Source organism: Chionomys nivalis, chromosome 12, assembly GCF_950005125.1.
Source record: "Chionomys nivalis chromosome 12, mChiNiv1.1, whole genome shotgun sequence".
Taxonomy (NCBI): Eukaryota; Metazoa; Chordata; class Mammalia; order Rodentia; family Cricetidae; genus Chionomys; species Chionomys nivalis.
The window spans coordinates 77,881,681-77,953,769 of record NC_080097.1 but is presented as its reverse complement, the minus strand read 5'-3'; positions in this window follow the sequence as shown (position 1 = coordinate 77,953,769).

The following is a 72,089-nucleotide window of genomic DNA, read 5'->3' as shown; positions in this document are numbered from 1 at the left end:
CTTCTTCTAGCCATCTTGCCTGACTCTCCTTAGTGTTGTCTCTGAAGCTCGATGTCTCATGGTGATATAGCTGTGAGTCTTTAACATCCTAAAAAAACGTTTGCCTAATTCAGTCACAATAACGTTGGCCCTGGCCTATGCCCTGACTCTATGTCTGCACTTGGTCTCATCAAACTCAGCAGGCAATGCTCTTAAGCACTGAGCCATCTCTCCTGCCTCTTCCTTCTGTTGCCAGTAGATGGCACCAAATCTCATTTTGAGAGCAAAACTGTGGTTGCCAGGAATCGAACTTCTGACCTTTAGAATGGCAGCCAGGATTCTTTACCACTGAGCTATCTCTCGAGCGCTTTTTTCTGCATCCAAAAGAGGGCACAAGACCTCAGTGCAGATGGTTGTGAGCCATTATGTGGTTGCTTGAAATTGGATACAGGAGGATGAAAGCTCACAAAATGCTCTTAAACCCCGAGCCATCTCTCCAACCCGTTTTTCCACTTCTTTACCTAAACCAGATGTACTCAATGATGTGTGGATCACATCTGCATTTTCCTAACATTTGAAGTACAGGGGTCTCCATTGATCTGTTGGCCATTCGTTTACCTCATAGAGGAGATCTAAACAAATTGTTTCACTTGCTTTAAATTGGTTAAGCTTTTGTTGGTGTTTGTTCCTTTGTATGTCTTGGATGTGAGTTCTTCTTCAGGTACATGAACATGCTAGTATTTTCCTCTTCTAACCATCTTGCCTAACTCTGCTTGGTGGTGTCTCTGAAGCATGCTGGCTCATGGTGATAGAGATGTGAGTCTTTATTATCCAAACAAGATGATTTGCCTGATTCAGTCCCAATAACCTGGTCCCAAGCTGTATGTCTGAACTTGGCGTCATCAAACTCAGCAGGCATGCTCTTAACCACCAAGACATCTCTCCTGCCTCTTCCTTCTGCTTCCAGTAGAGGGCACCAATTCTCATTTTGAAGCAATTATGTGATATCCAGGAATCGAACTTCTGATCTTTGGAAGAGCAGGCAATGCTCTTAACCACTGAGCCATCTCTCCGACTCGTTTTTCAACTTCTTTAACTAAACCAGGTTTACTCAATGTGGTGTGTAGATCACATCTGCATTCCCCTAACATGTGGAGTACAGGGGTCTCCATGGACCTATTGGCTGTTCATGTACCTCATAGAGGAGGTCAGGATGAATTGTTTCTCTGGCTTTAAATTGGTTAACATTTTGCTGGTGTTTGTAGTCCTTTGATTGTCTTGGATGTGAGTTCTCTTTAAGGCACATGAACATGCCAGTGTTTTGTTCTTCTAGCCATCTTGCCTGACTCTCCTTAGTGTGGTCTCTGAAGAACGATGGCTCATGGTGATAGTTGTGAGTCTTTAACATCCTAAAATATCGTTTGCCTAATTCAGTCACAATAACGTGGGCCCTGGCCTTTGCCCTGACTCTATGTCTGCACTTGGCCTCATAAAACTCAGCAGGCAATGCTCTTAAGCACTGAGCCATCTCTCCTGCCTCTTCCTTCTGTTGCCAGTAGATGGCACCAAATGTCATTTTGAGAGCAAAACTGTGGTTGCCAGGAATCGAACTTCTGACCTTTAGAAGGGCAGCCAGGATTCTTAAGCACTGAGCTATCTCTCGAGCGCTTCTTTCTGCATCCAAAAGAGGGCACAAGACCTCAGTGCAGATGGTTGTGAGCCATTATGTGGTTGCTTGAAATTGGATACAGGAAGATGAAAGCTCACGAATTGCTCTGATACCCCGAGCCATCTCTCCATCCCGTTTTTCTACTTCTTTACCTAAACCAGATGTACTAAATGATGTGTGGATCACATCTGCATTTTCCTAACATTTGAAGTACAGGGGTCTCCATGGATCTGTTGGCCATTCGTTTACCTCATAAAGGAGGTCTATACAAATTGTTTCACTGGCTTTAAATTGGTTAAGCTTTTGTTGGTGTTTGTTCCTTTGTATGTCTTGGATGTGAGTTCTTCTTCAGGTACATGAACATGCTAGTATTTTCTCTTCTAACCATCTTGCCTTACTCTGCTTGGTGGTGTCTCTGAAGCATGCTGGCTCATGGTGATAGAGCTGTGAGTCTTTATTATCCAAACAAAATGATTTGCCTGATTCAGTCCCAATAACCTGGTCCCAAGCTGTATGTCTGAACTTGGCGTCATCAAACTCAGCAGGCATGCTCTTAACCACCAAGACATCTCTCCTGCCTCTTCCTTCTGCTTCCAGTAGAGGGCACCAAACCTCATTTTGAAGCAATTATGTGATGTCCAGGAATCGATCTTCTGGTCTTTGGAAGAGCAGGCAATGTTCTTAACCACTGAGCCATCTCTCCCACCCATTTTTCATCTTCTTTAACTAAATCAGGTTTACTCAATGTGGTGTGTGGATCACATCTGCATTCCCCTAACATGTGGAGTACAGGGGTCTCCATGGACCTATTGGCTGTTCATGTACCTCATAGAGGAGGTCAGGATAAATTGTTTCACTGGCTTTAAATTGGTTAACATTTTGCTGGTGTTTGTAGTCCGTTGATTGTCTTGGATGTGAGTTCTCGTAAGGCACATGAACATGCCAGTGTTTCTTCTTCTAGCCATCTTGCCTTACTCTCCTTAGTGTTGTCTCTGAAGCACGATGTCTCATGGTGATAGAGTTGTGAGTCTTTAACATCCTACAAAAACGTTTGCCTAATTCAGTCACAATAACGTGGGCCCTGGCCTTTGCCCTGACTCTATGTCGTCACTTGGCCTCATCAAACACAGCAGGCAATGCTCTTAAGCACTGAGCCATCTCTCCTGCCTCTTCCCTCTGTTGCCAGTAGATGGCACCAAACCAAATTTTGAAGCAATTATGTGATGTCCAGGAATCGGACTTCTGATCTTTGGAAGAGCAGGCAATGTTCTTAACCACTGGGCCAACTCTCCGACCCGATTTTCAACTTCTTTAACTAAACCAGGGTTACTCAATGTGGTGTGTGGATCACATCTGCATTTCCCTAACATGTGGAGTAAAGGGGTCTCCATGGACCTATTGGCTGTTCATGTACCTCATAGAGGACGTCAGGATAAATTGTTTCTCTGGCTTTAAATTCGTTTACATTTTGCTTGTGTTTGTAGTCCTTTGATTGTCTTGGATGTGAGTTCTCTTTAAGGCACATGAACATGACAGTGTTTTCTTCTTCTAGCCATCTTGCCTGACTCTCTTTAGTGTTGTCTCTGAAGCACGATGGCTCATGGTGATATAGCTGTGAGTCTTTAACATCCTAAAAAAACGTTTGCCTAATTCAGTCACAATAACGTGGGCCCTGGCCTTTGCCCTGACTCTCTGTCTGCACTTGGTCTCATCAAACTCAGCAGGCAATGCTCTTAAGCACTGAGCCATCTCTCCTGCCTCTTCCTTCTTTTGCCAGTAGATGGCACCAAATCTCATTTTGAGAGCAAAACTGTGGTTGCCAGGAATCGAACTTCTGACGTTTAGAAAGGCAGCCAGGATTCTTAACCACTGAGCTATCTCTCGAGCGCTTCTATCTGCATCCAAAAGAGGGCACAAGACCTCAGTGAAGATGGTTGTGAGCCATTATGTGGTTGCTTGAAATTGGATACCGGAGGATGAAAGCTCACGAATTTCTCTGATACCCCGCGCCATCTCTCCAACCCGTTTTTCTACTTCTTTACTAAACCAGATGTACTCAATGATGTGTGGATCACATCTGCATTTTCCAAACATTTGAAGTACAGGGGACTCCATGGATCTGTTGGCCATTCGTGTACCTCATAGAGGAGGTCTAGACAAATTGTTTCACTGGCTTTAAATAGGTAAAGCTTTTGTTGGGGTTTGTTCCTTTGTATGTCTTGGATGTGAGTTCTTCTTCAGGCACATGAACATGCTAGTATTTTCCTCTCTAATCATCTTGCCTTACTCTGCTTGGTGGTGTCTCTGAAGCATGCTGGCTTATGGTGATAGAGCTGTGAGTATTTATTATACAAACAAAATGTTTTTCCTGATTCAGGCCAAACAACCTGGGCCCAGGCTGTATGTCTGCACTTGGCCTCATCAAACACAGCAGGCAATGCTCTTAAGCACTAAGCCATCTCTCCTGCCTCTTCCTTCTGTTGCCAGTAGATGGCACCAAACCTCATTTTGAAGCAATTATGTGATGTCCAGGAATCGGACTTCTGATCTTTGGAAGAGCAGGCAATGCTCTTAACCACTGTACCATCTCTCCGACCCGTTTTTCAACTTCTTTAACTAAACCAGGTTTACTCAATGTGGTGTGTGGATCACATCTGCATTCCCCTATCATGTGGAGTACAGGGGTCTCCATGGACCTATTGGCTGTTCATGTACCTCATAGAGGAGGTCAGGATAAATTGTTTCTCTGGCTTTAAATTGGTTAACATTTTGCTGGTGTTTGTAGTCTATTGATTTTCTTGGATGTGAGTTCTCTTTAAGGCACATGAACATGCAAGTGTTTTGTTCTTCTAGCCATCTTGCCTGACTCTCCTTAGTGTGGTCTCTGAAGCACGATGGCTCATGGTGATAGAGCTGTGAGTCTTTAACATCCTAAAAAAACTTTTGCCTAATTCAGTCACAATAACGTGGGCCCTGGCCTTTGCCCTGACTCTATGTCTGCACTTGGCCTCATAAAATTCAGCAGGCAATGCTCTTAAGCACTGAGCCATCTCTCCTGCCTCTTCCTTCTGTTGCCAGTAGATGGCACCAAATGTCATTTTGAGAGCAAAACTGTGGATGCCAGGAATCGAACTTCTGACCTTTAGAAGGGCAGCCAGGATTCTTAAGCACTGAGCTATCTCTCGAGCGCTTCTTTCTGCATCCAAAAGAGGGCACAAGACCTCAGTGCAGATGGTTGTGAGCCATTATGTGGTTGCTTGAAATTGGATACAGGAGGATGAAAGCTCACGAATTGCTCTGATACCCCGAGCCATCGCTCCAACCCGTTTTTCTACTTCTTTACCTAAACCAGATGTACTCAATGATGTGTGGATCACATCTGCATTTTCCTAACATTTGAAGTACAGGGGTCTCCATGGATCTGTTGGCCATTCGTTTACCTCATAGAGGAGGTCTAGACAAATTGTTTCACTGGCTTTAAATTGGTTAAGCTTTTGTTGGTGTTTGTTCCTTTGTATGTCTTGGATGTGAGTTCTTCTTCAGGTACATGAACATGCTAGTATTTTCTCTTCTAACCATCTTGCCTTACTCTGCTTGGTGGTGTCTCTGAAGCATGCTGGCTCATGGTGATAGAGCTGTGAGCCTTTATTATCCAAACAAAATGATTTGCCTGATTCAATCCCAATAACCTGGTCCCAAGCTGTATGTCTGAACTTGGCGTCATCAAACTCAGCAGGCATGCTCTTAACCACCAAGACATCTCTCCTGCCTCTTCCTTCTTCTTCCAGTAGAGGGCACCAAACCTCATTTTGAAGCAATTATGTGATGTCCAGGAATAGAACTTCTGGTCTTTGGAAGAGCAGGCAATGTTCTTAACCACTGAGCCATCTCTCCCACCCATTTTTCATTTTCTTTCACTAAATCAGGTTTACTCAAAGTGGTGTGTGGATCACATCTGCATTCCCCTAACATGTGGAGTACAGGGGTCTCCATGGACCTATTGGCTGTTCATGTACCTCATAGAGGAGGTCAGGATAAATTGTTTCACTGGCTTTAAATTGGTTAACATTTTGCTGGTGTTTGTATTCCTTTGATTGTCTTGGATGTGAGTTCTCCTAAGGCACATGAACATGCCAGTGTTTTCTTTTTCTAGCCATCTTGCCTTACTCTCCTTAGTGTTGTCTCTTGAAGCACGATGTCTCATGGTGATAGAGTTGTGAGTCTTTAACATCCTACAAAAACGTTTGCCTAATTCAGTCACAATAACGTGGGCCCTGGCCTTTGCCCTGACACTATGTCTGCACTTGGCCTCATCAAACACAGCAGGGAATGCTCTTAAGCACTGAACCATCTCTCCTGCCTCTTCCTTCTGTTGCCAGTAGATGGCACCAAACCTCATTTTGAAGCAATTATGTGATGTCCAGGAATCGGACTTCTGATCTTTGGAAGAGCAGGCAATGCTCTTAACCACTGTGCCATCTCTCCGACCCGTTTTTCAACTTCTTTAACTAAACAAGGTTTACTCAATGTGGTGTGTGGATCACATCTGCATTCCCCTATCAGGTGGAGTACAGGGGTCTCCATGGACCTATTGGCTGTTCATGTACCTCATAGAGGATGTCAGGATAAATTGTTTCTCTGGCTTTAAATTGGTTAACATTTTGCTGGTGTTTGTAGTCTATTGATTGTCTTGGATGTGAGTTCTCTTTAAGGCACATGAACATGCCAGTGTTTTGTTCTTCTAGCCATCTTGCCTGACTCTCCTTAGTGTAGTCTCTGAAGCACGATGGCTCATGGTGATAGAGTTGTGAGTCTTTAACATCCTAAAAAATCGTTTGCCTAATTCAGTCACAATAACGTGGGCCCTGGCCTTTGCCCTGACTCTATGTCTGCACTTGGCCTCATCAAACTCAGCAGGCAATGCTCTTAAGCACTGAGCCATCTCTCCTGCCTCTTCCTTCTGTTGCCAGTAGATGGCACCAAATCTCATTTTGAGAGCAAAACTGTGGTTGCCAGGAATCGAACTTCTGACCTTTAGAAGGGCAGCCAGGATTCTTAAGCACTGAGCTATCTCTCGAGCGCTTCTTTCTGCATCCAAAAGAGGGCACAAGACCTCAGTGCAGATGGTTGTGAGCCATTATGTGGTTGCTTGAAATTGGATACAGGAGGATGAAAGCTCACGAATTGCTCTGATACCCCGAGCCATCTCTCCAACCCGTTTTTCTACTTCTTTACCTAAACCAGATGTACTCAATGATGTGTGGATCACATCTGCATTTTCCTAACATTTGAAGTACAGGGGTCGCCATGGATCTGTTGGCCATTCGTTTACCTCATAGAGGAGTCTAGACAAATTGTTTCACTGGCTTTAAATTGGTTAAGCTTTTGTTGGTGTTTGTTCCTTTGTATGTCTTGGATGTGAGTTCTTCTTCAGGTACATGAACATGCTAGTATTTTCTTCTTCTAACCATCTTGCCTTACTCTGCTTGGTGGTGTCTCTGAAGCATGCTGGCTCATGGTGATAGAGCTGTGAGTCTTTATTATACAAACAAAATGATTTGCCTGATTCAGTCCCAATAACCTGGTCCCAAGCTGTATGTCTGAACTTGGCGTCATCAAACTCAGCAGGCATGCTCTTAACCACCAAGACATCTCTCCTGCCTCTTCCTTCTGCTTCCAGTAGAGGGCACCAAACCTCATTTTGAAGCAATTATGTGATGTTCAGGAATCGAACTTCTGATCTTTGGAAGAGCAGGCAATGTTCTTAAGCACTGAGCCATCTCTCCCACCCATTTTTCATCTTCTTTAACTAAATCAGGTGTACTCAATGTGGTGTGTGGATCACATCTGCATTCCCCTAACATGTGGAGTACAGGGGTCTCCATGGACCTATTGGCTGTTCATGTACCTCATAGAGGAGGTCAGGATAAATTGTTTCACTGGCTTTAAATTGGTTAACATTTTGCTGTTGTTTGTAGTCCTTTGATTGTCTTGGATGTGAGTTCTCTTTAAGGCACATGAACATGCCAGTGTTTTCTTCTTCTAGCCATCTTGCCTTACTCTCCTTAGTGTTGTCTCTTGAAGCACGATGTCTCATGGTGATAGAGTTGTGAGTCTTTAACATCCTACAAAAACGTTTGCCTAATTCAGTCACAATAACGTGGGCCCTGGCCTTTGCCCTGACACTATGTCTGCACTTGGCCTCATCAATCACAGCAGGCAATGCTCTTAAGCACTGAGCCATCTCTCCTGCCTCTTCCTTCTGTTGCCAGTAGATGGCACCAAACCTCATTTTGAAGCAATTATGTGATGTCCAGGAATCGGACTTCTGATCTTTGGAAGAGCAGCCAATGCTCTTAACCACTGAGCCATCTCTCCGACCCGTTTTTCAACTTCTTTAACTAAACCAGGTTTATTCAATGTGGTGTGTGGATCACATCTGCATTCCCCTAACATGTGGAGTACAGGGGTCTCCATGGACCTATTGGCTGTTCATGTACCTCATAGAGGAGGTCAGGATAAATTGTTTCTCTGGCTTTAAATTGGTTAACATTTTGCTGGTGTTTGTAGTCTATTGATTGTCTTGGATGTGAGTTCTCTTTAAGGCACATGAACATGCCAGTGTTTTCTTCTTCTAGCCATCTTGCCTGACTCTCCTTAGTGTGGTCTTTGAAGCACGATGGCTCATGGTGTTAGAGTTGTGAGTCTTTAACATCCTAAAAAATCGTTTGCCTAATTCAGTCACAATAACGTGGGCCCTGGCCTTTGCCCTGACTCTATGTCTGCACGTGGCCTCATAAAACTCAGCAGGCAATGCTCTTAAGCACTGAGCCATCTCTCCTGCCTCTTCCTTCTGTTGCCAGTAGATGGCACCAAATGTCATTTTGAGAGCAAAACTGTGGTTGCCAGGAATCGAACTTCTGACCTTTAGAAGGGCAGCCAGGATTCTTGACCACTGAGCTATCCCTCGAGCGCTTCTTTCTGCATCCAAAAGAGGGCACAAGACCTCAGTGCAGATGGTTGTGGGCCATTATGTGGTTGCTTGAAATTGGATACAGGAGGATGAAAGCTCACGAATTGCTCTGATACCCCGAGCCATCTCTACAACCCGTTTTTCTACTTCTTTACCTAAACCAGATGTACTCAATGATGTGTGGATCACATCTGCATTTTCCTAACATTTGAAGTACAGGGGTCTCCATGGATCTGTTGGCCATTCGTTTACCTCATAGAGGAGGTCTAGACAAATTGTTTCACTGGCTTTAAATTGGTTAAGCTTTTGTTGGTGTTTGTTCCTTTGTATGTCTTGGATGTGAGTTCTTCTTCAGGTACATGAACATGCTAGTATTTTCCTCTTCTAACCATCTTGCCTTACTCTGCTTGGTGGTGTCTCTGAAGCATGCTGGCTCATGGTGATAGAGCTGTGAGTCTTTATTATACAAACAAAATGATTTGCCTGATTCAGTCCCAATAACCTGGTCCCAAGCTGTATGTGTGAACTTGGCGTCATCAAACTCAGCAGGCTTGCTCTTAACCGCCAAGACATCTCTCCTGCCTCTTCCTTCTGCTTCCAGTAGAGGGCACCAAACCTCATTTTGAAGCAATTATGTGATGGCCAGGAATCGAACTTCTGATCTTTGGAAGAGCAGGCAATGTTCTTAACCACTGAGCCATCTCTCCCACCCATTTTTCATCTTCTTTAACTAAATCAGGTTTACTCAATGTGGTGTGTGGATCACATCTGCATTCCCCTAACATGTGGAGTACAGGGGTCTCCATGTACCTATTGGCTGTTCATGTACCTCATAGAGGAGATCAGGATAAATTGGTTTTCTGGCTTTAAATTGGTTAACATTTTGCTGGTGTTTGTAGTCCTTTGATTGTCTTGGATGTGAGTTCTCTTTAAGGCACATGAACATGCCAGTGTTTTTTTCTTCTAGCCATCTTGCCTTACTCTCCTTAGTCTTGTCTCTTGAAACACGATGTCTCATGGTGATAGAGTTGTGAGTCTTTAACATCCTACAAAAACGTTTGCCTAATTCAGTCACAATAACGTGGGCCCTGGCCTTTGCTCTGACACTATGTCTGCACTTGGCCTCATCAAACACAGCAGGCAATGCTCTTAAGCACTGAGCCATCTCTCCTGCCTCTTCCTTCTGTTGCCAGTAGATGGCACCAAACCTCATTTTGAAGCAATTATGTGATGTCCAGGAATCGGACTTCTGATCTTTGGAAGAGCAGGCAATGCTCTTAACCACTGTGCCATCTCTCCGACCCGTTTTTCAACTTCTTTAACTAAACCAGGTTTACTCAATGTGGTGTGTGGATCACATCTGCATTCCCCTATCATGTGGAGTACAGGGGTCTCCATGGACCTATTGGTTGTTCATGTACCTCATAGAGGAGGTCAGGATAAATTGTTTCTCTGGCTTTAAATTGGTTAACATTTTGCTGGTGTTTGTAGTCTATTGATTGTCTTGGATGTGAGTTCTCTTTAAGGCACATGAACATGCCAGTGTTTTCTTCTTCTAGCCATCTTGCCTGACTCTCCTTAGTGTGGTCTCTGAAGCATGATGGCTCATGGTGATAGAGTTGTGAGTCTTTAACATCCTAAAAAATCGTTTGCCTAATTCAGTCACAATAACGTGGGCCCTGGCCTTTGCCCTGACTCTATGTCTGCACTTGGCCTCATAAAACTCAGCAGGCAATGCTCTTAAGCACTGAGCCATCTCTCCTGCCTCTTCCTTCTGTTGCCAGTAGATGGCACCAAATCTCATTTTGAGAGCAAAACTGTGGTTGCCAGGAATCGAACTTCTGACCTTTAGAAGGGCAGCCAGGATACTTAACCACTGAGCTATCTCTCGAGCGCTTGTTTCTGCATCCAAAAGAGGGCACAAGACCTCAGTGCAGATGGTTGTGAGCCATTATGTGGTTGCTTGAAATTGGATACAGGAGGATGAAAGCTCACGAATTGCTCTGATACCCCGAGCCATCTCTCCAACCCGTTTTTCTACTTCTTTACCTAAACCAGATGTACTCAATGATGTGTGGATCACATCTGCATTTTCCTAACATTTGAAGTACAGGGGTCTCCATGGATCTGTTGGCCATTCGTTTACCTCATAGAGGAGGTCTAGACAAATTGTTTCACTGGCTTTAAATTGGTTAAGCTTTTGTTGGTGTTTATTCCTTTCTATGTCTTCGATGTGAGTTCTCGTTTAGGCACATGAACATGCTAGTATTTTCTTTTAACCATCTAACCTTACTCTGCTTGGTGGTGTCTCTGAAGCATGCTGGCTCATGGTGATAGAGCTGGGAGTCTTTATTATCCTAACAAAATGTTTTGCCTGATTCAGTCCCAACAACCTGGGCCCTGGCTGTATGTCTGCACTTGGCCTCATCAAACTCAGCAGGCATGCTCTTAACCACCAAGACATCTCTCCTGCCTCTTCCTTCTGCTTCCAGTAGAGGGCACCAATCCTCATTTTGAAGCAATTATGTGATGTCCAGGAATCGAACTTCTGATCTTTGGAAGAGCAGGCAATGCTCTTAACCACTGAGCCATCTCTCCGACCCGTTTTTCAACTTCTTTAACTAAACCTGGTTTACTCAATGTGGTGTGTGGATCACATCTTCATTCCCCTAACATGTGGAGTACCGTGGTCTCCATGGACCTATTGGCTGTTCATGTACCTCATAGAGGAGGTCAGGATAAATTGTTTCTCTGGCTTTAAATTGGTTAACATTTTGCTGGTGTTTGTGGTCCTTTGATTGTCTTGGATGTGAGTTCTCTTTAAGGCACATGAACATGCCAGTGTTTTCTTCTTCTAGCCATCTTGCCTTACTCTCCTTAGTGTTGGCTCCGAAGCACGATGTCTCATTGTGATAGAGCTGTGAGTCTTTAACATCCTAAAAAAATCTTTGCCTAATTCAGTCACAATAACGTAGGCCCTGCCCTTTGCCTTTGCCCTGTCTCTATGTCTGCACTTGGCCTCATCAAACTCAGCAGGCAATGCTCCTAAACACTGAGCCATCCCTCTTGCCTCTTCCATCTGTTGCCAGTAGATGGCACCAAATCTCATTTTGAGAGCAAAACTGTGGTTGCCAGTAATCCAACTTCTGACCTTTAGAAGGGCAGCCAGGATTCTTAACCACTGAGCTATCTCTCGAGCGCTTCTTTCTGCATCCAAAAGAGGGCACAAGACCTCAGTGCAGATGGTTGTGAGCCATTATGTGGATGCTTGAAATTGAATACAGGTGGATGAAAGTGCACGAAATGCTCTTAAACACTGAGCCATCTCTCCAACCCGTTTTTCTACTTCTTTACCTAAACCAGATGTACTCAATGATGTGTGGATCACATCTGCATTTTCCGAAAATTTGAAATACAGCGGTCTCGATTAATCTTTTGGTCATTCGTGTACCTCATAGAGGAGGTCTAGACAAATAGTTTCACTGGCTTTAAATTGGTTAAGCTTTTGTTGGTGTTTGTTCCTTTGTATGTCTTGGATGTGAGTTCTTCTTCAGGCACATGAACATGCTAGTATTTTCTTCTTCTAACCATCTTGCCTTACTCCTCTTTGTGGTGTCTCTAAAGCACGCTGGCTCCTGGTGATAATGCTGTGAGTCTTTATTATCTTAACAAAATGTTTTGCCTGATTCAGTCACAACAACCTGGGCCCTGGCCTCATCAAAATCAGCAGGAATGCTCTTAACAACCAAGACATCTCTCCTGCCTCTTCCTTCTGCTTCCAGTAGAGGGCACCAAACCTCATTTTGAAGCAATTATGTGATGTCCAGGAATCGAACTTCTGATCTTTGGAAGAGCAGGCAATGCTCTTAACCACTGAGCCATCTCTCCGACCCGTTTTTCAACTTCTTTAACTAAACCAGGTTCACTCAATATGGTGTGTGGATCACATCTGCATCCCCTAACATGTGGATTACAGGGGTCTCCATGGACCTATTGGCTGTTCATGTACCTCATTGAGGAGGTCAGGATAAATTGTTTCTCTGGCTTTAAATTGGTTAACATTTTGCTGGTGTTTGTAGTCCTTTGATTGTTTTGGATGTGAGTTCCCTTTAAGGAACATGAACTTGCAAGTGTTTTCTTCTTCTAGCCATCTTGCCTTACTCTCCTTAGTGTTGTCTCTGAAGCACGCTTTCTCATGGTGATAGAGCTGTGACTCTTTAACATCCTAAAAAAACTTTTGCCTAATTCAGTCACAATAACGTAGGCCCTGGCCTTTGCTCTGACTCTCTGTCTGCACTTGGCCTCATCAAACTCAGCAGGCAATGCTCTTAAGCACTGAGCCATCTCTCCTGCCTCTTCCTTCTGTTGCCAGTAGATGGCACCAAATCTCATTTTGAGAGCAAAACTGTGGTTGCCAGGAATCGAACTTCTGACCTTTAGAAGGGCAGCCAGTATTCTTAAGCACTGAGCTATCTCTCGAGCGCTTCTTTCTGCATCCAAAAGAGGGCACAAGACCTCAGTGCAGATGGTTGTGAGCCATTATGTGATTGCTTGAAATTGAATACAGGAGGATGAAAGAGCACAAATGCTCTTAAACAATGAGCCATCTCTCCAACGCGTTTTTCTACTTCTTTAACTAAACAAGATGAACTCAATGATGTGTGGATCACATCTGCATTTTGATGTACAGGGGTCTCCATGGATCTATTGGCCATTCGTGTACCTCATAGAGGAGGTCTAGACAAATTGTTTCACTGGCTTTAAATTGGTTAAGCTTTTGTTGGTGTTTGTTCCTTTGTATGTCTTCGATGTGAGTTCTCGTTTAGGCACATGAACATGCTAGTATTTTCTTTTAACCATCTTACCTTACTCTGCTTGGTGGTGTCTCTGAAGCATGCTGGCTCATGGTGATAGAGCTGTGAGTCTTGATTATCCTAACAAAATGTTTTGCCTGATTCAGTCCCAACAACCTTGGCCCTGGCTGTATGTCTGCACTTGGCCTCATCAAACTCAGCAGGCATGCTCTTACCAACCAATCATCTCTCCTGCCTCTTCATTCTGCTTCCAGTAGAGGGCACCTAACCTCATTTCAAGCAATTATGTGATGTCCAGGAATCGAACTTCTGATCTTTGGAAGAGCAGGCAATGATATCAACCACTGAGCCATCTCTCCGACCCGTTTTTCAACTTCTTTATCTAAACCAGGTTTACTCAATGTGGTGTGTGGATCACATCTGCATTCCCCTAACATGTGGAGTACAGGGGTCTCCATGGACCTATTGGTTGTTCATGTACCTCATAGAGGAGGTAAGGATAAATTGTTTCTCTGGCTTTAAATTGGTTAACATTTTGCTGGTGTTTGTAGTCCTTTGATTGTCTTGGATGTGAGTTATCTTTAAGGCACATGAACATGCCAGTTATTTCTTCTTCTAGCCATCTGGCCTTACTCTCCTTAGTGTTGTCTCTGAAGCACGATGTCTCATGGTGATAGAGCTGTGAGTCTTTAACATCCTAAAAAAAAACGTTTGCCTAATTCAGTCATAATAACGTGGTCCCTGGCCTTTGCCTTTGCCCTGACTCTATGTCTGCACTTGGCCTCATCAAACTCAGCAGGCAATGCTCTTAAGCACTGAGCCATCTCTCCTGCCTCTTCCTTCTGTTGCCAATAGAAGACACCAAATCTCATTTTCAGGTCAAACCTGGGGTTGCCAGGAATCGAAATTCTGACCTTTAGAAGGACAGCCAGTATTCTTAACCACTGAGCTAACTCTCGAACGCTTCTTTCTGCATCCAAAAGAGGGCTCAAGACCTCAGTGCAGATGGTTGTGAGCCTTTATTTGGTTGCTTGAAATTGAATTCCGGAGGATGAAAGAACACGAAATGCTCTTAAACACTCAGCCATCTCTCCAACCCGTTTTTTTACTTCTTTACCTAAACCAGATGTACTCAATGATGTGTGGATCACATCTGCATTTTCGTAACATTTGAAGTACAAGGGTCTCCATGGATCTGTTGGCCATTCGTGTACCTCATAGAGGAGGTCTAGAAAAATTGTTTCCTGGCTTTAAATTGGTTAAGCTTTTGTTGCTGTTTGTTCCTTTGTATGTCTTGGATGTGAGTTCTTCTTCAGGCACATGAACATGCTAGTATTTTCTTCTTCTAACCATCTTGCCTTACTCTGCTTGGTGGTGTCTCTAAAGCATGCTGGCTCATGGTGATAGAGCTGTGAGTCTTTATTATCCTAACAAAATGTTTTGCCTGATACAGTCCCAACAACCTGGGCCCTGGCTGTATGTCTGCTCTTGGCCTCATCAAACTCAACAGGCATGCTCTTAACCACCAAGACATCTCTCCTGCCTCTTCCTTCTGCTTCAAGTAGAGGGCACCAAACCTCATTTTGAAGCAATTATGTGATGTCCAGGATTCGAACTTCTGATCTTTGGAAGAGCAGGCAATGCTCTTAAACACTGAGCCATCTCTCCGACCCGTTTTTCAACTTCTTTAACTAAACCAGGTTTACTCAATGTGGTGTGTGGATCACATGTGCATTCCCCTAGCATGTGGAGTACAGGGTTATCCATGGACCTATTGGCTGTTCATGTACCTCATAGTGGAGGTCAGAATAAATTGTTTCTCTGGCTTTAAATTTGTTAACATTTTGCTGGTGTTTGTAGTCCTCTGATTGTCTTGGATGTGAGTTCCCTTTAAGGCCCATGAACATGCCAGTGTTTTCTTCTTCTAGCTATCTTGCCTTACTCTCCTTAGTGTTGTTTCTGAAGCACGATGGCTCATGGTGATAGAGCTGTGAGTCTTTAACATCCTAAAAAATGTTTGCCTAATTCAGAAACAATAACGTGGGCCCTGGCTTTTGCCATGACTCTATGTCTGCACTTGGCCTCATCAAACTCAGCAGGCAATGCTCTTAAGCACTGAGCCATCTCTCCTGCCACTTCCTTCTGTTGCCAGTAGATGGCACCAAATCTCATTTTGAGAGCAAAACTGTGGTTGCCAAGAATCGAACTTCTGACTTTTAGAAGGGCAACCAGGATTCTTAACCACTGAGCTATCTCTCGAGCGCTTCTTTCTGCATCCAAAAGAGGGCACAAGACCACAGTGCAGATGGTTGTGAGCCATTATATGCCTGCTTGAAATTGAATACAGGAGGATGAAAGAGCACGAAATGCTCTTAAACACTGAGCCATCTCTCCAACCCGTGTTTCTACTTCTTTACCTAAGCCAGATTTACTCAAGGATGTGTGGATCACATCTGCATTTTCCTAACATTTGAAGTGCAGGAGTCTCCATGGATCTGTTGGCCATTCGTGTACCTCATAGAGGAGGTCTAGACAAATTGTTTCACTGGCTTTAAATTGGTTAAGCTTTTGTTGGTGTTTGTTCCTTTGTATGTCTTGGATGTGAGTTCTTCTTCAGGCACATGAACATGCTATTATTTTCTCCTTCTAACCATCTTGCCTTACTCTGCTTGGTGGTGTCTCTGAAGCATGCTATCTCATGGTGATAGAGCTGTGAGTCTTGATTATCCTAACAAAATGTTTTGCCTGATTCAGTCCCAACAACCTGGGCCCTGGCTGTATGTCTGCACTTGGCCTCATCAAACTCAGCAGACATGCTCTTAACCACCAAGACATCTCTCCTGCCTCTTTTTGCTTCCAGTAGAGGGCACCAAACCTCATTTTGAAGCAATTATGTGATGTCCAGGAATCGAACTTCTGATCTTTGGAAGAGCAGGCAATGCTCTTAAACACTGAGCCATCTCTCCGACCCGTTTTTCCTCTTCTTTAACTAAACGAGGTTTACTCAATGTGGTGTGTGGATCACATCTGCATCCCCTAACATGTGGAGTACAGGGGTCTCCATGGACATATTGGCTGTTCATGTACCTCATAGAGGAGGTCAGGATAAATTGTTTCTCTGGCTTTAAATTGGTTAACATTTTTCTTGTGTTTGTAGTCCTTTGATTGTCTTGGATGTGAGTTCCCTTTAAGGCACATGAACATGCCAGTGTTTCCTTCTTCTAGCTATCTTGCCTTACTCTCCTTAGTGTTGTTTCTGAAGCACGATGGCTCATGGTGATAGAGCTGTGAGTCTTTAACATCCTAAAAATATGTTTGCCTAATTCAGTCACAATAACGTGGGCCCTGGCTTTTGCCAAGACTCTATGTCTGCACTTGGCCTCATCAAACTCAGCAGGCAATGCTCTTAAGCACTGAGCCATCTCTCCTGCCTCTTCCTTCTGTTGCCAGCAGATGGCACCAAATCTCATTTTGAGAGCAAAACTGGGGTTGCCAAGAATCGAACTTCTGACTTTTAGAAGGGCAGCCAGGATTTTTAACCACTGAGCTATATCTCGAGCGCTTCATTCTGCATCCAAAAGAGGGCACAAGACCTCAGTGCAGATGGTTGTGAGCCATTATGTGCTTGCTTGAAATTGAATACAGGAGGATGAAAGAGCACGAAATGCTCTTAAACACTGAGCCATCTCTCCAACCCGTTTTTGTACTTCTTTACCTAAGCCAGATTTACTCAAGGATGTGTGGATCACATCTGCATTTTCCTAACATTTGAAGTACAGGGGTCTCCATGGATCTGTTGGCCATTCGTGTACCTCATAGAGGAGGTCTAGACAAATTGTTTCACTGGCTTAAAATTGGTTAAGCTTTTGTTGGTGATTGTTCCTTTGTATGTCTTGGATGTGAGTTCTTCTTCAGGCACATGAACATGCTAGTATTTTCTCCTTCTAACCATCTTGCCTTACTCTGCTTGGTGGTGTCTCTGAAGCTTGCTGGCTCAAGGTGATAGAGCTGTGAGTCTTTATTATCCTAACAAAATGTTTTGCCTGATTCATTCCCAACAACCTGGGCCCTGGCTGTATGTCTGCACTTGGCCTCATCAAACTCAGCAGGCATGCTCTTAACCACCAAGACATCTCTCCTGCCTCTTCCTTCCGTTTCCAGTAGAGGGCACCAAACGTCATTTTGAAGCACTTATGTGATGTCCAAGAATCGAACTTCTGATCTTTGGAAGAGCAGGCAATGCTCTTAACCACTGAGCCAACTCTCCGACCAAATTTTCAACTTCTTTAACTAAACCAGGTTTACTCAATGTGGTGTGTGGATACCTCTGCATCCCCTAACTTGTGGAGTACAGGGGTCTCCATGGACCTAATGGCTGTTCATGTACCTCATATAGGAGGTCAGGATAAATTGTTTCTCTGGCTTTAAATTGGTTAACATTTTGCTTGTGTTTGTAGTCCTTTGATTGTCTTGGATGTGAGTTCTCTTTAAGGCACATGAACATGCCAGTGTTTTCTTCTTCTAGCCATCTTGCCTTACTCTCCTTAGTGTTGTCTCTGAAGCACGATGTCTCATGGTGATAGAGCTGTGATTCTTTAACATCCTAAAAAAAGTTTGCCTAATGAAGTCACAATAACGTGGGCCCTGGCCTTTGCTCTGACTCTATGTCTGCACTTGGCCTTATCAAACTCAGCAGGCAATGCTCTTAAGCACTGAGCTATCTCTCTTGCCTCTTCCTTCTGTTGCCAGTAGATTGCACCAAATCTCATTTTGAGAGCAAAACTGTGGTTGCCAGGAATCGTACTTCTGACATTTAGAAGGGCAGCCAGTATTCTTAACCACTGAGCTATCTCTCGAGCGCTTCTTTCTGCATCCAAAAGAGGGCACAAGACCTCAGTGCAGATGGTTGTGAGCCATTACTTGGTTGCTTGAAATTGAATACAGGAGGATGAAAGAGCACGAAATGCTCTTAAACAATGAGCCATTTCTCACACCCGTTTTTCTACTTCTTTTCCTAAACCAGATGTACTCAATGATGTGTGGATCACATCTGCCGTTTCCTAACATTTGAAGTACAGGGGGCTCCATGGATCTGTTGGCCATTCGTGTACCTCATAGAGGAGGTCTAGACAAATTGTTTCACTGGCTTTAAATTGTTTTAGCTTTTGTTGTTGTTTGTTCCTTTGTATTTCTTGGATGTGAGTTCTTCTTCAGGCACATGAACATGCTAGTATTTTATTCTTCTACCCATCCTGCCTTACTCTGCTTAGTGGTGTCTCTGAATATGCTGGCTCATGGTGATAGTGCTGTGAGTCTTTATTATCCCAACAAAATGTTTTGCCTGATTCAGTCCCAACAACCTGGGCCCTGGCAGTATATCTGTACTGGCATCATCAAACTCAGCAGGAATTCTCTTAACCACCGAGACATCTCTCCTGCCTCTTCCTTCTGTTGCCAGTAGATGGCACCAAATCTCATTTCTTGGCAAAACTGTGGTTGCCAGGAATCGAACTTCTGACCTTTAAAAGGGCAGCCAGTATTCTTAGCCACTGAGTTATCTCTCGAGCGCTTCTTTCTGAATCCAAAATAGGGCACAAACCTCATTGCAGATGGTTGTGAGCCATTACGTGGTTGCTTGAAATTGAATACAGGAGGATGAAAGAGCACGAAATGCTCTTAAACAATGAGCCATTTCTCACACCCGTTTTTCTACTTCTTTTCCTAAACCAGATGTACTCAATGATGTGTGGATCACATCTGCAGTTTCCTAACATTTGAAGTACAGGGGTCAATATGGATCTGTTGGCCATTCGTGTACCTCATAGAGGAGGTCTAGACAAATTGTTTCACTGGCATTAAATTGGTTAAGCTTTTGTTGTTGTTTGTTCCTTTGTATTTCTAGGATGTGAGTTCTTCTTCAGGCACATGAACATGCTAGTATTTTCTTCTTCTAACCATCTTGCCTCACTCTGCTTGGTGGTGTCTCTGAAGCATGCTGGCTCATGGTGATAGAGCTGTGAGTCTTTATTATACTAACAAAATGTTTTGCCTGATTCAGTCCCAACAACCTGGGCCCTGGCTGTATGTCTGCACTTGGCCTCATTAAACTCAGCAGGCATGCTCTTAACCACCAAGACATCTCTCCTGCCTCTTCCTTCTGCTTTCAGTAGAGGGCACCAAACCTCATTTTGAAGCAATTATGTGATGTTCAGGAATCGAACTTCTGATCTTTGGAAGAGCAGGCAATGCTCTTAACGACTGAGCCATCTCTCCATCCCGTTTTTCTAATTCTTTACCTAACCAGATATACTCAATATGGGTTGAGGATCACATCTGCATTTTCCTAAAATTTGAATTACAGGGGTCTCCGTGGATCTGTTGGCCATTCATGTACCTCATAGAGGAGGTCTAGAAAAATTGTTTCACTGGCTTTAAATTGGTGAAGATTTTGTTGGTGTTTTTTCCTTTGTATGTCTTGGATGTGAGTTCCTCTTCAGGCACATGAACATGCTAGTATTTTATTCTTCTACCCATCCTGCCTTACTCTGCTTGTGGTGTCTCTGAAGCATGCTGGATCATGGTGATAGAGCTGTGAGTCTTTATTATCCTAACAAAATGTTTTGCCTGATTCAGTCCCAACAACCTGGGCCCTGGCTGTATATCTGTACTGGCCTCATCAAACTCAGCAGGAATTCTCTTAACCACCAAGACATCTCTCCTGCCTCTTCCTTCAGCTTCCAGTAGAGGGCACCAAACCTCATTTTGAAGCAATTATGTGATGTCCAGGAATCGAAATTCTGATCTTTGGAAGAGCAGGCAATGCTCTTATCCACTGAGCCATCGCTCCGACCCGTTTTTCAACTTCTTTAACTAAACCAGGTGTACTCAATGTGGTGTGGGGATCACATCTGCATTCCCCTAACATGTGGAGTACAAGGGTCTCCATGGACCTATTGGCTGTTCATGTACCTCATAGAGGAGGTCAGGATAAATTGTTTCTCTGGCTTTAAATTGGTTAACATTTTGCTGGTGTTTGTAGTCCTTTGATTGTCTTGGATGTGAGTTCTCTTTAGGCACATGAACATGCCAGTGTTTTCTTCTTCTAGCTATCTTGCCTTACTCTCTTTAGTGTTGTCTCTGACGCACGCTGTCTCATGGTGATAGAGCTGTGAGTCTTTAACATCCTAAATAAATGTTTGCCTAATTCAGTCACAATAACGTGGGCCCTGGCATTTGCCCTGACTCTATGTCTGCACTTGGCCTCATCAAACTCAGCAGGCAATGCTCTTAAGAACAGAGCCATCTCTCCTGCCTCTTCCTTCTGTTGCCAGTAGATGGCACCAAATCTCATTTTGAGAGCAAAACTGTGGTTGCCAGGAATCGAACTTCTGACCTTTAAAAGGGCAGCCAGTATTCTTAGCCACTGAGTTATCTCTCGAGCGCTTCTTTCTGCATCCAAAAGAGTGCACAAGACCTCACTGCAGATGGTTGTGAGCCATTATGTGGTTGCTCGAAATTGGATACAGGAGGATGAAAGAGCACGAAATGCTCTTAAACACTGAGCCATCTCTCCGACCCATTTTTCTACTTCTTTACCTAAACCAGATGTACTCAATGATGTGTGGATCACATCTGCAGTTTCCTATCATTTGACGTGCAGGGGTCTCCATGGATCTGTTGGCCATTCGTGTACCTCATAGAGTACGTGTAGACAAATTGTTTCACTGGCTTGAAATTGGTTAAGCTTTTGTTGGTGTTTGTTCCTTTGTATGTCTTGGATGTGAGTACTTCTTCAGGCACATGAACATGCTAGTATTTTCTTCTTCTAACCATCTTGCCTTACTCTGCTTGGTGGTGTCTCTGAAGCATGCAGGCTCATGGTGATCGAGCTGTGAGTCTTTATTATCCTAACAAAGTGTTTTTCCTGATTCAGTCCCAACAACCTGGGCCCTGGCAGTATGTCTGCACTTGGCCTCATCAAACTCAGCAGGCATGCTCTTAACCACCAAGACATCTCTCCTGCCTCTTCCTTCTGCTTCCAGTAGACGGCACCAAACCTCATTTTGTAGCAATTATGTGATGTCCAGGAATCGAACTTCTGATCTTTGGAAGAGCAGGCAATGCTCTTAACCACTGAGCAATCTCTCCGACCCGTTTTTCAACTTCTTTAACTAAACCAGGTTTACTCAATGTGGTGTGTGGATCACATCTGCATTCCCCTAACATGTGGAGTACAGGGGACTCCATGGACCTATTGGCTGTTCATGTACCTCATAGAGGATGTCAGGAAAAATTATTTTTCTGGCTTTAAATTGGTTAACATTTTGCTGGTGTTTGTAGTCCAACGATTGTCTTGGATGTGAGTTCTCTTTAAGGCACATGAACATGCCAGTGTTTTCTTCTTCTAGCCATCTTGCCTTACTCTCCTTAGTGTTGTCTCTGAAGCACGATGTCTCATGGTGATAGAGTTGTGAGTCTTTAACATCCTAAAAAAACGTTTGCCTAATTCAGTCACAATAACGTGGGCCCTGGCCTTTGCAGTGACTCTCTGTCTGCACTTGGCCTCATCAAACTCAGCAGGCAATGCTCTTAAGCACTGAGCTATCTGTCCTGCCTCTTCCTTCTGTTGCCAGTAGATGGCACCAAATCTCATTTTGAGGGGAAAACTGTGGTTGCCAGGAATCGACCTTCTGACCTTTAGAAGGGCATCCAGTATTCTTAACCACTGAGCTATCTCTCGAGCGCTTCTTTCTGCATCCAAAAGAGGGCACAAGACCTCAGTGCAGATGGTTGTGAGCCATTATGTGTTTGCTTGAAATTGGATAGAGGAGGATGAAAGAGCACGAAATGCTCTTAAACACTGAGCCATCTCTCCGACCCGTTTTTCTACTTCTTTACCTAAACCAGATGTACTCAATGATGTGTGGATCACATCTGCATTTTCCTAACATTTGAAGTACAGGGGTCTCCATGGATCTGTTGGCCATTCGTGTACCTCATAGAGGAGGTCATGACAAATTGTTTCACTGGCTTTAAATTGGTTAAGCTTTAGTTTGTGTTTGTTCCTTTGTATGTCTTGGATGTGAGTTCTTCTTCAGGCACATGAACATGCTAGTATTTTCTTCTTCTAACCATCTTGCCTTACTCTGCTTGGTGGTGTCTCAGAAGCATGCTGGCTCCTGGTGATAGAGCTGTAAGTCTTTATTATCCTAACAAAATGTTTTGCCTGATTCAGTCCCAACAACCTAGGCCCTGGCTGTATGTCTGCACTTTGCCTCATCAAATTCAGTAGGAATGATCTTAAGCACCATGACATCTCTCCTGCCTCTTCCTTCTGCTTTCAGTAGAGGGCACCAAACCTCATTTTGAAGCAATTATGTGATGTCCAGGAATCGAACTTCTGATCTTTGGAAGAGCAGGCAATGCTCTTAACGACTGAGCCATCTCTCCATCCCGTTTTTCTAATTCTTTACCTAACCAGATATACTCAATATGGGTTGAGGATCACATCTGCATTTTCCTAAAATTTGAATTACAGGGGTCTCCGTGGATCTGTTGGCCATTCATGTACCTCATAGAGGAGGTCTAGAAAAATTGTTTCACTGGCTTTAAATTGGTGAAGATTTTGTTGGTGTTTTTTCCTTTGTATGTCTTGGATGTGAGTTCCTCTTCAGGCACATGAACATGCTAGTATTTTATTCTTCTACCCATCCTGCCTTACTCTGCTTGTGGTGTCTCTGAAGCATGCTGGATCATTGTGATAGAGCTGTGAGTCTTTATTATCCTAACAAAATGTTTTGCCTGATTCAGTCCCAACAACCTGGGCCCTGGCTGTATATCTGTACTGGCCTCATCAAACTCAGCAGGAATTCTCTTAACCACCAAGACATCTCTCCTGCCTCTTCCTTCAGCTTCCAGTAGAGGGCACCAAACGTCATTTTGAAGCAATTATGTGATGTCCAGGAATCGAAATTCTGATCTTTGGAAGAGCAGGCAATGCTCTTATCCACTGAGCCATCGCTCCGACCCGTTTTTCAACTTCTTTAACTAAACCAGGTGTACTCAATGTGGTGTGGGGATCACATCTGCATTCCCCTAACATGTGGAGTACAAGGGTCTCCATGGACCTATTGGCTGTTCATGTACCTCATAGAGGAGGTCAGGATAAATTGTTTCTCTGGCTTTAAATTGGTTAACATTTTGCTGGTGTTTGTAGTCCTTTGATTGTCTTGGATGTGAGTTCTCTTTAGGCACATGAACATGCCAGTGTTTTCTTCTTCTAGCTATCTTGCCTTACTCTCTTTAGTGTTGTCTCTGACGCACGCTGTCTCATGGTGATAGAGCTGTGAGTCTTTAACATCCTAAATAAATGTTTGCCTAATTCAGTCACAATAACGTGGGCCCTGGCATTTGCCCTGACTCTATGTCTGCACTTGGCCTCATCAAACTCAGCAGGCAATGCTCTTAAGAACAGAGCCATCTCTCCTGCCTCTTCCTTCTGTTGCCAGTAGATGGCACCAAATCTCATTTTGAGAGCAAAACTGTGGTTGCCAGGAATCGAACTTCTGACCTTTAAAAGGGCAGCCAGTATTCTTAGCCACTGAGTTATCTCTCGAGCGCTTCTTTCTGCATCCAAAAGAGTGCACAAGACCTCACTGCAGATGGTTGTGAGCCATTATGTGGTTGCTCGAAATTGGATACAGGAGGATGAAAGAGCACGAAATGCTCTTAAACACTGAGCCATCTCTCCGACCCATTTTTCTACTTCTTTACCTAAACCAGATGTACTCAATGATGTGTGGATCACATCTGCAGTTTCCTATCATTTGACGTGCAGGGGTCTCCATGGATCTGTTGGCCATTCGTGTACCTCATAGAGTACGTGTAGACAAATTGTTTCACTGGCTTGAAATTGGTTAAGCTTTTGTTGGTGTTTGTTCCTTTGTATGTCTTGGATGTGAGTACTTCTTCAGGCACATGAACATGCTAGTATTTTCTTCTTCTAACCATCTTGCCTTACTCTGCTTGGTGGTGTCTCTGAAGCATGCAGGCTCATGGTGATCGAGCTGTGAGTCTTTATTATCCTAACAAAGTGTTTTTCCTGATTCAGTCCCAACAACCTGGGCCCTGGCAGTATGTCTGCACTTGGCCTCATCAAACTCAGCAGGCATGCTCTTAACCACCAAGACATCTCTCCTGCCTCTTCCTTCTGCTTCCAGTAGACGGCACCAAACCTCATTTTGTAGCAATTATGTGAGGTCCAGGAATCGAACTTCTGATCTTTGGAAGAGCAGGCAATGCTCTTAACCACTGAGCAATCTCTCCGACCCGTTTTTCAACTTCTTTAACTAAACCAGGTTTACTCAATGTGGTGTGTGGATCACATCTGCATTCCCCTAACATGTGGAGTACAGGGGACTCCATGGACCTATTGGCTGTTCATGTACCTCATAGAGGATGTCAGGAAAAATTATTTTTCTGGCTTTAAATTGGTTAACATTTTGCTGGTGTTTGTAGTCCAACGATTGTCTTGGATGTGAGTTCTCTTTAAGGCACATGAACATGCCAGTGTTTTCTTCTTCTAGCCATCTTGCCTTACTCTCCTTAGTGTTGTCTCTGAAGCACGATGTCTCATGGTGATAGAGTTGTGAGTCTTTAACATCCTAAAAAAACGTTTGCCTAATTCAGTCACAATAACGTGGGCCCTGGCCTTTGCAGTGACTCTCTGTCTGCACTTGGCCTCATCAAACTCAGCAGGCAATGCTCTTAAGCACTGAGCTATCTGTCCTGCCTCTTCCTTCTGTTGCCAGTAGATGGCACCAAATCTCATTTTGAGGGGAAAACTGTGGTTGCCAGGAATCGACCTTCTGACCTTTAGAAGGGCATCCAGTATTCTTAACCACTGAGCTATCTCTCGAGCGCTTCTTTCTGCATCCAAAAGAGGGCACAAGACCTCAGTGCAGATGGTTGTGAGCCATTATGTGTTTGCTTGAAATTGGATAGAGGAGGATGAAAGAGCACGAAATGCTCTTAAACACTGAGCCATCTCTCCGACCCGTTTTTCTACTTCTTTACCTAAACCAGATGTACTCAATGATGTGTGGATCACATCTGCATTTTCCTAACATTTGAAGTACAGGGGTCTCCATGGATCTGTTGGCCATTCGTGTACCTCATAGAGGAGGTCATGACAAATTGTTTCACTGGCTTTAAATTGGTTAAGCTTTAGTTTGTGTTTGTTCCTTTGTATGTCTTGGATGTGAGTTCTTCTTCAGGCACATGAACATGCTAGTATTTTCTTCTTCTAACCATCTTGCCTTACTCTGCTTGGTGGTGTCTCAGAAGCATGCTGGCTCCTGGTGATAGAGCTGTAAGTCTTTATTATCCTAACAAAATGTTTTGCCTGATTCAGTCCCAACAACCTAGGCCCTGGCTGTATGTCTGCACTTTGCCTCATCAAATTCAGTAGGAATGCTCTTAAGCACCATGACATCTCTCCTGCCTCTTCCTTCTGCTTACAGTAGAGGGCACCAAACCTCATTTTGAAGCAATTATGTGATGTCCAGGAATCGAACTTCTGATCTTTGGAAGAGCAGGCAATGCTCTTAACCACTGAGCCATCTCTCCGACCCGTTTTTCAACTTCATTAACTAAACCAGGTTTACTCAATGGGGTGTGTGGATCACATCTGCATTCCTTTAACATGTGGAGTCCAGGGGTCTAATGGACCTATTGGCTGTTCATGTACCTCATAGAGGAGGTCAGGATAAATTGTTTCTCTGGCTTTAAATCGGTTAACATTTTGCTGGTGTTTGTCGTCCTTTGATTGTCTTGGATGTGAGTTCTCTTTAAGGCACATGAACATGCCAGTGTTTTCTTCTTCTAGCCATCTTGCCTTCCTCTCCTTAGTGTTGTCTCTGAAGCACGATGTCTCAAGGTGATAGAGTTGTGAGTCTTTAACATCCTAAAACAACGTTTGCCTAATTCAGTCACAATAACGTGGGACCTGGCCTTTACCCTGACTATATCTGCATTTGGCCTCATCAAACTCAACAGGGAATGCTCTTAAGTACTGAGCCATCTCTCCTGCCTCTTCCTTCTGTTGCCAGTAGATGGCACCAAATCTCATTTTGAGAGCAAAACTGTGGTTGCCAGGAATCGAACTTCTGACCTTTAAAAGGGCAGCCAGTATTCTGAGCCACTGAGTTATCTCTCGAGCGCTTCTTTCTGCATCCAAAAGAGGGCACAAGACCTCATTGCAGATGGTTGTGAGCCATTACGTGGCTGCTTGAAATTGAATACAGGAGGATGAAAGAGCACGAAATGCTCTTAAACAATGAGCCATTTCTCACACCCGTTTTTCTACTTCTTTTCCTAAACCAGATGTACTCAATGATATGTGGATCACATCTGCAGTTTCCTAACATTTGAAGTACAGATGTCTCCATGGATCAGTTGGCCGTTCGTGTACCTCAAAGAGGAGGTCTAGACAAATTGTTTCACTGGCTTTAAATAGGTTAAGCTTTTGTTGCTGTTTGTTCCTTTGTATGTCTTGGATGTGAGTACTTCTTCAGGCACATGAACATGCTAGTATTTTCTTCTTCTAACCATCTTGCCTTACTCTGCTTGGTGGTGTCTCTGAAGCATGCTGGCTCATGGTGATAGAGCTGTGAGTCTTTATTATCCTACCAAAGTGTTTTTCCTGATTCAGTCCCAACAACCTGGGCCCTGGCAGTATATCTGCACTTGGCCTCATCAAACTCAGTAGGCATGCTCTTAACCACCAAGACATCTCTCCTGCCTCTTCCTTCTGCTTCCAGTAGAGGGCACCAAACCTCATTTTGAAGCAATTATGTGATGTCCAGGAATCGAACTTCTGATCTTTGGAAGAGCAGGCAATGCTCTTAACCACTGAGCAATCTCTCCGACCCGTTTTTCAACTTCTTTAACTAAACCAGGTTTACTCAATGTGGTGTGTTGATCACATCTGCATTCCCCTAACATGTGGAGTACAGGGGTCTCCATGGACCTATTGGCTGTTCATGTACCTCATAGAGGATGTCAGGATAAATTGTTTCTCTGTCTTTAAATCGGTTAACATTTTGCTGGTGTTTGTAGTCCTTTGATTGTCTTGGATGTGAGTTCTCTTTAAGGCACATGAACATGCCAGTGTTTTCTTCTTCTAGCCATCTTGCCTTACTCTCCTTAGTGTTGTCTCTGAAGCACGATGTCTCATGGTGATAGAGTTGTGAGTCTTTAACATCCTACAAAAACGTTTGCCTAATTCAGTCACAATAACGTGGGACCTGGCCTTTACCCTGACTATATCTGCATTTGGCCTCATCAAACTCAACAGGGAATGCTCTTAAGTACTGAGCCATCTCTCCTGCCTCTTCCTTCTGTTGCCAGTAGATGGCACCAAATCTCATTTTGAGAGCAAAACTGTGGTTGCCAGGAATCGAACTTCTGAACTTTAAAAGGGCAGCCAGTATTCTGAGCCACTGAGTTATCTCTCGAGCGCTTCTTTCTGCATCCAAAAGAGGGCACAAGACCTCATTGCAGATGGTTGTGAGCCATTACGTGGCTGCTTGAAATTGAATACAGGAGGATGAAAGAGCACGAAATGCTCTTAAACAATGAGCCATTTCTCACACCCGTTTTTCTACTTCTTTTCCTAAACCAGATGTACTCAATGATATGTGGATCACATCTGCAGTTTCCTAACATTTGAAGTACAGATGTCTCCATGGATCAGTTGGCCGTTCGTGTACCTCAAAGAGGAGGTCTAGACAAATTGTTTCACTGGCTTTAAATAGGTTAAGCTTTTGTTGCTGTTTGTTCCTTTGTATGTCTTGGATGTGAGTACTTCTTCAGGCACATGAACATGCTAGTATTTTCTTCTTCTAACCATCTTGCCTTACTCTGCTTGGTGGTGTCTCTGAAGCATGCTGGCTCATGGTGATAGAGCTGTGAGTCTTTATTATCCTACCAAAGTGTTTTTCCTGATTCAGTCCCAACAACCTGGGCCCTGGCAGTATATCTGCACTTGGCCTCATAAAACTCAGTAGGCATGCTCTTAACCACCAAGACATCTCTCCTGCCTCTTCCTTCTGCTTCCAGTAGACGGCACCAAATCTCGTTTTGAGAGCAAAACTGTGGTTGCCAGGAATCGAACTTCTGACCTTTAGAAGGGCAGCCAATATTCTGAGTCACTGAGTTATCTCTCGAGCGCTTCTTTCTGCATCCAAAAGAGGGCACAAACCTCATTGCAGATCGTTGTGAGCCATTACATGGTTGCTTGAAATTGAATACAGGAGGATGAAAGAGCAGGAAATGCTCTTAAACAATGAGCCATTTCTCACACCCGTTTTTCTACTTCTTTTCCTAAACCAGATGTACTCAATGATGTGTGGATCACATCTGCAGTTTCCTAACATTTGAAGGACAGGGGTCTCCATGGATCTGTTGGCCATTCGTGTACCTCATAGAGGAGGTCTAGACAAATTGTTTCACTGGCTTTAAATTGGTTAAGCTTTTGTTGTTGTTTCTTCCTTTGTATTTCTTGGAAGTGAGTTCTTCTTCAGGCACATGAACATGCTAGTATTTTCTTCTTCTAACCATCTTGCCTCACTCTGCTTGGTGGTGTCTCGGAAGCATTCTGGCTCATGGTGATAGAGCTGTGAGTCTTTATTATCCTAACAAAATGTTTTGCCTGATTCAGTCCCAATAACCTGGGCCCTGGCTGTATGTCTGCACTTGGCCTATTAAACTCAGCAAGCATGCTCTTAAACACCAAGACATCTCTCCTGCCTCTTCCTTCTGCTTTCAGTAGAGGGCACCAAACCTCATTTTGAAGCAATTATGTGATGTCCAGGAATCGAACTTCTGATCTTTGGAAGAGCAGGCAATGCTCTTAACCACTATGCCATCTCTCCAACCCGTTTTTCTACTTCTTTACCTAAACCAGATATACTCAATATGGGTTGAGGATCACATCTGCATTTTCCTAAAATTTGAATTACAGGGGGCTCCGTGGATCTGTTGGCCATTCATGTACCTCATAGAGGATGTCAGGATAAATTGTTTCACTGGCTTTAAATTGGTTACGATTTTGTTGGTGTTTGTTCCTTTGTATGTCTTGGATGTGAGTTCTTCTTCAGGCATATGAACATGTTAGTATTTTATTCTTCTACCCATCCTGCCTTACTCTGCTTGGTGGTGTCTCTGAAGCATGCTGGATCATGGTGATAGAGCTGTGAGTCTTTATTATCCTAACAAAATGTTTTGCCTGATTCAGTCCCAACAACCTAGGCCCTGGCTGTATATCTGTACTGGCCTCATCAAACTCAGCAGGAATTCTCTTAACCACCAAGACATCTCTCCTGCCTCTTCCTTCTGCTTCCAGTAGAGGGCACCAAACCTCATTTTGAAGCAATTATGTGATGTCCAGGAATCAAACTTCTGAGATTTGGAAGAGCAGGCAATGCTCTTAACCACTGAGCCATCTCTCCGACCCATTTATCAACTTCTTTAACTAAACCAGGTTTACTCAATGTGGTGTGTGGATCACATCTGCATTCCCCTAACATGTGGAGTACAGGGGTCTCCATGGACCTATTGGCTGTTCATGTACCTCATAGAGGAGGTCAGGATAAATTGTTTCTCTGGCTTTAAATTGGTTAACATTTTGCTGGTGTTGTAGTCCTTTGATTGTCTTGGATGTGAGTTCTCTTTAAGGCACATGAACATACCAGTGTTTTCTTCTTCTAGCCATCTTGCCTGACTCTCCTTAGTTTTGTCTCTGAAGCATGATGGCTCATGGTGATAGAGCTGTGAGTCTTTAACATCCTTAAAAAAACGTTTGCCTAATGCAGTCACAATAACGTGGGCCCTGGCCTTTGCCCTGACTCTATGACTGCACTTGGTTTCATCAAACTCAGCATGCAATGCTCTTAAGCACTGAGCCATCTCTCCTGCCACTTCCTTCTGTTGCCAGTAGATGGCACCAAATGTCATTTTGAGAACAAAACTGTGGATGCTAGGAATCGAACTTCTGACCTTTAGAAGGGCAGCCAGGATTCTTAACCACTGAGCTATCTCTCGAGCGCTTCTTTCTGCATCAAAAAGAGGGCACAAGACCTCAGTGCAGATGGTTGTGAGCCATTATGTGGTTGCTTGAAATTGGATCCAGGAGGATGAAATCTCACAAAATGCTCTTAAACCCCAAGCCATCTCTCCAACCCGTTTTTCTACTTCTTTACCTAAACCAGATATACTCAATGATGTGTGGATCACATCTGCATTTTCCTATCATTTGAAGTGCAGGGGTCTCCATGGATCTGTTGGCCATTCGTGTACCTCATAGAGGAGGTCTAGACAAATTGTTTCACTGGCTTTAAATTGGTTAAACTTTTGTTGCTGTTTGTTCCTTTGTATTTCTTGGATGTGAGTTCTTCTTCAGGCACATGAACATGCTAGTATTTTCTTCTTCTAATCATCCTGTCTCTCTCTGCTTGGTGGTGTCTCTGAAGCATGCTCGCTCATGGTGATAGAGCTGTGAGTCTTTATTATACTAACAAAATGTTTTGCCTGATTCAGTCCCAAAAACCTGGGCCCTGGCTGAAGGTCTGCACTTGGCCTCATTAAACTCAGCAGGAATGCTCTTTACCACCAAGACATCTCTCCTGCCTCTTCCTTCTGCTTCCAGTAGACGGCACCAAACCTCATTTTGAAGCAATTATGTGATGTCCAGGAATCGAACTTCTGATCTTTGGAAGAGCAGGCAATGCTCTTAACCACTGAGCCATCTCTCCGACCCGTTTTTCAACTTCATTAACTAAACCAGGTTTACTCAATGGGGTGTGTGGATCACATCTGCATTCCTTTAACATGTGGAGTCCAGGGGTCTAATGGACCTATTGGCTGTTCATGTACCTCATAGAGGAGGTCAGGATAAATTGTTTCTCTGGCTTTAAATCGGTTAACATTTTGCTGGTGTTTGTCGTCCTTTGATTGTCTTGGATGTGAGTTCTCTTTAAGGCACATGAACATGCCAGTGTTTTCTTCTTCTAGCCATCTTGCCTTCCTCTCCTTAGTGTTGTCTCTGAAGCACGATGTCTCAAGGTGATAGAGTTGTGAGTCTTTAACATCCTAAAACAACGTTTGCCTAATTCAGTCACAATAACGTGGGACCTGGCCTTTACCCTGACTATATCTGCATTTGGCCTCATCAAACTCAACAGGGAATGCTCTTAAGTACTGAGCCATCTCTCCTGCCTCTTCCTTCTGTTGCCAGTAGATGGCACCAAATCTCATTTTGAGAGCAAAACTGTGGTTGCCAGGAATCGAACTTCTGACCTTTAAAAGGGCAGCCAGTATTCTGAGCCACTGAGTTATCTCTCGAGCGCTTCTTTCTGCATCCAAAAGAGGGCACAAGACCTCATTGCAGATGGTTGTGAGCCATTACGTGGCTGCTTGAAATTGAATACAGGAGGATGAAAGAGCACGAAATGCTCTTAAACAATGAGCCATTTCTCACACCCGTTTTTCTACTTCTTTTCCTAAACCAGATGTACTCAATGATATGTGGATCACATCTGCAGTTTCCTAACATTTGAAGTACAGATGTCTCCATGGATCAGTTGGCCGTTCGTGTACCTCAAAGAGGAGGTCTAGACAAATTGTTTCACTGGCTTTAAATAGGTTAAGCTTTTGTTGCTGTTTGTTCCTTTGTATGTCTTGGATGTGAGTACTTCTTCAGGCACATGAACATGCTAGTATTTTCTTCTTCTAACCATCTTGCCTTACTCTGCTTGGTGGTGTCTCTGAAGCATGCTGGCTCATGGTGATAGAGCTGTGAGTCTTTATTATCCTACCAAAGTGTTTTTCCTGATTCAGTCCCAACAACCTGGGCCCTGGCAGTATATCTGCACTTGGCCTCATCAAACTCAGTAGGCATGCTCTTAACCACCAAGACATCTCTCCTGCCTCTTCCTTCTGCTTCCAGTAGAGGGCACCAAACCTCATTTTGAAGCAATTATGTGATGTCCAGGAATCGAACTTCTGATCTTTGGAAGAGCAGGCAATGCTCTTAACCACTGAGCAATCTCTCCGACCCGTTTTTCAACTTCTTTAACTAAACCAGGTTTACTCAATGTGGTGTGTTGATCACATCTGCATTCCCCTAACATGTGGAGTACAGGGGTCTCCATGGACCTATTGGCTGTTCATGTACCTCATAGAGGATGTCAGGATAAATTGTTTCTCTGTCTTTAAATCGGTTAACATTTTGCTGGTGTTTGTAGTCCTTTGATTGTCTTGGATGTGAGTTCTCTTTAAGGCACATGAACATGCCAGTGTTTTCTTCTTCTAGCCATCTTGCCTTACTCTCCTTAGTGTTGTCTCTGAAGCACGATGTCTCATGGTGATAGAGTTGTGAGTCTTTAACATCCTACAAAAACGTTTGCCTAATTCAGTCACAATAACGTGGGACCTGGCCTTTACCCTGACTATATCTGCATTTGGCCTCATCAAACTCAACAGGGAATGCTCTTAAGTACTGAGCCATCTCTCCTGCCTCTTCCTTCTGTTGCCAGTAGATGGCACCAAATCTCATTTTGAGAGCAAAACTGTGGTTGCCAGGAATCGAACTTCTGACCTTTAAAAGGGCAGCCAGTATTCTGAGCCACTGAGTTATCTCTCGAGCGCTTCTTTCTGCATCCAAAAGAGGGCACAAGACCTCATTGCAGATGGTTGTGAGCCATTACGTGGCTGCTTGAAATTGAATACAGGAGGATGAAAGAGCACGAAATGCTCTTAAACAATGAGCCATTTCTCACACCCGTTTTTCTACTTCTTTTCCTAAACCAGATGTACTCAATGATATGTGGATCACATCTGCAGTTTCCTAACATTTGAAGTACAGATGTCTCCATGGATCAGTTGGCCGTTCGTGTACCTCAAAGAGGAGGTCTAGACAAATTGTTTCACTGGCTTTAAATAGGTTAAGCTTTTGTTGCTGTTTGTTCCTTTGTATGTCTTGGATGTGAGTACTTCTTCAGGCACATGAACATGCTAGTATTTTCTTCTTCTAACCATCTTGCCTTACTCTGCTTGGTGGTGTCTCTGAAGCATGCTGGCTCATGGTGATAGAACTGTGAGTCTTTATTATCCTACCAAAGTGTTTTTCCTGATTCAGTCCCAACAACCTGGGCCCTGGCAGTATATCTGCACTTGGCCTCATAAAACTCAGTAGGCATGCTCTTAACCACCAAGACATCTCTCCTGCCTCTTCCTTCTGCTTCCAGTAGACGGCACCAAATCTCGTTTTGAGAGCAAAACTGTGGTTGCCAGGAATCGAACTTCTGACCTTTAGAAGGGCAGCCAATATTCTGAGTCACTGAGTTATCTCTCGAGCGCTTCTTTCTGCATCCAAAAGAGGGCACAAACCTCATTGCAGATCGTTGTGAGCCATTACATGGTTGCTTGAAATTGAATACAGGAGGATGAAAGAGCAGGAAATGCTCTTAAACAATGAGCCATTTCTCACACCCGTTTTTCTACTTCTTTTCCTAAACCAGATGTACTCAATGATGTGTGGATCACATCTGCAGTTTCCTAACATTTGAAGGACAGGGGTCTCCATGGATCTGTTGGCCATTCGTGTACCTCATAGAGGAGGTCTAGACAAATTGTTTCACTGGCTTTAAATTGGTTAAGCTTTTGTTGTTGTTTCTTCCTTTGTATTTCTTGGAAGTGAGTTCTTCTTCAGGCACATGAACATGCTAGTATTTTCTTCTTCTAACCATCTTGCCTCACTCTGCTTGGTGGTGTCTCGGAAGCATTCTGGCTCATGGTGATAGAGCTGTGAGTCTTTATTATCCTAACAAAATGTTTTGCCTGATTCAGTCCCAATAACCTGGGCCCTGGCTGTATGTCTGCACTTGGCCTATTAAACTCAGCAAGCATGCTCTTAAACACCAAGACATCTCTCCTGCCTCTTCCTTCTGCTTTCAGTAGAGGGCACCAAACCTCATTTTGAAGCAATTATGTGATGTCCAGGAATCGAACTTCTGATCTTTGGAAGAGCAGGCAATGCTCTTAACCACTATGCCATCTCTCCAACCCGTTTTTCTACTTCTTTACCTAAACCAGATATACTCAATATGGGTTGAGGATCACATCTGCATTTTCCTAAAATTTGAATTACAGGGGGCTCCGTGGATCTGTTGGCCATTCATGTACCTCATAGAGGATGTCAGGATAAATTGTTTCACTGGCTTTAAATTGGTTACGATTTTGTTGGTGTTTGTTCCTTTGTATGTCTTGGATGTGAGTTCTTCTTCAGGCATATGAACATGTTAGTATTTTATTCTTCTACCCATCCTGCCTTACTCTGCTTGGTGGTGTCTCTGAAGCATGCTGGATCATGGTGATAGAGCTGTGAGTCTTTATTATCCTAACAAAATGTTTTGCCTGATTCAGTCCCAACAACCTAGGCCCTGGCTGTATATCTGTACTGGCCTCATCAAACTCAGCAGGAATTCTCTTAACCACCAAGACATCTCTCCTGCCTCTTCCTTCTGCTTCCAGTAGAGGGCACCAAACCTCATTTTGAAGCAATTATGTGATGTCCAGGAATCAAACTTCTGAGATTTGGAAGAGCAGGCAATGCTCTTAACCACTGAGCCATCTCTCCGACCCATTTATCAACTTCTTTAACTAAACCAGGTTTACTCAATGTGGTGTGTGGATCACATCTGCATTCCCCTAACATGTGGAGTACAGGGGTCTCCATGGACCTATTGGCTGTTCATGTACCTCATAGAGGAGGTCAGGATAAATTGTTTCTCTGGCTTTAAATTGGTTAACATTTTGCTGGTGTTGTAGTCCTTTGATTGTCTTGGATGTGAGTTCTCTTTAAGGCACATGAACATACCAGTGTTTTCTTCTTCTAGCTATCTTGCCTGACTCTCCTTAGTTTTGTCTCTGAAGCATGATGGCTCATGGTGATAGAGCTGTGAGTCTTTAACATCCTTAAAAAAACGTTTGCCTAATGCAGTCACAATAACGTGGGCCCTGGCCTTTGCCCTGACTCTATGACTGCACTTGGTTTCATCAAACTCAGCATGCAATGCTCTTAAGCACTGAGCCATCTCTCCTGCCACTTCCTTCTGTTGCCAGTAGATGGCACCAAATGTCATTTTGAGAACAAAACTGTGGATGCTAGGAATCGAACTTCTGACCTTTAGAAGGGCAGCCAGGATTCTTAACCACTGAGCTATCTCTCGAGCGCTTCTTTCTGCATCAAAAAGAGGGCACAAGACCTCAGTGCAGATGGTTGTGAGCCATTATGTGGTTGCTTGAAATTGGATCCAGGAGGATGAAATCTCACAAAATGCTCTTAAACCCCAAGCCATCTCTCCAACCCGTTTTTCTACTTCTTTACCTAAACCAGATATACTCAATGATGTGTGGATCACATCTGCATTTTCCTATCATTTGAAGTGCAGGGGTCTCCATGGATCTGTTGGCCATTCGTGTACCTCATAGAGGAGGTCTAGACAAATTGTTTCACTGGCTTTAAATTGGTTAAACTTTTGTTGCTGTTTGTTCCTTTGTATTTCTTGGATGTGAGTTCTTCTTCAGGCACATGAACATGCTAGTATTTTCTTCTTCTAATCATCCTGTCTCTCTCTGCTTGGTGGTGTCTCTGAAGCATGCTCGCTCATGGTGATAGAGCTGTGAGTCTTTATTATACTAACAAAATGTTTTGCCTGATTCAGTCCCAAAAACCTGGGCCCTGGCTGAAGGTCTGCACTTGGCCTCATTAAACTCAGCAGGAATGCTCTTTACCACCAAGACATCTCTCCTGCCTCTTCCTTCTGCTTCCAGTAGACGGCACCAAACCTCATTTTGAAGCAATTATGTGATGTCCAGGAATCGAACTTCTGATCTTTGGAAGAGCAGGCAATGCTCTTAACCACTGAGCCATCTCTCCGACCCATTTTTCAACTTCTTTAACTAAACCAGGTTTACTCAATGTGGTGTGTGGATCACATCTGCATTCCCCTAACATGTTGAGTACAAGGGTCTCCATGGACCTATTGGCTGTTCATGTACCTCATAGAGGAGGTCAGGATAAATTGTTTCTCTGGCTTTAAATTGGTTAATTTTTTGCTGGTGTTGTAGTCCTTTGATTGTCTTGGATGTGAGTCTCTTTAAGGCACATGAACATGCCAGTGTTTTCTTCTTCTAGCCATCTTGCCTGACTCTCCTTAGTGTTGTCTCTGAAGCATGATGGCTCATGGTGATAGAGCTGTGAGTCTTTAACATCCTTAAAAAAACGTTTGCCTAATGCAGTCACAATAACGTGGGCCCTGGCCTTTGCCCTGACTCTATGTCTTAAATTGGTCTCATCAAACTCAGCAGGCAATGCTCTTAAGCACTGAGCCATCTCTCCTGCCTCTTCCTTCTGTTGCCAGTAGATGGCACCAAATGTCATTTTGAGAACAAAACTGCGGATGCTAGGAATCGAACTTCTGACCTTTAGAAGGGCAGCCAGGATTCTTAACCACTGAGTTATCTCTCAAGCGCTTCTTTCTGCATCCAAAAGAGGGCACAAGACCTCAGTGCAGATGGTTCTGAGCCATTATGTGGTTGCTTGAAATTGGATCCAGGAGGATGAAAGCACACAAAATGCTCTTAAACCCCAAGCCATCTCTCCAACCCGTTTTTCTACTTCTTTACCTAAACCAGATGTACTCAATGATGTGTGGATCACATCTGCATTTTCCTATCATTTGAAGTGCAGGGGTCTCCATGGATCTATTGGCCATTCGTGTACCTCATAGAGGAGGTCTAGACAAATTGTTTCACTGGCTTTAAATTGGTTAAGATTTTGTTGGTGTTTGTTCCTTTGTATGTCTTGGATGTGAGTACTTCTTCAGGCACATGAACATGCTAGTATTTTCTTCTTCTAACCATCTTGCCTTACTCTGCTTGGTGGTGTCTCTGAAGCATGCTGGCTCATGGTGATAGAGCTGTGAGTCTTTATTATCCTACCAAAGTGTTTTTCCTGATTCAGTCCCAACAACCTGGGCCCTGGCAGTATGTCTGCACTTGGCCTCATAAAACTCAGCAGGCATGCTCTTAACCACCAAGACATCTCTCCTGCCTCTTCCTTCTGCTTCCAGTAGACGGCACCAAATCTCATTTTGAGAGCAAAACTGTGGTTGCCAGGAATCGAACTTCTGACCTTTAGAAGGGCAGCCAGTATTCTGAGCCACTGAGTTATCTCTCGAGCGCTTCTTTCTGCATCCAAAAGAGGGCACAAACCTCATTGCAGATCGTTGTGAGCCATTACATGGTTGCTTGAAATTGAATACAGGAGGATGAAAGAGCACGAAATGCTCTTAAACAATGAGCCATTTCTCACACCCGTTTTTCTACTTCTTTTCCTAAACCGGATGTACTCAATGATGTGTGGATCACATCTGCAGTTTCCTAACATTTGAAGGACAGGGGTCTCCATGGATCTGTTGGCCATTCGTGTACCTCATAGAGGAGGTCTAGACAAATTGTTTCACTGGCTTTAAATTGGTTAAGCCTTTGTTGTTGTTTGTTCCTTTGTATTTCTTGGATGTGAGTTCTTCTTCAGGCACACGAATATGCTAGTATTTTCTTCTTCTAACCATCTTGCCTCACTCTGCTTGGTGGTGTCTCTGAAGCATGCTGGCTCATGGTGATAGAGCTGTGAGTCTTTATTATCCTAACAAAATGTTTTGCATGATTCAGTCCCAACAACCTGGGCCCTGGCTGTATGTCTGCACTTGGCCTCATTAAACTCAGCAAGCATGCTCTTAACCACCAAGACATCTCTCCTGCCTCTTCCTTCTGCTTTCAGTAGAGGGCACCAAACCTCATTTTGAAGCAATTTTGTGATGTCCAGGAATCGAACTTCTGATCTTTGGAAGAGCAGGCAATGCTCTTAACCACTATGCCATCTCTCCAACCCGTTTTTCTACTTCTTTACCTAAACCAGATATACTCAATATGGGTTGAGGATCACATCTGCATTTTCCTAAAATTTGAATTACAGCGGTCTCCGTGGATCTGTTGGCCATTCATGTACCTCATAGAGGAGGTCAAGAAAAATTGTTTCACTGGCTTTAATTTGGTTAAGATTTTGTTGGTGTTTGTTCCTTTGTATGTCTTGGATGTGAGTTCTTCTTCAGGCACACGAACATGCTAGTATTTTATTCTTCTACCCATCCTGCCTTACTCTGCTTGGTGGTGTCTCTGAAGCATGCTGGATCATGGTGATAGAGCTGTGAGTCTTTATTATCCTAACAAAATGTTTTGCCTGATTCAGTCCCAACAACCTAGGCCCTGGCTGTATATCTGTACTGGCCTCATCAAACTCAGCAGGAATTCTCTTAACCACCAAGACATCTCTCCTGCCTCTTCCTTCTGCTTCCAGTAGAGGGCACCAAACCTCATTTTGAAGCAATTATGTGATGTCCAGGAATCAAACTTCTGAGCTTTGGAAGAGCAGGCAATGCTCTTAACCACTGAGCCATCTCTGCGACCCGTTTTTCAACTTCTTTAACTAAACCAGGTTTACTCAATGTGGTGTAGGGATCACATCTGCATTCCCCTAACATGTGGAGTACAAGGGTCTCCATGGACCTATTGGCTGTACATTTACCTCATAGAGGAGGTCAGAATAAATTGTTTCTCTGGCTTTAAATTGGTTAACATTTTGCTGGTGTTTGTAGTCCTTTGATTGTCTTGGATGTGAGTTCTCTTTAAGGCACATGAACATGCCAGTGTTTTCTTCTTCTAGCCATCTTGCCTTACTCTCTTTAGTGTTGTCTCTGAAGCAAGGCTGTCTCATGGTGATAGAGCTGTGAGTCTTTTACAACCTAAATAAATGTTTGCCTAATTCAGTCACAATAACGTGGCCCCTGGCCTTTGTCCTGACTCTATGTCTGCACTTGGCATCATCAAACTCAGCAGGCAATGCTCTTAAGCACTGAGCCATCTCTCCTGCCTCTTCCTTATGTTGCCAGTAGATGGCACCAAATCTCATGTGGAGGGCAAATGTGTGGTTGCCAGGAATCGACCTTCTGACCTTTAGAAGGGCAGCCAGGATTCTTAACCACTGAGCTATCTCTCGAGCGCTTCTTTCTGCATGCAAAGGAGGGCAAAAGACCTCAGTGCAGATGGTTGTGAGCCATTATGTGGTTGCCTGAAATTGGATACAGGAGGATGAAAGCTCACAAAATGCTCTTAAACCCAAAGCCATCTCTCCAACCCGTTTTTCTACTTCTTTACCTAAACCAGATGTACTCAATGATGTGTGGATCACATCTGCATTTTCCTATCATTTGAAGTGCAGGGGTGTCAATGGTTCTGTTGGCCATTCGTGTACCTCATAGAGGAGATGTAGACAAATTGTTTCACTGGCTTTAAATTGGTTAAGCTTTTGTTGCTGTTTGTTCCTTTGTATGTCTTGGATGTGAGTACTTCTTCAGGCACATGAACATGCTAGTATTTTCTTCTTCTAACCATCTTGCCTTACTCTGCTTGGTGGTGTCTCTGAAGCATGCTGGCTCATGGTGATAGAGCTGTGAGTCTTTATTATCCTACCAAAGTGTTTTTTCTGATTCAGTCCCAACAACCTGGGCCCTGGCAGTATGTCTGCACTTGGCCTCATCAAACTCAGCAGGCATGCTCTTAACCACCAAGACATCTCTCCTGCCTCTTCCTTCTGCTTCCAGTAGAGGGCACCAAACCTCATTTTGAAGCAATTATGTGATGTCCAGGAATCGAACTTCTGATCTTTGGAAGAGCAGGCAATTCTCTTAACCACTAAGCTGTTGTGATATGAGCGGCGGGGCTGCGTCCCCGGCACCCGGCCGCCCGCATGGCTAGCTTATGCCCCGAAATAATTACACGGAAACTGTATTCTTTTAATCACTGCCTGGCCCATTAGTTCCAGCCTCTTATTGGCTAGCTCTTACATATTGATCTAACCCATTTCTAATATTCTGTGTAGCATAATGAGCTGGCTTACCAGGAAAGATCTTAACCTGCGTCTGTCTGGAGTGGGAGAATCATGGCGACTCTTTGACTCAGCTTCTTTCTCCCAGCATCCTGTTCTGTCTACTCCACCCACCTAAGGGCTGGCCTATAAATGGGCCAAGGCAGTTTCTTTATTAAATGAACGTAACTTCTCCATCATTTCCCCTTTTTTTGTTTAAACAAAAAAGAAAGGCTTTAACTTTAACATAGTAAAATTACATATAACAAAATGGTTATCAAGCAAGAATTACAGTTACAATATTTATATCTATTTTATCTCTTATCATAACTAAGGAAAACTATAACTATAACTAACCATTCTTCAACTCCATCAAAGACTCCAGAAGGATATAATATTACCTAAGTAAACAAGAAATAAGAAACTTCAATCTCTAGAAATGACAGAGACATCTGGCTGCCTGGACAGTCACCCAAAGTTCTTTTGTACCGTTGGGGCATCCATCTTCGGCCTACAGGCCCATAGTATCCAGCAGACATTTTCATGAAGCAGGAAATTCCAAAGACAGTTCAGTCACTTTCTGCTGTGTCCTGCAGAATGTCTCGCAGACTTTTTCATGAATCAGGAACCCCGAAAATCCATCTCACCTTTAGGCAAGTTCAGCAGTCCTCTTTCTGCGGGTTCTCTGTGTCCAGTTTATGCAACAGTCCAGGCAAGAGCAGTTTCTTGCCCAAATGGCTATCAAACTCCTTAAGGAGCCTCTTTGGTGCCCATCTTCCTCTTGAAGTAGATTGGTGCTGCCAGGAGCAGACGTGTCTCATTATCATGAAAAGCCCTAAATTATTAAAACATTTAAAATGCCATATTCTGTAGTCTTTGAAAGATATGAAGAATGCCTATCTAACTGAAATATATCTCTATATATCTAGAAAATCTAACTAACATGACTATAAGCTTGACTATTATTGATGATTGTCCATTAACAAGCTATATTTCCTAATTATACATTACATTTTAAATGAACTATACAATCACAATACAGTAATCAAGATCAGAAATACATATACATATAACAAAATTGACCTTAAAATCTATACAAATGCAAATTATTCATACCTATATCATATCCCCCTTTAAATGTAAAAGAATATTCAAAAACAATATTTGGGAATATGGGCACAGTTTTTTTCTCTCCAAACTGCTTCCTGCTGAATGGGGACGCTGTATTCAGATCTTTCATGGTGTAACCTGTGTGTCAGGGTCATCTCGGTTGGCAGTTGAGTGAAGTAATTTTCTGAAGGTGTTCACAGCAACCTTTCAGGAGGGCGTGGTCTATCATACCATATCGGGATAGACGCAATCCAAAGAGTCTCATCCTCTGTGAAAACAAAAGAAGACCCTCTCCAAAGCATCATATCCTTAGATCCATATTCTGAAATCATAATACCCTTGTATCCATTTTGGTTTAGCTTGGCAGCCCATATAATGAAATGTCTCTCTGCAGTTAGCTCCTTTACAGTCAAAAATTTTAAAGAAAACACAATAATACAAAGAATCCAGACTCTCTGTGAATTTTCCATTTCTACGTGGCTTATTTTTCTTTATTTCTTTTAATCTACAACTATCTGTACTCTGTCTCTTTAAGGACTTTATCCCCCCTTTTTTAAGGGCATTAACTTTATTCTCTCTCTATATTTTTTCTCTCTCAAGCCTACGTACATTCATCCTACACTGTGACCCATAGAGGTCTTTTATATCTGAATCTGTTTTATTGTGAATCTGTAATTTTTTTTTTACTATCCAGGAGCATTTCTTAAAATGTTAAGCACTTTTTAAAAACCTAAGTTGCACCATTTAGAGGTATTACGGTACTGCCTGTGTCCTGCCCAGTGGAAACCTTAACTGCGCTGTTATTACAGTAATTACGGTAGTTCCTGCCTGAGACCAGCACAGTTCAACATGGCGGAGCTGAGCCCTCCTGCCTCAGAACCATTTGGTGCCCCGAAGCCACACACAGTTCCAGGCACACAGCAGTCCACATTGCCATCAAGCAAGCCTTAGTAGCACTTAACTCCAAATGCTCCATTCAAAAACTCTGTCTCCTGCAGGAGCCAGACAGAGATCGCAATGGCGGCACAGCCCAGAAAGCCGGCATTTTAAAACAGCCAGTTTTTTCCTGTTGCTGAGTCAGGACAATTTCTTTGCCGCACGCAACCCACAAACAGCAAAAATCTGTCTTAAATTCTCTCTGTGTCCTTTTTAAGCCCTCTCAGGTTTTACGTGGAGTTCATTAGCACGTTGGGTGCCACTCTGTTGTAATAGGAGCGGCGGGGCTGCGTCCCCGGCACCCGGCCGCCCGCATGGCTAGCTTATGCCCCGAAATAATTACAAGGAAACTGTATTCTTTTAATCACTGCCTGGCCCATTAGTTCCAGCCTCTTATTGGCTAGCTCTTACATATGATCTAACCCATTTCTAATATTCTGTGTAGCACAATGAGCAGGCTTACCAGGAAAGATCTTAACCTGCATCTGTCTGGAGTGGGAGAATCATGGCGACTCTTTGACTCAGCTTCTTTCTCCCAGCATCCTGTTCTGTCTACTCCACAAACCTAAGGGCTGGCCTATAAATGGGCCAAGGCAGTTTCTTTATTAAATGAAAGTATCTTCTCCATCACTAAGCCATCTCTCCAACCCGTTTTTCTACTTCTTTACCTAAACCAGATGTACACAATGTGGTGTGAGGATCACATCTGCATTTTCCTAAAATTGGAAGTACAGGGGTCTCCGTGGATCTGTTGGCCATTCGTGTACCTCATAGAGGAGGTCTAGAAAAATTGTTTCACTGGCTTCATATTGGTTAAGATTTTGTTGGTGTTTGTTCCTTTGTATGTCTTGGATGTGAGTTCTTCTTCAGGCACATGAACATGCTAGTATTTTATTATTCTACCCATCCTGCCTTACTCTGCTTGGTGGTGTCTCTGAAGCATGCTGGATCATGGTGATAGAGCTGTGAGTCTTTATTATCCTAACAAAATGTTTTGCCTCATTCAGTCCCAACAACCTGGGCCCTGGCCTCATCAAACTCAGCAGGAATTCTCTTAACCACCAAGACATCTCTCCTGCCTCTTCCTTCTGCTTCCAGTAGAGGGCACCAAACCTCATTTTGAAGCAATTATGTGATGTCCAGGAATTGAATATCTGAAATTTGGAAGAGCAGGCAATGCTCTTAACCACTGAGCCATCTCTCCGACCCATTTTTCAACTTCTTTAACTAAACCAGGTTTACTCAATGTGGTGTGTGGATCACATCTGCATTCCCCTAACATGTGGAGTACAGGGGTCTCCATGGACCTATTGGCTGTTCATGTACCTGATAGAGGAGGTCAGGATAAATTGTTTCTCTGGCTTTAAATTGGTTAACATTTTGCTGGTGTTTGTAGTCCTTTCATTGTCTCGGATGTGAGTTCTCTTTAAGGCACATGAACATGCCAGTGTTTTCTTCTTCTAGCCATCTTGCCTTACTCTCCTTAGTGTTGTCTCTGAAGCACGATGTCTCATGGTGGTAGAGCTGTGAGTCTTTAACATCCTAAAAAAACGTTTGCCTAATTCAGTCACAATAACGTTGGCCCTGGCCTTTGCCCTGACTCTATGTCTGCACTTGGCCTCATCAAACTCAGCAGCCAATCAATGCTCTTAAGCACTGAGCCTTCTCTCCTGCCTCTTCCTTCTGTTGCCAGTATATGACACCAAATCTCATTTTGAGAGCAAAACTGTGGTTGCCAGGAATCGAACTTCTGACCCTTGGATGGGCAGCCAGGATTCTTAACCACTGAGCTATCTCTAGAGCGCTTCTTTCTGCAACCAAAAGAGGGCACAAGACCTCAGTGCAGATGGTTGTGAGCCATTATGTGGTTGCTTCAAATTGGCCAGGAGGAAGAAAGAGCACGAAATGCTCTTAAACACTGAGCCATCTCTGCCACACGTTTTTCTACTTCTTTACCTAAACCAGATGTACTCAATGATGTGTGGATCACATCTGCATTTTCCTAACATTTGAAGTTCAGGGGTCTCCATGGATCTGTTGGGCATTCGTGTACCTCATAGAGGAGGTCTAGACAAATTGTTTCACTGGCTTTAAATTGGTTAAGATTTTGTTGGTGTTTGTTCCTTTGTATGTCTTGAATGTGAGTTCTTCTTCAGACACATGAAGATGCTAGTATTTTCTTCTTCTTACCATCCTGCCTTGCTCTGCTTGGTGGTGTCTCTGAAGCATGCTGGCTCATGGTGATAGAGCTGTGAGTCTTTATTATTCTAACAAATGTTTTGCCTGATTCAGTCCCAACAACCTGGGCCCTGGCCTCATCAAACTCAGCAGGCATGCTCTTAACCACCAAGACATCTCCTGCCTCTTCCTTCTGCTTCCAGTAGAGGGCACCAAACCTCATTTTGAAGCAATTATGTGATGTCCAGGAATCGAAATTCTGATCTTTGGAAGAGCAGGCAATGCTCTTAACCACTGAGCCATCTCTCCGGCCCGTTTTTCAACTTCTTTAACTAAACCAGGGTTACTCAATGTGGTGTGTTGATCACATCTGCATTCCCCTTACATGGGGAGGACAAGGGTCTCCATGGACATATTGGCTGTTTATATACCTCATAGAGGAGGTCAGGATAAATTGTTTCTCTGGCTTTAAATTGGTTAACATTTTGCTGGTGTTTGTTGTTCTTTGATTGTCTTGGATGTGAGTTCTCTTTAAGGCACATGAAAATGCCAGTGTTTTCTTCTTCTAGCCATCTTGCCTTACTCTCCTTAGTGTTGTCTCTGAAGCACGATGTCTCATGGTGATAGAGATGTGAGTCTTTAACATCCTAAAAAAACGTTTGCCTAATTCAGTCACAATAACGTGGGCCTTGGCCTTTGCCCTGACTCTATCTCTGCACTTGGCCTCATCAAACTCAGCAGGCAATGCTCTTAAGCACTGAGCCATCTCTCCTGCCTCTTCGTTCTGTTGCCAGTAGATGGCACCTAATCTCCTTTTCAGAGCAAATCTGTGGTTGCCAGGGATGGAAATTCTGACCTTTAGAAGGGCAGCCAGGATTCTTAACCACTGAGCTATCTCTCGAGCGCTTCTTTCTGCATGCAAAAGAGGGCACAAGACCTGAGTGCAGATGGTTGTGAGCCATTATGTGGTTGCTTGAAATTGGATACAGGAGGAAGAAAGAGCACGAAATGCTCTTAAACACTGAGCCATCTCTCCAACCCGTTTTTCTACTTCTTTACCTAAACCAAATGTACTCAATGATGTGTGGATCACATCTGGATTTTACTAACATATGAAGTACAGGGGTCTCCATGGATCTGATGGCCATTCGTGTACCTCATAGAGGAGGTGTAGACAAATTGTTTCACTGGCTTTAAATTGGTTAAGCTTTTGTTGGTGTTTTTTCCTTTGTATGTCTTGGATGTGAGTTCTTCTTCATGCACATGAACATGCTAGTATTTTCTTCTTCTAACCATCCTGCCTTACTCTGCTTGGTGGTGTCTCTGAAGCATGCTGGCTCATGGTGATAGAGCTGTGAGTCTTTATTATCCTAACAAAATGATTTGCCTGATTCAGTCCCAGCAACCTGGGTACTGGCTGTATGTCTGCACTTGGCCTCATCCAACACAGCAGCCAATGCTCTTAAGCACTGAGCCATCTCTCCTGTCTCTAACTTCTGTTGCCAGTAGATGGCACCAAATCTCATTTTGAGAGCAAAACTGTGGTTGCCAGGAATCGAACTTCTGACCTTTAGAAGGGCAGAGAGGATTCTTAACCACTGAGCTATCTCTCGAGCGCTTCATTCTGCATCCAAAAGAGTGCACAAGACCTCAGTGCAGATGGTTGTGAGCCATTATTTGGTTGCATGAAATTGGATACACGAGGAAGAAAGAGCACGAAATGCTCTTAAACACTGAGCCATCTCTCCAACCCGTTTTTCTACTTCTTTACCTAAACCAGATGTACTCAATGATGTGTGGATCACATCTGCATTTTCCTAATATTTGAAGTACAGGGGTCTCCATGGATCTGTTGGCCATTCGTGTACCTCATAGAGGAGGTGTTGACAAATTGTTTTACTGGCTTGAAATTGGTTAAGCTTTTGTTGGTGTTTGTTCCTTTGTATGTCTTGGATGTGAGTTCTTCTTCAGGCACATGAACATGTAGGATTTTCTTCTTCTAACCATCCTGCCTTACTCTGCTTGGTGGTGTCTCTGAAGCATGCTGGCTCATGGTGATAGAGCTGTGAGTCTTTATTATCCTAACAAAATGTTTTGCCTGATTCAGTCCCAACAACCTGGGTCCTGGCTGTGTGTCTGCACTTGGCCTCATCAAACTCAGCAGGCATCCTCTTAACCACCAAGACATCTCTCCTGCCTCTTCCTTCTGCTTCCAGTAGAGGGCACCAAACCTCATTTTGAAGCAATTATGTGATGTCCAGGAATCGAAATTCTGATCTTAGGAAGAGCAGGCAATGCTCTTAACCACTGAGCCAACTCTCCGAACCGTTTTTCAACTTCTTTAACTAAACCAGGTTTACTCAATGTGGTGTGTGGATCACATCTGCATTCCCCTAACATGTGGAGTACAGGTTTGTCCATGGACCTATTGGCTGTTCATGTACCTGATAGAGGAGGTCAGGATAAATTGTTTCTCTGGCTTTAAATTGGTTAACATTTTGCTGGTGTTTGTAGTCCTTTGATTGTCTTGTATGTGAGTTCTCTTTAAGGCACATGAACATGCCAGTGTTTTCTTTTTCTAGCCATCTTGCCTTACTCTCCTTAGTGTTGTCTCTGAAGCACGATGTCTCGTGGTGATAGAATTGTGAGTCTTTAAAATCCTAAAAAAACGTTTGCCCAATTCAGTCACAATAAAGTGGGCCCTGTCCTTTGCCCTGACTCTATGTCTGCACTTGGCCTCATCAAACTCAGCAGGCAATGCTCTTAAGCACTGAGCCATCTCTCCTGCCTCTTCCTTCTGTAGCCAGTAGATGAGACCAAATCTCATTTTGAGAGCAAAACTGTGGTTGCCAGGAATCGAACTTCTGACCTTTAGAAGGGGAGCCAGGATTCTTAACCACTGAGCTATCTCTCGAGCGCTTCTTTCTGCATGCAAAAGAGGGCACAAGACCTGAGTGCAGATGGTTGTGAGCCATTATGTGGTTGCTTGAAATTGAAAATATGAGGAAAAAAGAGCACGAAATGCTCTTAAATACTGAGCCATCTCTCCAACCCGTTTTTCTACTTCTTTACCTAAACCAGATGTACTCAATGATGTGTGGATCACATCTGCAATTTCCTAACATTTGAAGTACAGGGGTCTCCATGGATCTGTTGGCCATTCGTGTACCTCATAGAGGAGGTCTAGACAAATTGTTTCACTGGCTTTAAATTGGTTAAGCTTTTGTTGGTGTTTGTTCCTTTGTATGTCTTGGATGTGAGTTCTTCTTCAGGCAAATGAACGTGATAGTATTTTCTTCTTCTAACCATCCTGCCTTACTCTGCTTGGTGGTGTCTCTGAAGCATGCTGGCTCATGGTGATAGAGCTGTGAGTGTTTATTATTTTAACAAAATATTTTGCCTGATTCAGTCCCAACAACCTTTGCCCTGGCTGTATGTCTGTAATTGGCCTCATCAAACTCAGGAGGCATGCTCTTAACCACCAAGACATCTCTCCTGCCTCTTCCTTCTGCTTCCAGTAGAGGGCACCAAACCTCATTTTGAAGCAATAATGTGATGTTCAGGAATCGAACTTCTGATCTTTGGAAGAGCAGGCAATGCTCTTAACCACTGAGCCATCTCTCCGACCCGTTTTTCAACTTCTTTAACTAAACCAGGTTTACTCAATGTGGTGTGTGGATCACATCTGCATTCCCATAACATTTGGAGTACAGGGGTCTCCATGGACCTATTGGCTGTTCATGTACCTGACAGAAGAGGTCAGGATAAATTGTTTCTCTGGCTTTAAATTGGTTAAAATTTTGCTGGTGTTTGTAGTCCTTTGATTGTCTTGGATGTGAGTTCTCTTTAAGGCACATGAACATGCCAGTGTTTTCTTCTTCTAGCCATCTGGCCTTACTCTCGTTAGTGTTGTCTCTGAAGCACGATGTCTCATGGTGATAGAGCTGTGAGTCTTTAACATCCTAAAAAAACGTTTGCCCAATTTAATCACAATAACGTGGGCCCTGGCGTTTGCCCTGACTCTATGTCTGCACTTGGCCTCATCCAACTCAGCAGCCAATGCTCTTAAGCACTGAGCCATCTCTCCTGCCTCTTCCTTCTGTTGCCATTAGATGGCAACAAGTCTCATTTTGAGAGCAAACCTGTGGTTGCCGGGAATCGAACTTCTGACCTTTAGAAGGGCAGCCAGGATTCTTAACCACTGAGCTATCTCTTGAGCTCTTCTTTCTGGATGCAAAAGAGGGCACAAGACCTCAGTGCAGATTGTTGTGAGCCATTAGGTGGTTGCTTGAAATTGGATACAGGAGGAAGAAAGAGCACGAAATGCTCTTAAACACTGAGCCATCTCTCCAACCCGTTTTTCTACTTCTTTACCTAAACCAGATGTACTCAATGATGTGTGGATCACATCTGCATTTTCCTAACATTTGAAGTACAGGGGTCTCCATGGATCTGTTGGCCAATCGTGTACCTCATAGAGGAGGTCTAGACAATTTGTTTCACTGGCTTTAAATTGGTTAAGCTTTTGTTGGTGTTTGTTCCTTTGTATGTCTTGGATGTGAGTTCTTCTTCAGGCACATGAACATGCTAGTATTTTCTTCTTCTAACCATCTTGCCTTGCTCTGCTTGGTGGTGTCTCTGAAGCATGCTGGCTCATGGTGATAGAGCTGTGAGTCTTTATTATCCTAACAAAATGATTTGCCTGATTCAGTCCCAACAACCTGGGCCCTGGCTGTATGTCTGCACTTGGCCTCAACAAACTCAGCATCCACTCTCTAAGCACCAAGACATCTCTCCTGCCTCTTCCTTCTGCTTCCAGTAGAGGGCACCAAACCTCATTTTGAAGCAATTATGTGATGTCCAGGAATCGAACTTCTGATCTTTGGAAGAGCAGGCAATGCTCTTAACCACTGAGCCAACACTCTGACCCGTTTTTCAACTTCTTTAACTAAACCAGGTTTACTCAATGTGGTGTGTGGATCACATCTGCATTCCCCTAACATGTGGAGTACAGGTTTGTCCATGGACCTATTGGCTGTTCATGTACCTGATAGATGTGGGCAGGATAAATTGTTTCTCTGGCTTTAAATTGGTTAACATTTTGCTGGTGTTTGAGGTCCTTTGATTGTCTTGTATGTGAGGTCTCTAAAGGCACATGAACATGCCAGTGTTTTCTTCTTCTAGCCATCTTGCCTTACTCTCCTTAGTGTTGTCTCTGAAGCACGATGTCTCGTGGTGATAGAATTGTGAGTCTTTAACATCCAAAAAAAACGCTTGCCCAATTCAGTCACAATAACGTGGGACCTGGTCTTTGCCCTGACTCTATGTGTGCACTTGGCCTCATCAAACTCAGCAGCCAATGCTCTTAAACACTGAGCCATCTCTCCTGCCTTTTCCTTCTGTAGCCAGTAGATGGCACCAAATCTCATTTTGAGAGCAAAACTGTGGTTGCCAGGAATCGAACTTCTGACCTTTAGAAGGGCAGCCAGGATTCTTAACCACTGAGCTATCTCTCGAGCGCTTCTTTCTGCATGCAAAAGAGGGCACAAGACCTGAGTGCAGATGGTTGTGAGCCATTATGTGGTTGCTTGAAATTGGAAACAGGAGGAAGAAAGAGCACGAAATGCTCTTAAATACTGAGCCATCTCTCCAACCCGTTTTTCTACTTCTTTACCTAAACCAGATGTACTCAATGATGTGTGGATCACATCTGCAATTTCCTAACATTTGAAGTACAGGGGTCTCCATGGATCTGTTGGCCATTCGTGTACCTCATAGAGGAGGTCTAGACAAATTGTTTCACTGGCATTAAATTGGTTAAGCTTTTGTTGGTGTTTGTTCCTTTGTATGTCTTGGATGTGAGTTCTTCTTCAGGCAAATGAACGTGCTAGTATTTTCTTCTTCTAACCATCCTGCATTACTCTGCTTGGTGGTGTCTCTGAAGCATGCTGGCTCATGGTGATAGAGCTGTGAGTCTTTATTATCCTAACAAAATGTTTTGCCTGATTTACTCCCAACAACCTGGGTCCTGGCTGTATGTCTGCACTTGGCCTCATCAAACTCAGCAGGCATGCTCTTAACCACCAAGACATCTCTCCTGCCTCTTCCTTCTGCTTCCAGTAGAGGGCACCAAACCTCATTTTGAAGCAATTATGTGATGTCCAGGAATCGAACTTCTGATCTTTGGAAGAGCAGGCAATGCTCTTAACCACTGAGCCACCTCTCCGACCCGTTTTTCAACTTCTTTAACTAAACCAGGTTTACTCAATGTGGTGTGTGGATCACATCTGCATTCCCCTAACATGTGTAGTACAGGTTTGTCCATGGACCTATTGGCTGTTCATGTACCTGATAGAGGAGGTCAGGATAAATTGTTTCTCTGGCTTTAAATTGGTTAACATTTTGCTGGTGTTTGTAGTCCTTTGATTGTCCTGTATGTGAGTTCTCTTTAAGGCACATGAACATGCCAGTGTTTTCTTCTTCTAGCCATCTTGCCTTATTCTCCTTAGTGTTGTCTCTGAAGCACGATGTCTCATGGTGATAGAGCTGTGAGTCTTTAACATCCTAAAAAAACATTTGCCCAATTCAGTCACAATAACGTGGGCCCTGGCCTTTGCCCTGACTCTATGTCTGCACTTGGCCTCATCCAACTCAGCAGCCAATGCTCTTAAGCACTGAGCCATCTCTCCTGCCTCTTCCTTCTGTTGCCATTAGATGGCAACAAGTCTCATTTTGAGAGCAAACCTGTGGTTGCCGGGAATCGAACTTCTGACCTTTAGAAGGGCAGCCAGGATTCTTAACCACTGAGCTATCTCTTGAGCTCTTCTTTCTGGATGCAAAAGAGGGCACAAGACCTCAGTGCAGATTGTTGTGAGCCATTAGGTGGTTGCTTGAAATTGGATACAGGAGGAAGAAAGAGCACGAAATGCTCTTAAACACTGAGCCATCTCTCCAACCCGTTTTTCTACTTCTTTACCTAAACCAGATGTACTCAATGATGTGTGGATCACATCTGCATTTTCCTAACATTTGAAGTACAGGGGTCTCCATGGATCTGTTGGCCAATCGTGTACCTCATAGAGGAGGTCTAGACAATTTGTTTCACTGGCTTTAAATTGGTTAAGCTTTTGTTGGTGTTTGTTCCTTTGTATGTCTTGGATGTGAGTTCTTCTTCAGGCACATGAACATGCTAGTATTTTCTTCTTCTAACCATCTTGCCTTGCTCTGCTTGGTGGTGTCTCTGAAGCATGCTGGCTCATGGTGATAGAGCTGTGAGTCTTTATTATCCTAACAAAATGATTTGCCTGATTCAGTCCCAACAACCTGGGCCCTGGCTGTATGTCTGCACTTGGCCTCAACAAACTCAGCATCCACTCTCTAAGCACCAAGACATCTCTCCTGCCTCTTCCTTCTGCTTCCAGTAGAGGGCACCAAACCTCATTTTGAAGCAATTATGTGATGTCCAGGAATCGAACTTCTGATCTTTGGAAGAGCAGGCAATGCTCTTAACCACTGAGCCAACACTCTGACCCGTTTTTCAACTTCTTTAACTAAACCAGGTTTACTCAATGTGGTGTGTGGATCACATCTGCATTCCCCTAACATGTGGAGTACAGGTTTGTCCATGGACCTATTGGCTGTTCATGTACCTGATAGATGTGGGCAGGATAAATTGTTTCTCTGGCTTTAAATTGGTTAACATTTTGCTGGTGTTTGAGGTCCTTTGATTGTCTTGTATGTGAGGTCTCTAAAGGCACATGAACATGCCAGTGTTTTCTTCTTCTAGCCATCTTGCCTTACTCTCCTTAGTGTTGTCTCTGAAGCACGATGTCTCGTGGTGATAGAATTGTGAGTCTTTAACATCCAAAAAAAACGCTTGCCCAATTCAGTCACAATAACGTGGGACCTGGTCTTTGCCCTGACTCTATGTGTGCACTTGGCCTCATCAAACTCAGCAGCCAATGCTCTTAAACACTGAGCCATCTCTCCTGCCTTTTCCTTCTGTAGCCAGTAGATGGCACCAAATCTCATTTTGAGAGCAAAACTGTGGTTGCCAGGAATCGAACTTCTGACCTTTAGAAGGGCAGCCAGGATTCTTAACCACTGAGCTATCTCTCGAGCGCTTCTTTCTGCATGCAAAAGAGGGCACAAGACCTGAGTGCAGATGGTTGTGAGCCATTATGTGGTTGCTTGAAATTGGAAACAGGAGGAAGAAAGAGCACGAAATGCTCTTAAATACTGAGCCATCTCTCCAACCCGTTTTTCTACTTCTTTACCTAAACCAGATGTACTCAATGATGTGTGGATCACATCTGCAATTTCCTAACATTTGAAGTACAGGGGTCTCCATGGATCTGTTGGCCATTCGTGTACCTCATAGAGGAGGTCTAGACAAATTGTTTCACTGGCATTAAATTGGTTAAGCTTTTGTTGGTGTTTGTTCCTTTGTATGTCTTGGATGTGAGTTCTTCTTCAGGCAAATGAACGTGCTAGTATTTTCTTCTTCTAACCATCCTGCATTACTCTGCTTGGTGGTGTCTCTGAAGCATGCTGGCTCATGGTGATAGAGCTGTGAGTCTTTATTATCCTAACAAAATGTTTTGCCTGATTTACTCCCAACAACCTGGGTCCTGGCTGTATGTCTGCACTTGGCCTCATCAAACTCAGCAGGCATGCTCTTAACCACCAAGACATCTCTCCTGCCTCTTCCTTCTGCTTCCAGTAGAGGGCACCAAACCTCATTTTGAAGCAATTATGTGATGTCCAGGAATCGAACTTCTGATCTTTGGAAGAGCAGGCAATGCTCTTAACCACTGAGCCACCTCTCCGACCCGTTTTTCAACTTCTTTAACTAAACCAGGTTTACTCAATGTGGTGTGTGGATCACATCTGCATTCCCCTAACATGTGTAGTACAGGTTTGTCCATGGACCTATTGGCTGTTCATGTACCTGATAGAGGAGGTCAGGATAAATTGTTTCTCTGGCTTTAAATTGGTTAACATTTTGCTGGTGTTTGTAGTCCTTTGATTGTCCTGTATGTGAGTTCTCTTTAAGGCACATGAACATGCCAGTGTTTTCTTCTTCTAGCCATCTTGCCTTATTCTCCTTAGTGTTGTCTCTGAAGCACGATGTCTCATGGTGATAGAGCTGTGAGTCTTTAACATCCTAAAAAAACATTTGCCCAATTCAGTCACAATAACGTGGGCCCTGGCCTTTGCCCTGACTCTATGTCTGCACTTGGCCTCATCAAACTCAGCAGCCAATGCTCTTAAGCACTGGGCCATCTCTCCTGCCTCTTCCTTCTGTTGCCATTAGATGGCACCAAGTCTCATTTTGAGAGCAAAACTGTGGTTGCCAGGAATCGAACTTCTGACCTTTAGAAGGGCAGCCAGGATTCTTAACCACTGAGCTATCTCTCGAGCGCTTCTTTCTGCGTCCAAAAGAAGGCACAAGACCTCAGTGCAGATGGTTGTGAGCCATTATGTGGTTGCCTGAAATTGGATTCAGGAGGAAGAAAGAGCACGAAATGCTCTTAAACACTGAGCCATCTCTCCAACCCGTTTTTCTACTTCTTTACCTAAACCAGATGTACTCAATGATATGTGGATCGCATCTGCATTTTCCTAACATTTGAAGTACAGGGGTCTCCGTGGATCTCTTGGCCATTCGTATACCTCATAGAGGAGGTCTAGACAAATTGTTTCACTGGCTTTAAATTGGTTAAGCTTTTGTTGGTGTTTGTTCCTTTGTATGTCTTGGATGTGAGTTCTTCTTCAGGCACATGAACATGCTAGTATTTTCTTCTTATAACCATCCGGCCATACAGTGCTTGGTGGTGTCTCTGAAGCATGCTGGCTCATGGTGATAGAGCTGTGAGTCTTTATTATCCTAACAAAATGTTTTGCCTGATTCAGTCCCAAGAACCTGACCCCTGGTTGTATGTCTGCACTTGGCCTCATCAAACTCAGCAGGCATGCTCTTAACCACCAAGACATCTCTCCTGCCTCTTCCTCATTTTGAAGCAATTATGTGATGTCCATGAATCGAACTTCTGATCTTTGGAAGAGCAGGCAATGCTCTTAACCACTGAGCCATCTCTCCGACCCGTTTTTCAACTTCTTTAACTAAACCAGGTTTACTCAATGTGGTATGTGGATCACTTTCCATTCCCCTAACATGTGGAATACAGAGGTCTCCAGGGACCTATTGGCTGTTCATGTACCTCATAGAGGAGGTCAGGATAAATTGTTTCTCTGGCTTTAAATTGGTTAACATTTTGCTGGTGTTTGTAGTCCTTAGACTGTTTTGGATGTGAGTTTCCTTTAAGGCACATGAACATGCAAGTGTTTTCTTCTTCTAGCCATCTTGCCTTACTCTCCTTAGTGTTGTCTCTGAAGCACGATGTCTCATGGTGATAGAGCTGTGAGTCTTTAACATCCTAAAAAAACGTTTGCCTAATTCAGTCACAATAACGTAGGCCCTGGCCTTTGCCCTGACTCTCTGTCTGCACTTGGCCTCATCAAACTCAGCAGCCAATGCTCTTAAGCACTGAGCCATCTCTCCTGCCACTTCCTTCTGTTGCCAGTAGATGGCATCAAATCTCATTTTGAGAGCAAAACTGTGGTTGCCAGGAATCGAACCTCTGACCTTTAGAAAAGCAGCCAGGATTCTTAACCACTGAGCTATCTCTCGAGCGCTTCTTTCTGCACCCAAAAGAGGGCACAAGACCTCAGTGCAGATGGTTGTGAGCCATTATGTGGTTGCTTGAAATTGGATACAGGAGGAAGAAAGAGCACGAAATGCTCTTAAACACTGAGCCATCTCTCCAACCCGTTTTTCTACTTCTTTACCTAAACCATATGTACTCAATGATGTGTGGATCACATCTGCATTTTTCTAACATTTGAAGTACAGGGGTCTCCATGGATCTGTTGGCCATTCGTGTACCTCATAGAGGAGGTCTAGACAAATTGTTTCACTGGCTTTAAATTGGTTAAGCTTCTGTTGGTGTTTGTTCCTTTGTATGTCTTGGATGTGAATTCTTCTTCAGGCACATGAACGTGATAGTATTTTCTCCTTCTAACCATCTTGCCTTGCTCTGCTTGGTGGTGTCTCTGAACCATGCTGGCTCATGGCGATAGAGCTGTGAGTCTTTATTATCCTAACAAAATGTTTTGCCTGATTCAGACCCAACAACCTGGGCCCTGGCTGTATGTCTGTAATTGGCCTCATCAAACTCAGCAGGCATCCTCTTAACCACCAAGACATCTCTCCTGCCTCTTCCTTCTGCTTCCAGTAGAGGGCACCAAACCTCATTTTGAAGCAATTATGTGATGTGCAGGAAGCGAACTTCTGATCTTTGGAAGAGCAGGCAATGCTCTTAACCACTGAGCCATCTCTCCGACCCGTTTATCAACTTCTTTAACTAAACCAGGTTTACTCAATGTGGTGTGTGGATCACATCTGCATTCCCCTAACATGTGGAGTACAGGGGTCTCCATGGACCTATTGGCTGTTCATGTACCTCATAGACCAAATCAGGGTAAATTTTTTCTCTGGCTTTAAATTGGTTAACATTTTGCTGGTGTTTGTAGTCCTTTGATTGTCTTGTATGTGAGTTCTCTTTAAGGCACATGAACATGCCATTGTTTTCTTCTTCTAGCCATCTTGCCTTACTCTCTTTAGTGTTGTCTCTGAAGCACGATGTCTCATGGTGATAGAGTTGTGAGTCTTTAACATCCTTGAAAAATGTTTGCCCAATTCAGTGACAATAACGTGGGCCCTGGCCTTTTCCCTGACTCTCTGTCTGCACTTGGCCTCATCAAACTCAGCAGCCAATGCTCTTAAGCACTGAGCCATCTCTCCTGCCTCTTCCTTCTGTAGCCAGTAGATGGCACCAAATCTCATTTTGAGAGCAAAACTGTGGTTGCCAGGAATCGAACTTCTGACCTTTAGAAGGGCAGCCAGTATTCTTAACCACTGAGCTATCTCTCGAGCACTTCTTTCTGCATGCAAAAGAGGGCACAAGACCTGAGTGCAGATGGTTGTGAGCCATTATGTGGTTGCTTGAAATTGGATACAGGAGGAAGAAAGAGCACGAAATGCTCTTAAACACTGAGCCATCTCTCCAACCCGTTTTTCTACTTCTTTACCTAAACCAGATGTATTCAATGATGTGTGGATCACATCTGCATTTTCCTAACATTTGAAGTACAGGGGTCTCCATGGATCTGTTGGCCTTTCGTGTACCTCATAAAGGAGGTCTAGACAAATTGTTTCACTGGCTTTAAATTGGTTAAGCTTTTGTTGGTGTTTGTTCCTTTGTATGTCTTGGATGTGAGTTCTTCTTCAGGCACATGAACATGCTAGTATTTTCTTCTTCTAACCATCTTGCCTTGCTCTGCTTCGTGGTGTCTCTGAAGCATGCTGGCTCATGGTGATAGAGCTGTGAGTTTTTATTATCCTAACAAAATGTTTTGCCTGATTCAGTCCCAAAAACCTGGGCCCTGGCTGTATGTCTGCACTTGACCTCATCAAACTCAGCAGGCATGCTCTTAACCACCAAGACATCTCTCGTGCCTCTTCCTTCTGTTTCCAGTAGAGGGCACCAAACCACATTTTGAAGCAATTATGTGATGTCCAGGAATCGAACTTCTGATCTTTGGAAGAGCAGGCAATGCTCTTAACCACTGAGCCACCTCTCCGACCCGTTTTTCAACTTCTTTAACTAAACCAGGTTTACTCAATGTGGTGTGTGGATCACATCTGCATTCCCCTAACATGTGTAGTACAGGTTTGTCCATGGACCTATTGGCTGTTCATGTACCTGATAGAGGAGGTCAGGATAAATTGTTTCTCTGGCTTTAAATTGGTTAACATTTTGCTGGTGTTTGTAGTCCTTTGATTGTCCTGTATGTGAGTTCTCTTTAAGGCACATGAACATGCCAGTGTTTTCTTCTTCTAGCCATCTTGCCTTATTCTCCTTAGTGTTGTCTCTGAAGCACGATGTCTCATGGTGATAGAGCTGTGAGTCTTTAACATCCTAAAAAAACATTTGCCCAATTCAGTCACAATAACGTGGGCCCTGGCCTTTGCCCTGACTCTATGTCTGCACTTGGCCTCATCAAACTCAGCAGCCAATGCTCTTAAGCACTGGGCCATCTCTCCTGCCTCTTCCTTCTGTTGCCATTAGATGGCACCAAGTCTCATTTTGAGAGCAAAACTGTGGTTGCCAGGAATCGAACTTCTGACCTTTAGAAGGGCAGCCAGGATTCTTAACCACTGAGCTATCTCTCGAGCGCTTCTTTCTGCGTCCAAAAGAAGGCACAAGACCTCAGTGCAGATGGTTGTGAGCCATTATGTGGTTGCCTGAAATTGGATTCAGGAGGAAGAAAGAGCACGAAATGCTCTTAAACACTGAGCCATCTCTCCAACCCGTTTTTCTACTTCTTTACCTAAACCAGATGTACTCAATGATATGTGGATCGCATCTGCATTTTCCTAACATTTGAAGTACAGGGGTCTCCGTGGATCTCTTGGCCATTCGTATACCTCATAGAGGAGGTCTAGACAAATTGTTTCACTGGCTTTAAATTGGTTAAGCTTTTGTTGGTGTTTGTTCCTTTGTATGTCTTGGATGTGAGTTCTTCTTCAGGCACATGAACATGCTAGTATTTTCTTCTTATAACCATCCGGCCATACAGTGCTTGGTGGTGTCTCTGAAGCATGCTGGCTCATGGTGATAGAGCTGTGAGTCTTTATTATCCTAACAAAATGTTTTGCCTGATTCAGTCCCAAGAACCTGACCCCTGGTTGTATGTCTGCACTTGGCCTCATCAAACTCAGCAGGCATGCTCTTAACCACCAAGACATCTCTCCTGCCTCTTCCTCATTTTGAAGCAATTATGTGATGTCCATGAATCGAACTTCTGATCTTTGGAAGAGCAGGCAATGCTCTTAACCACTGAGCCATCTCTCCGACCCGTTTTTCAACTTCTTTAACTAAACCAGGTTTACTCAATGTGGTATGTGGATCACTTTCCATTCCCCTAACATGTGGAATACAGAGGTCTCCAGGGACCTATTGGCTGTTCATGTACCTCATAGAGGAGGTCAGGATAAATTGTTTCTCTGGCTTTAAATTGGTTAACATTTTGCTGGTGTTTGTAGTCCTTAGACTGTTTTGGATGTGAGTTTCCTTTAAGGCACATGAACATGCAAGTGTTTTCTTCTTCTAGCCATCTTGCCTTACTCTCCTTAGTGTTGTCTCTGAAGCACGATGTCTCATGGTGATAGAGCTGTGAGTCTTTAACATCCTAAAAAAACGTTTGCCTAATTCAGTCACAATAACGTAGGCCCTGGCCTTTGCCCTGACTCTCTGTCTGCACTTGGCCTCATCAAACTCAGCAGCCAATGCTCTTAAGCACTGAGCCATCTCTCCTGCCACTTCCTTCTGTTGCCAGTAGATGGCATCAAATCTCATTTTGAGAGCAAAACTGTGGTTGCCAGGAATCGAACCTCTGACCTTTAGAAAAGCAGCCAGGATTCTTAACCACTGAGCTATCTCTCGAGCGCTTCTTTCTGCACCCAAAAGAGGGCACAAGACCTCAGTGCAGATGGTTGTGAGCCATTATGTGGTTGCTTGAAATTGGATACAGGAGGAAGAAAGAGCACGAAATGCTCTTAAACACTGAGCCATCTCTCCAACCCGTTTTTCTACTTCTTTACCTAAACCATATGTACTCAATGATGTGTGGATCACATCTGCATTTTTCTAACATTTGAAGTACAGGGGTCTCCATGGATCTGTTGGCCATTCGTGTACCTCATAGAGGAGGTCTAGACAAATTGTTTCACTGGCTTTAAATTGGTTAAGCTTCTGTTGGTGTTTGTTCCTTTGTATGTCTTGGATGTGAATTCTTCTTCAGGCACATGAACGTGATAGTATTTTCTCCTTCTAACCATCTTGCCTTGCTCTGCTTGGTGGTGTCTCTGAACCATGCTGGCTCATGGCGATAGAGCTGTGAGTCTTTATTATCCTAACAAAATGTTTTGCCTGATTCAGACCCAACAACCTGGGCCCTGGCTGTATGTCTGTAATTGGCCTCATCAAACTCAGCAGGCATCCTCTTAACCACCAAGACATCTCTCCTGCCTCTTCCTTCTGCTTCCAGTAGAGGGCACCAAACCTCATTTTGAAGCAATTATGTGATGTGCAGGAAGCGAACTTCTGATCTTTGGAAGAGCAGGCAATGCTCTTAACCACTGAGCCATCTCTCCGACCCGTTTATCAACTTCTTTAACTAAACCAGGTTTACTCAATGTGGTGTGTGGATCACATCTGCATTCCCCTAACATGTGGAGTACAGGGGTCTCCATGGACCTATTGGCTGTTCATGTACCTCATAGACCAAATCAGGGTAAATTTTTTCTCTGGCTTTAAATTGGTTAACATTTTGCTGGTGTTTGTAGTCCTTTGATTGTCTTGTATGTGAGTTCTCTTTAAGGCACATGAACATGCCATTGTTTTCTTCTTCTAGCCATCTTGCCTTACTCTCTTTAGTGTTGTCTCTGAAGCACGATGTCTCATGGTGATAGAGTTGTGAGTCTTTAACATCCTTGAAAAATGTTTGCCCAATTCAGTGACAATAACGTGGGCCCTGGCCTTTTCCCTGACTCTCTGTCTGCACTTGGCCTCATCAAACTCAGCAGCCAATGCTCTTAAGCACTGAGCCATCTCTCCTGCCTCTTCCTTCTGTAGCCAGTAGATGGCACCAAATCTCATTTTGAGAGCAAAACTGTGGTTGCCAGGAATCGAACTTCTGACCTTTAGAAGGGCAGCCAGTATTCTTAACCACTGAGCTATCTCTCGAGCACTTCTTTCTGCATGCAAAAGAGGGCACAAGACCTGAGTGCAGATGGTTGTGAGCCATTATGTGGTTGCTTGAAATTGGATACAGGAGGAAGAAAGAGCACGAAATGCTCTTAAACACTGAGCCATCTCTCCAACCCGTTTTTCTACTTCTTTACCTAAACCAGATGTATTCAATGATGTGTGGATCACATCTGCATTTTCCTAACATTTGAAGTACAGGGGTCTCCATGGATCTGTTGGCCTTTCGTGTACCTCATAAAGGAGGTCTAGACAAATTGTTTCACTGGCTTTAAATTGGTTAAGCTTTTGTTGGTGTTTGTTCCTTTGTATGTCTTGGATGTGAGTTCTTCTTCAGGCACATGAACATGCTAGTATTTTCTTCTTCTAACCATCTTGCCTTGCTCTGCTTCGTGGTGTCTCTGAAGCATGCTGGCTCATGGTGATAGAGCTGTGAGTTTTTATTATCCTAACAAAATGTTTTGCCTGATTCAGTCCCAAAAACCTGGGCCCTGGCTGTATGTCTGCACTTGACCTCATCAAACTCAGCAGGCATGCTCTTAACCACCAAGACATCTCTCGTGCCTCTTCCTTCTGTTTCCAGTAGAGGGCACCAAACCACATTTTGAAGCAATTATGTGATGTCCAGGAATCGAACTTCTGATCTTTGGAAGAGCAGGCAATGCTCTTAACCACTTAGCCATCTCTCCGACCCGTTTTTCAACTTCTTTAACTAAACCAGGTTTATTCAATGTGGTATGTGGATCACATCTGCATTTCCCTAACATGTGGAGTACAGGGGTCTCCATGGACCTATTGGCTGTTCATGTACCTGATAGAGGAGATCAGGATAAATTGTTTCTCGGGCTTTAAATTGGTTAAAACTTTGCTGGTGTTTTTAGTCCTTTGATTGTCTTGGATGTGAGTTCACTTTCAGGCACAGGAACATCGCAATGTTTTCTTCTTCTAGCCATCTTGCCTTACTCTCCTTAGTGTTGTCTCTGAAGCACGATATCTCATGGTGATAGAGCTGTGAGTCTTTAACATCCTAAAAAAACATTTGCCTAATTCAGGCACAATAAAGTGGGCCCTGGCCTTTGCCCTGACTCCATGTCTGCACTTGGCCTCATCAAACTCAGCAGGCAATGCTCTTAAGCACTGAGCCATCTATCCTGCCTCTTCCTTCTGTTGCCAGTAGATGGCACCAAATGTCATTTTGAGAGCAAAATTGTGGTTGCCAGGAATCGAACTTCTGACCTTTAGAAGGGCAGCCAGGATTCTTAACCACTGAGCTATGTCTCGAGCGCTTCTTTCTGCATACAAAAGAGGGCACAAGAACTCAGTGCAGATGGTTGTGAGCCATTATGTTGCTGCTTGAAATTGAATACAGGAGGATGAATGAGCACAAAACGCTCTTAAACACTGAGCCATCTCTCTGTGCCGTTTTTCGACTTCTTTAACCTAACCAGGTTTACTCTATGTGGTGTGTGGATCACATCTGCATTCCCCTAACATGTGAAGTACAGGGGTCTCCATGGACCTATTGGATGTTCATGTACCTAATAGAGCAGGTCAGGATAAATTATTTCCCTGGCTTTGAATTGGTTAACATTTTGCTGGTGTTTGTAGTCCTTTGATTGTCTTGGATGTGAGTTCTCTTTAAGGCACATGAACATGCCAGTGTTTTTTTTTCTAGCCATCTTGCCTTACTCTCCTTAGTGTTGTCTCTGAAGCAGGATGGCTCATGGAGATAGAGTTGTGAGTCTTTAACATCCTAAAAAAAGTTTGCCTTATTCAGTCACAATAAGGTGGGCCCTGGCCTTTGCCTTGACTCTCTTTCTGCAGTTGACCTCATCAAACTCAGCAGCCAATGCTCTCAAGCACTGAGCCATCTCTCCTGCCTCTTCCTTCTGTTGCCAGTAGATGGCACCAAATCTCATTTTGAGAGCAAACTGTGGTTGCCAGGAATCGAACTTCTGACCTCTAGAATGGCAGCCAGTACTCTTAACCACTGAGCTATCTCTCGAGCGCTTCTTTAAGCATCGAAAAGAGGGCAAAAGACCTCAGTGCAGAATGTTGTGAGGCATTATGTGGTTGCTTGCAATTGGATACCGGAGGATGAAAGAGCATGAAATGCTATTAAACACTGAGCCATCTCTCCAACCCGTTTTTCTCTTCTTTACCTAAACCAGATGTACTCAATGATGTGAGGATCACATCTGCATTTTCCTAACATTTGAAGTACAGGGGTCTCCGTGGATCTCTTGGCCATTCGTATACCTCATAGAGGAGGTCTAGACAAATTGTTTCACTGGCTTTAAATTGGTAAAGCTTCTGTTGGGGTTTGTTCCTTTGTATGTCTTGGATGTGAGATCTTCTTCAGGCACATGAACATGCTAGTTTTTTCTTCTTCTAACCATCCTGCCTTACTCTGCTTGGTAGTGTCTCTGAAGCATGCTGGCTCATGGTGATAGAGCTGTGAGTCTTTATTATCCTAACAAAATGTTTTGCCTGATTCAGTCCCACCAACGTGGGCCCTGGCTGTATGTCTGCACATGGCCTCATCAAACTCAGCAGGCATGCTCTTAACCACCAAGACATCTCTCCTGCCTCTTCCTTCTGCTTCCAGAGCACGGTACCAAACCTCATTTTGAAGCAATTATGTGATGTCCAGGAATCGAACTTCTGATCTTTGGAAGAGCAGGCAATGCTCTTAACAACTGAGCCATCTCTCCGACCCGAATTTCAACTTCTTTAACTAAACCAGGTTTACTCAATTTGGTATTTGGATCACATCTGCATTCTCCTAATATGTCGAGTACAGGGGTCTCCATGGACCTATTGGCTGTTCATGTACCTCATAGAGGAGATCAGGATAAATTGTTTCTCTGGATTTAAATTGGTTAACATTTTGCTGGTGTTTGTAGTCCTTTGATTGTCTTGGATGTGAGTTCTCTTTAAGGCACATGAACATGCCAGTGTTTTCTTCTTCTAGCCATCTTGCCTTACTCTCCTTAGTGTTGTCTCTGAAGCACGATGTCTCATGGTGATAGAGCTGTGAGTCTTTAACATCCTAAAAAATCGTTTGCCCAATTCAGTCACAATAACCTGGGCCCTGGCCTTTGCCCTGACTCTCTGTCTGCACTTGGCCTCATCAAACTCAGCAGCCAATGCTCTTAAGCACTGAGCCATCTCTCCTGCCTCTTCCTTCTGTTGCCAGTAGATGGCACCAAATCTCATTTTGAGAGCAAAACTGTGGTTGCCAGGAATCAAACTTCTGACCTTTAGAAGGGCAGCCAGGATTCATAACCACTGAGCTATCTCTCGAGCGCTTCTTTCTGCATCCAAAAGAGGGCACAAGACCTCAGTGCAGAATGTTGTGAGCAATTATGTGGTTGCTTGCAATTGGATACCGGAGGATGAAAGAACACGGAATGCTCTTAAACACTGAGCCATCTCTCCAACCCGTTTTTCTACTTCTTTACCTAAGCCAGATGTACTCAATGATGAGTGGATCACATCTGCATTTTCCTAACATTTGAAGTACAGGGGTCTCCAGGGATCTCTTGGACATTCGTGTACCTCATAGAGGAGGTCTAGACAAATTTTTTCACTGGCTTTAAATTGGTTAAGCTTCTGTTGGTGTTTGTTCCTTTGTATGTCTTGGATGTGAGTTCTTCTTCAGGCACATGAACATGCTAGTATTTTCTTCTTCTATTATCCTGCCTTACTCTGCTTGGTGGGGTCTCTGAAGCATGCTGGCGCATGGTGATAGAGCTGTGAGTCATTATTATCCTAACAAAATGTTTTGCCTGATTCAGCCCCAACAACCTGGGCCCTGGCTGTATGTCTTCACTTGGCCTCATCAAACTCAGCAGGCATCCTCTTAACCACCAAGACATCTCTCCTGCCTCTTCCTTCTGCTTCCAGTAGAGGGCACCAAACCTCGTTTTGAAGCAATTATGTGATGTCCAGGAATCGAACTTCTGATCTTTGGAAGAGCAGGCAATGTTCTTAACCACTGAGCCATCTCTCCGACCTGTTATTCAACTTCTTTAACATAACCAGGTATACTCAATGTGGTGTGTGGATCACATCTGCATTCCACTAACATGTGGAGTACAGGGGTCTCCATGGACCTATTGGCTGTTCATGTACCTGATAGAGGAGTTCAGGATAAACTGTTTCTCTGGCTTTAAATTGGTTAACATTTTGCTGGTGTTTGTAGTCCCTTGATTGTCTTGGATGTGAGTTCTTTTTAAGGCACATGAACATGCCAGTGTTTTCTTCTTCTAGCCATCTTGCTTTACTATCCTTAGTGTTGTCTCTGAAGCACGCTGTGTCATGGTGATAGAGCTGTGAGTCTTTAACTTCCTAAAAAAACATTTGCCTAATTCAGTCACAATAACGTGGGCCCTGGCCTTTGCCCTGACTCTATGTCTGCAATTGGCCTCATCAAACTCAGCAGGCAATGCTCTTAAGCACTGAGCAATCTCTCCTGCCTCTTTCTTCTGTTGCCAGTAGATGGCACCAAATCTCATTTTGAGAGCAAAACTGTGGTTGCCAGTAGTCGAACTTCTGACCTTTAGAAGGGCAGCCAGGATTCTTAACCACTGAGCTATCTCTCGAGTGCTTCTTTCGGCATCCTAAAGAGGGCACAAGACCTCAGTGCAGATGGTTGTGAGCCATTTTGTGGTTGTTTGAAATTGAATACAGGAGGATGAAAGAGAACAAAATGCTCTTAAACACTGAGCCATCTCTCCAACCCATTTTTCTACTTCTTTACCTAAACCAGCTGTACTCAATGATGTGTGGATCACATCTGCATTTTCCTAACATTTGAAGTACATGGGTCTCCATGGATCTGTTGGCCATTCGTGTACCTCATAGAGGAGGTCTAGACAAATTGTTTCACTGGCTTTAAATTGGTTAAGCTTTTGTTGGTGTTTGTTCCTTTGTATGTCTTGGATGTGAGTTCTTCTTCAGGCACATAAACATGCTAGTATTTTCGTCTTCTAACCATCTTGCCATACTCTGCTTGGTGGTGTCTCTGAAGCATGCTGGCTCATGGTGATAGAGCTGTGAGTCTTTATTATCCTAACAAAATGTTTTGCCTGATTCAGTCCCAACAACCTGGGCCCTGGCTGTATGTCTGCACTTGGCCTCTTCAAAATCATCAGGCATGCTCTTAACAACCAAGACATCTCTAATGCCTCTTCCTTCTGCTTCCAGTAGAGGGCACCAAACCTCATTTTGAAGCAATTATGTGATGTCCAGGAATCGAACTTCTGATCTTTGGAAGAGCAGGCAATGCTCTTAACCACTGTGCCATCTCTCCGACCCGTTTTTCAACTTCTTTAACTAAACCAGGTTTACTCAATGTGGTGTGTGGATCACATCGGCATTTCCCTAACATGGAGGTACAGGGGTCGCCTTGGACCTATTGGCTGTTCATGGACCTCATAGAGGAGGTCAGGATAAATTGTTTCTCTGGCTTTAAATTGGTTAACATTTTGCTGGTGTTTGTAGTCCATTGATTGTCTTGGATGTGAGTTCTCTTTAAGGCACATGAACATGCCAGTGTTTTCTTCTTCTAGCCATCTTGCCTTACTCTCCTTAGTGTTGTCTTGGAAGCATGCTGTCTCATGGTGAAAGAGCTATGAGTCTTTAACATCCTAAAAAAACGTTTGCCTAATTCAGTCACAATAACGTGGACCCTGGCATTTGCCCTGACTCTAGGTCTGCACTTGGCCTCATCAAACTCAGCAGGCAATGCTCTTAAGCACTGAACCATCTCTCCTGCCTCTTCCTTCTGTTGCCAGTAGATGGCACCAAATCTCATTTTGAGAGCAAAACTGTGCTTGCCAGGAATCGAAATACTGACCTTTAGCAGGGCAGCCAGTATTCGTAACCAGTGAGCTAACTATAGAGCGTTTCTTTCTGCATACATTAAAGGGCACAAGACCACAGTGCAGATGGTTGTGAGCCATTATGTGGTTGCGTGAAATTGAATACAGGTTGATGAAAGAGCACGAAATGCTCTTAAACACTAAGCTATCTCTCCAACCCGTTTTTCTACTTCTTTACCTAAACCAGATGTACTCAATGATGTGTGGATCACATCTGCATTTTCCGAGCATTTGAAGTACAGGGGTCTCCATGGATCTGTTGGCCATTCGTGTACCTCATAGAGGAGGTCTAGACAAATTGTTTCACTGGCTTTAAATTGGTTAAGCTTTTGTTGATGTTTGTTCCTTTGTATGTCTTGGATGTGAGTTCTTCTTCAGGCACATGAACATGCTAGTATTTTCTTCTTCTAACCATCTTGCCTTACTCTGCTTGGTGGTGTCTCTGAAGCATGCTGGCTCATGGTGATAGAGCTGTGAGTCTTTATTATCCTAACAAAATGTTTTGCTGATACAGTCCCAACAACCTGGGCCCTGGCTGTATGTCTGCACTTGGCCTCATCAAACTCAGCAGGCATGCTCTTAACCACCAAGACATCTCTCCTGCCTCTACCTTCTGCTTCAAGTAGAGGGCACCAAACCTCATTTTGAAGCAATTATGTGATGTCCAGGAATCGAACTTCTGATCTTTGGAAGAGCAGGCAATGCTCGTATTAACTGAGCCATCTCTCCGACCTGTTTTTCAACTCTTGAACTAAACCTGGTTTACTCAATGTGGTGTGTGGATCACATCTGCATTCCGCTAACATGTGGAGTACAGGGGTCTCCATGGACCTAGTGGCTGTTCATGTACCTCACAGAGGAGGTCAGGATAAATTTTTTCTCTGGCTTTAAATTGGTTAACATTTTGCTGATGTTTGTAATCCTTTGATTGTCTTGGATGTGAGTTCTCTTTAAGGCACATGAACATGCCTGTGTTTTCTTCTTCTAGCCATCTTGCCTTACTCTCCTTAGTGTTGTCTCTGAAGCACGTCTCATGGTGATAGAGCTGTGAGTCTTTAACATCCTAATAAAACGTTTGCCTAATTCAGTCACAATAACGTGGGCCCTGGCCTTTGCCCTGAGTCTATGTCTGCACTTGGCCTCATCAAATTCAGCAGGCAATGCTCTTAAGCACTGAGCCATCTCTCCTGCCTCTTCCTTCTGTTGCCAGTAGATGGCACCAAATCTCATTTTGAGAGCAAAACTGTGGTTGCCAGGAATTGAACTTCTGACCTTTAGAAGGGCAGCCAGGATTCTTAACCACTGAGCTATCTCTTGAGCGCTTCTTTATGTACCCAAAAGAGGGCACAATACCTCAGTGCAGATGGTTGTGAGCCATTATGTGGTTGTTGAAATTGAATACAGGTGGATGAAAGAACACGAAATGCTCTTAAACACTGAGCCATCTCTCCAACCCGTTTTTCTACTTCTTTACCTAAACCAGATGTACTCAATGATGTGTGGATCACATCTGCATTTTCCTAACATTTGAAGTACAGGGGTCTCCATGGATCTGTTCGCCATTCGTGTACCTCATAGAGGAGGTCTAGACAAATTGTTTCACTGGCTTTAAATTGGTTAAGCTTTTGTTGGTGTTTGTTCCTTTGTATGTCTTGGATGTGAGTTCTTCCTCAGGCACTTGAACATGCTGCTTTTTCTTCTTCTAACCATCTTGCCTTACTCTGCTTGGTGGTGTCTCTGAAGCATGCTTTCTCATGGTGATAGAGCTGTGAGTCTTTATTATACTAACAAAATGTTTTGCCTGATTCAGTCCCAACAACCTGGGCCCTGGCTGTATGTCTGCACTTGGCCTCATCAAACTCAGCAGGCATGCTCTTAAGCACCAAGACATCTCTCCTGCCTCTTCCTTCTGCTTCCAGTAGAGGGCACCAAACCTCATTTTGAAGCAATTATGTGATGTCCAGGAATCAAACTGCTGAACTTTGGAAGAGCAGGCAATGCTCGTATTATCTGAGCCATCTCTCCGACCCGTTTTTCAACTTCTTTAACTAAACCAGGTTTACTCAATGTGGTGTGTGGATCACATCTGCATTCCCCTAACATGTGGAGTACAGGGGTCTCCATGGACCTATTGGCTGTTCATGTACCTCATAGAGGAGGTCAGGATAAATTGTTTCTCTGGCTTTAAATTGGTTAACATTTTGCTGGTGTTTGTAGTCCTTTGATTGTCTTGGATGTGAGTTCTCTTTAAGGCACATGAACATGCCAGTGTTTTCTTCTTCTAGCCATCTTGCCTTACTCTCCTTAGTATTGTCTCTGAAGCACGTTGTCTCATGGTGATAGAGCTGTGAGTCTTTAACATCCTAAAAAAACGTTTGCCTAATTCAGTCACAATAACATGGGCCCTGGCCTTTGCCCTGACTCTATGTCTGCACTTGGCCTCATCAAACTCAGCAGGCAATGCTCTTAAGCACTGAGCCATCTCTCCTGCCTCTTCGTTCTGTTGCCAGTATATGGCACCAAATTTCATTTTGAGAGCAAACTGTGGTTGCCAGGAATAGAACTTCTGACCTTTAGAAGGGCAGCCAGGATTCTTAACCACTGAGCTATCTCTCGAGCGATTCTTTCTGCACCCAAAAGAAGGCACAAGACCTCAGTGCAGATGGTTGTGAGCCATTATGTGGCTGCTTGAAATTGAATACAGGAGGATGAAAGAGCACGAAATGCTCTTAAACACTGAGACATCTCTCCAACCCGTTTTTCTACTTCTTTACCTAAACCAGATGTACTCAATGATGTGTGGATCATATCTGCATTTTCCTAACATTTGAAGTACAGGGTTCACCATGGATCAGTTGGCCATTCGTGTACCTCATAGAGGAGGTCTAGACAACTTGTTTCACTGGCTTTAAATTGGTTAAGCTTTTGTTGGTGTTTGTTCCTTTGTATGTCTTGGATGTGAGAACTTCTTCAGGCACATTCACATGCTAGTATTTTCTTCTTCTAACCATCTTGCCTTACTCTGCTTGGTGGTGTCTCTGAAGCATGCTGGCTCATGGTGATAGAGCTGTGAGTCTTTATTATCCTAACAAAATATTTTGCCTGATTCAGTCTCAGCAACCTGGACCCTGGCTGTATGTCTGCACTTGGCCTCATCAAACTCAGCAGGCATGCTCTTAACCACCAAGACATCTCTCCTGCCTCTTCCTTCTGCTTCCAGTAGAGGGCACCAAACCTCATTTTGAAGCAATTATGTGATGTCCAGGAATCAAGCATCTGATCTTTGGAAAAGCAGGCAATGCTCTTAAACACTGACCCATCTCTCCGAACCGTTTTTCTACTTCTTTACCTAAACCAGATGTACTCAATGATGTGTGGATCACATCTGCATTTTCCGTGCATTTGAAGTACAGGGGTCTCCATGGATCTGTTGGCCATTCGTGTACCTCATAGAGGAGGTCTAGACAAATTGTTTCACTGGCTTTAAATTGGTTAAGCTTTTGTTGGTGTTTGTTCCTTTGTATGTCTTGGATGTGAGTTCTTCTTCAGGCACATGAACATGCTAGTATTTTCTTCTTCTAACCATCTTGCCTTACTCTGCATGGTGGTGTCTCTGAAGCATGCTGGCTCATGGTGATAGAGCTGTGAGTCTTTATTATCCTAACAATATGTTTTGCCTGATACAGTCCCAAAAACCTGGGCCCTGGCTGTTTGTGTGCACTTGGCCTTATCAAACTCAGCAGGCATGCTCTTAAGCACCAAGACATCTCTCCTGCCTCTTCCTTCTGCTTCCAGTAGAGGGCCCCAAACCTCATTTTGAAGCAATTATGTGATGTCCAGGAATCGAACTTCTGATCTTTGGAAGAGCAGGCAATACTCGTATTAACTGAGCCATCTCTCTGACCTGTTTTTCAACTCTTGAACTAAATCTGGCTTCCTCAATGTGGTGTGTGGATCACATCTGCATTCCCCTAACATGTGGAGTATAGGGGTCTCTATGGACCTAGTGGCTGTTCATGTACCTCATAGAGGAGGTAAGGATAAATTGTTTTTCTGGCTTTAAATTGGTTAACATTTTGCTGGTGTTTGCAGTCCTTTGATTGTCTTGGATGTGAGTTCTCTTTAACACACGTGAACAAGCCAGTGTTTTCTTCTTCTCGCCATCTTGCCTTACTCTCCTTAGTGTTCTCACTGAAGCACGATGGCTCAAGGCGATAGAGCTGTGAGTCTTTAACATCCTAAAAAAATTTAGCCTAATTCAGTCCAAATAACGAGGCCCCTGTCCTTTGCCCTGACTCTCTGTCTGCACTTGGCCTAATCAACCTCAGCAGGCAATACTCTTAAGCACTGAGCCATCTCTCCTGCCTCTTCCTTCTGTTGACAGCAGATGGCACCAAATCTCATTTTGAGAGCAAAACTGTGGTTGCCAGGAATCGAACTTCTGACCTTTAGAAGGGCAGCCAGTATTCTTATCCACTGAGCCATCTCTCCTGCCTCTTTCTTCTGTTGCCAATAGATGGCACCAAACCTCATTTTGAGAGCAAAACTGTGGTTGCCAGGAATCGAACTTCTGACCTTTAGAAGCGAAGCCTGGATTCTTGACCACTGAGCTATCTCTCGAGCTCTTCTTTCTGCATCGAAAAGAGGGCACAAGACCACAGTGCAGATGGTTGTGAGCCATTATGTGGTTGCTTGAAATTGAATACAGGAGGATGAAAGAGCACGAAATGCTCTTAAACACTGAGCCATCTCTCCAACCCATTTTTCTACTTCTTTACCTAAACCAGCTGCACTCAATGATGTGTGGATCACATCTGCATTTTCCTAACATTTGAAGTCGAGGGGTCTCCATGGATGTGTTGGCCCTTCGTGTACCTCATAGAGGAGGTCTAGTCAAATTGTTTCACTGGCTTTAAATTGGTTAAGCTTTTGTTGGTGTTTGTTCCTTTGTATGTCTTGGATGTGAGTTCTTCTTCAGGCACATAAACATGCTAGTATTTTCTTCTTCTAACCATCTTGCCTTACTCTGCTTGGTGGTGTCTCTGAAGCATGCTGGCTCATTGTGATAGAGCTGTGAGTCTTTATTATCCTAACAAAATGTTTTGCCTGATTCAGTCCCAACAACCTGGGCACTGGCTGTATGTCTGCACTTGGCCTCTTCAAAATCATCAGGCATGCTCTTAACAACCAAGACATCTGTAATGCCTCTTCCTTCTGCTTCCAGTAGAGGGCACCAAACCTCATTTTGAAGCAATTATGTGATGTCCAGGAATCGAACTTCTGATCTTTGGAAGAGCAGGCAATGCTCTTAACCACTGAGCCATCTCTCCGACCCGTTTTTCAACTTCTTTAACTAAACCAGGTTTACTCAATGTGGTGTGTGGATCACATCGGCATTCCCCTAACATGTGAGGTACAGGGGTCTCCTTGGAACTATTGGCTGATCATGGACCTCATAGAGGAGGTCAGGATAAATTGTTTCTCTGGCTTTAAATTGGTTAACATTTTGCTGGTGTTTGTAGTCCATTGATTGTCTTGGATGTGAGTTCTCTTTAAGGCACATGAACATGCCAGTGTTTTCTTCTTCTAGCCATCTTGCCTTA